Genomic DNA, 72,089 nt, shown 5'->3' with positions numbered 1-72,089 from the left:
CAGGGCACTGCTATACCCCATGCCTCCATCTTAGTGACGTTTTGCCCAGAGTCACATCACTAGCACCAAACTGCTCCTAGCAGCTGTCCTGCCTTGAAGATTCCCCCCACCAGTCTGTGCCATGTAGCTGCTGCCAGGTAGCACCTTCAGCAGGATAAGGGTGGTCGCATCCCTCAAGGGCCAAATTGCAGGCCTGCAGGAGGCCCTGTCTGCTAGTATGGGCAGGCACTGTCCTCCAAACCTCCAGCACTCTCTGAGGGTTTAAACTTTAGCCATACTCTAAAGATCTCAGATAATCATTAGCCAGAGAATCAATCAGGTTCATTGCTTAAGCACCAGGAGGTGATATCTCATCTCTGGGTTTTATTTGCTAGAGATAACAGTTCTAAGAGAAATACTCTGATGAAACATTTGAAACCCAGGTCAGAAACCAGCTTGTAGAAGCAGGAGAGATTATAAGATCCCCCTTGAGCACACTACAAAATAACTGTTTGTCTGGCTTTTGGGGGTTTTTTGTTTGTTTGTTTTTTTCTTTCCCCATTTTCCCCTCCAGAAAGCATTCACAGCACTTTCTGGACACATTCGCACCATTCAGCTGAAAGTAGTTTCTGTTATGTGTTCCGAGGCAATTTTAAAATAAGTGTATCACTCTACATGTATTTCAATAACTAAAAGAAAATCATGAAATAACTAGAGGGAACATCTGCGAAGTGCAAACCTCTCTCTCCATGGGTTTGCTCAGCTACTACAAGGTAGTAATGGAAGTTTGGCTCAGCATTTGACAAGTCAAAAAGTTTGCTTATTATTAAATAAAAATACAGTTTTCAACTGTGGCTCCTACTCTTATGGCTCTTTCCTTAGAAATAGCTTCTTGAATGGGGAGTTTTAAAATTGAGGATAACCTCCCCACATACCACTCCCATGCAATGCAGGAATAGATATCCAGCCCTGCTTTGCCTTGAAATTACATGTGCAGCTTTGCCTAATTTAGTGGTTTTTCCAGGTTGCAGAGGAGAGGGCACAATGCAGTGAGGAAGATGGCATGGGTTACTGGTACCAAAAGCTGGTGCAGTTTGTGTAATCTGAATACTCCTGGACTGCAGAACCCAAGGACCTCCAGCACTCGGCTACTTGCCAGGGAGTTGTACTTTTGGCTGGCAGTCAGCAGAGTGCGTTGGATGCTGCGATGCTCTGTGCTGCAGCACCTGAAGTTAAGTGCCTGTTTTGGGAGCAGCTTTCAGTATCTCTGTTTCTGCATGTACTGTAACCCCAGCTATCCCTCTCCCATGATATGGGGGTGCTGAATATGACTTTCAGTGGCCAGCTTGCTGAGCAATAGCATATGTCAGAGGTGAGAGAACTGTCTGAACAGCTCCTTAGCCAGCACGGGCACCAGTCTCAAAGGTGAGGCCACCTGCTGAAATTGGGAGTTTGCTTTTGAAACCACTGCCTGTTCCTGACTGCTTCAAACAGTGCAAGAGATGGTAGCAGCTACCACTAGTTGGTTATCAACAAGAATATCCAGCTGTTTGTTGGCAGAGGGACATTCCTGGGAGGGTTGGAGCACTGGGCATGTATTATTTGGCAGGTCCCTATCACTGTTTTTGTTGTTTGTTTGTTTTTCCTATTCAGTGTTTGCTCTCTTGGGGGAGGGGTGTGTGTGTGAGAGAGAGAGAGAGAGAGAGAGACTCCTAATTTCTTCTCATCCAGTAGCCTCCTTAACCAACTAGCCCAGTGATTTAGGTGACTGCTGTTTAGTTTCTCCTTGAGATTGAACCTTTACTGGGTCATGTTGTCCTTCCAGGCCAGTATCTCACCTTGAGCAGTCACCAGAAAGATGTTCTTCCCACATGGACTCTCTCAGTTATCAGCTGTATCTGGCAGAGGGATTTCCTGAGCTGGCAGTGGGTTCTGTATATTCATTAACCTTCAATAGCTTTCCTTTTCCATGCACTTGCCTAAACTGTTCCCTTGAAGCCAAGTAAATTTTGTTACAAGCCATGTGCCTCAGCTTTAGCTACAGGCGTGGATTTCCACAGAGTGAGGTTTTCATTTGGCGTATCCCATGCAGGGAGAGCAGTGGCTTCAAATCCCTCAAGGTAAGCTCCCCAAAATCCTGATTCCTCAGCTGTACTCTGAAACCCCTGCTATGATACAAAATACAGGCTTGCTCAGCACAGGCAGAGCAAGCCAAGGCTGGGAGAAGCACAATCTGCAAGCTGAGAGCCTTTGGATGCCTTGCAGCACAGCACCTATGCCAAACCCGAAACGGTCCTTGGTGGAATGGAAATATTTTGTTTATCATGTCAACAAAAGCCTTAGGTCCCTCCTTGAGCATGCCCCGTGGTGCTGAGCGCAGCAGTGACTCTGGCATGCCAGGCTGAGCACCTGCAGCAACACAGGTCTGGATCTAAGGCCTGACTTTCCCAGCTAGGTTTCTTCAAGACAGGCTCAGAAACTGTGCCCAAATGGCACTCTAAGCTCTTGAAGGCTCTGCTCAGGACAGGCTCTTATCTCTACACATAGAAGTCTGACATTGATTTTTTTCCCCACTGCTTTTTTACTGAAGGCATTTCATTTGGAGAGAGCAGCAGGCGTAAGATAAGTTTTATTGACAAGGAAGGAGGAAAAGTAGATTTTTGTGACTGCATTTTGAATGCACTGAAAGCACAGAGGCCACAGGAAGAAACATTCAGAGAGCAAACCACGCAGAACCTGTAGCTCATCCATCACAGTAAAAGCAGAGAGGGAGTGACAGATTTTTGGGATTCTTGGAGGCCATAAATATTTGCCTTCAGTGTCAGATTTCTGGGGAAGAGCAGCTGATTTCTTTTAACTCTTTCTGAATTGATTTATTGCTGATAAGGCCCAAAGTTTAGTCTGAGATGGGAAGGATGATTAAAAGCCCAGGAAAGAAGAGAGGCTGGAAGAAAATGTCACGTATTGATTAAGTCTAGCCTCACTCTGAGCACACCTTGAAGCACTACACAGAATTACTGCTTTCACAGGGTCTCCACTTGCCTCCCTAGGCACTCATGCTAAGGATGGCAACATCCTCACTGCACCATGTTGATTCATACTTGTGAAGTCTAACATCCTTAGAGAGAATGAGCAGGAGACATAAATTGCCAGCCACTTGGATATAGTCCCTGTCACTCTGGTATTTCAGCCCCAAGGTAACCATGTTATTTTTAGATAAGAAAGCTTTAGACCACAGTAATCCTAGGCACAGGGTTATCTATGGTTGGATGCTAACCATGTTTACACAACTGTAAGTGTTCATTTACAAAAAAAAAAAAAAAAAACAGATCTAGTGGAAGCCATGTATTAATCTGCAGGCTGTGCAACGTGCTGATACTATTTGAAACATTAGTACAAATGTGTTTTCTCCCCCTCAGATAGAGCAGAGAACTGATGCCGCCAATCTCTGCACTGATAGTAATGACAGAGAGATGCTTTGGATTTCATTGGTGAAGCAATTCAAGGTATGTGGATGAAATGGTGCATAGCAGTGGCGTTTTTTTGTTTGGTTGTTTGTTTTTTTTTAAAAAAATCCACTATTTGATATTCATTCATTAGAAATCACCAGTCTTGCTGTACTAGCAGTTCTGTGACGATTACTGACAAGTTCCAATAAAAGTTGTAAATACACAGACATGCAGAGTTCTGGCTTTTTCAGAACGTGTAAGCTAACAGGACACCAACAGGTATTACTCTGTCTTTATGATAGTCCTTTAAACTATTTGCAGTAGTTAGGCCAATAGAAGAGTCATTGTTTTCATTAGGGTAGCTGTTTTAAACTTAAGTAAGTAATGACAAAAATTGTTGTAGATTTTTTTAAAAATTTAAGATTACATAAGAATACAGAAATAATCAGTTAAAAAGTCTGAAATGCATTATAAGAACACTCCCTCTAACTGCAGGAAAAAAAAAAAAAAGCGTTCATCACTTAAAACTGCTTGATTCTTAGAAGTAAATACACATACTCTAAAACCAGAGTTTAAGAGATAAATAACCAACAGTACCAAACAAGTGAGCAGCTTGATTTACTTGGAAGTACTCTTTCACTTGAAGTAACAGCCCATGCTTACATACACCCTGCTGAACATAAACATAAGTAAGAACAATGGCTATGAATCAACTTTTACCTTCTTCTCCCTCAAATAAAATACACAGAAAGCATTTCTAGTCAAAGGCAAAACATATCAATGAGAGTATAACACTGCAGCTGCATGAAAAGTCCAACAGAAGTGAGACAGCCAGGAAGCCCTGCATGTGCATGGGCTTAGCATTACCATGACTAGCTTATGGACATTACAGGTATGAGGGGCAACATTTACAGTGCTAATATATAATCTAAAATACTTCTTTCTACTCTGGCAAACCATGAGGAATGGTTTATATTTTTCCTTTTTTTTTTTTTTTTTTAAACAAAAAAGCTCACCTTAAATGTTTCAAAATGTATACAAATAAGTATTTACATGTGCATATATACATAGTGCCAAATATTACAATACTCTTTTCCCCCTTTACCACATAAATTTCAAGAAAAAAAAATCTAAGTGTTACAGTAAGATTTCTGTTTTCTTGTCAGAGCTAACAGAGGCTACCATTACACAACATTACACAGGCCACAGAGCTTCTGATACTGGAGCCAGCAGAACTTCAAAAATACGTGTTAGGCTACACTGTCATTTCTGTGCTTGATAGTTCACAGATTCAATGAAAAAAAAAAATCACTTAACTGCACTTGTAAGTCAGACCCAACAGATGTCTAATGGCCATAAACTTAGCTAACAGAAGCCACTGAATCTCTAGCGCTAACGCTGTTTTGATTGTTTCTCATGCATTATTAAATGATTAATTAGAAGTCAGTGAAAATTTATGCTTATAGATTAGATATAGAAATGCTTATTTCTCCATGCATTGTCAGCTTAGACCTAGGCCAAGTAATGAAATTTTTATGTTGAGAGGTATTGAACAATTTTAGTTCTTTATATTTTTGCTACTTACTCTAACCCTTGTGCCAACATGCAATTAATGACTCTGAAGTCACAAATGCTGATAATCTGAACCTGTGACATCCCTCCAGAAGAAGAACATACTGCCACCCTGAGGACAGAAGGACTTCAGGGACTGGCCTTCTCAGGAAGGAAGGATTTAACTGTAAATTAGCTAAAGCCTGGCACTCTGGAGCTGCAGTTTAGGGGCAGCTGCCCTGGCTCACAAGGGAAAAAAAAAAAAAAATCACAAAAATGAGGAATTGATGCCTCTTTGGGGGAGATCTAATTAGACAGACTAAGTGACAGTTTAGAAACTTAACTTGTGCTTTGTAGCCTAACATCCACTGCAGGATTTCAGATTTTTTTTTCTGCTTTTCCATGATTATGTAGTTGTAGTTATGTGTTATTATACTAACTGAATAACAAAAACAATTAAAAACCTAGCAAAGAAGGAAAAAATACCCCCTGCACCTTTCCCCTTTGAAAGCACCATTGCAAGTGTTACACAACCACACCAGATCTCTTTTTTTAGCCTCTTGGTCATAACCCTTATTCATAGGAACTACCACAACACAGTCCATGCCATTCTTAAAGCTTCAGTAAAGTACAGAACTCAAGGAAGCGCCCAAAAGTAAATGTGTACTGAAATAAAGGAAGCCAAACGCAGTTGCCTGGGAGAGGCCCCGTTTATGAGCGAGTGTACTGTACAGTGCTGTATTTTGTGACTCGCGAAGACTTGCTCAGAGTGGACCCGGCAGGAGGAACCCCCCCAGCGGCCAGGCCAGGCTGGCTGAGCGGGGAGTCTGTGATTAATACGTTCTCTTGCCTTCCAAGTCCAGCATCTGCTGTCTGCTCGCTTCTGCTTTGCATCCCCGAGACCTGGGCTGGTGTGACTACTCGCTCCGTCACCACCACACTCTGCCCTTCGGATAAACCGGGGAAGCTCAGCGAGCCCTGGTCGGAGGCGGGCACAAGCACCCTCTCCCGCTCTCTCACGACAACATACTGCGAATCTGGGAGATCTTGAGCTGTCAAGACCCCTGGCCTAGTGCCCTCTGCTTTAATCATCCTTTCGGTAACCACTACATTACTTCCATTTGGCAAATCAGGAATTTCCACCATGTCCTGCAAGCTTGAAGCAGGTGCAAACACTCTCTCTGTCACCACTACATTCTCCTTAAACTGGGGATCTAGAAAAACAGTGGCAGGGGGGCCCGCAGAATAGGACGTTTCCGTCACAGTGACATTGCTCTCAGAGTACGGTTTGGAAACAGGCCTTGCCTCATGCTGTCCAGACCTCGATACAAAGGTTGTTTCCGTGACCACCTCCTGAGACACAGTGTCTGGTCCTACAGCATTATCCTTGTGTGCCGCCTGGGCTGGCTGCAAGCGGCTGCCCGAGGCAAAGGCTTGTTCGGAAAGGGAAGCACTTTGCTGACCTAAGAACTGTGGCTTTGAGTCATTAAGACCGAAACCTGATTCATTCCTAGAGCTACTATCTTTCATGTCTATATGCCTACCTATGCATATTTCTGCTAGAGTCTTAAATTTATCTCCTAAATCATCAAGAAAGCGGTCATCAAGATCACTCTCAATAAAGCTGCAGCAGCCGACGGATCCATGGGGAGAGCTTGACTCTCCCTGAGAATAAACCAGGAGACAATCCTTTGCAGCTTGGGCTTCATCTTCATCTGCAAAAGAGACAGCTTTCTAGAGAGAGAGAGGAGAGGAAAAAAAAAAAAGGAAGAAAAAAAAGCAAGCATAAGTTCATTAATGGCATTATCAACTTTGAAAATAAGGAATATTTTATCAAAACAGATTTAGCATAAGAATTTAATGGAACCCACAAAAACTGTCAGTCAATCAAGGGTAGTGTCTAGCACTGCTTTTCACCTAAAATTAATCTGAACTTGACATTACATAAAGGAGAAAGAGGATACTGCAATCTGCAATTAAACTACAAGCCTCAAGTACTATCATCATCTGCTGTTAAAACTCATTTGTGACACTACTGTATCTTCACAAACATACCAAGATTGTTTTTCTTTTGGTTCAGTGAATGAACTTCATATGTAATTAAGTGTCTGCGGCAGAGTGTCAAAACCATGCTTGACAGTATCCTAATACTTAAACATATGTTTGTTTAATGAGTATACGTTGACATGTTATCACCTGCCATGGCCCTTTTCACCAGGATTGCCTGCAGAATTTGGCAAAAAGAGTGAACAAACTGCTAAGTTAATATCTACAGAAATGTAAGTATTTAAGCAGTTTAAGCCCAACACGTAAGCTGGCATTACACAGACCATTTTGGAAGAAGCGGAGTTCATGGGTCATGAATACACTACTTCCACGGCCAGTTCGGCCTGAAAGCAGGACTTGCACACAATTAGCTTCTGGTACTACCTTGAATATCTTTGTATATGCTTGCACCAGCTTTAATTCCAGGAGCAAAGACAGACAAATAATCCTGGGCCTGCTGAACCAGCTTTACCTAGTATGTTTGCTGGTTTGTGTTCAGAGCCACTCTGCTGCCATATTCAAGGTTTTAGAGTGCATATTTATGCACCTGGACAATGTGGTATATACCTAGATCCAAATTGCTTCCATATGTTGATCTATGTTTGATCCTGAAAGTAGGTACATTTCCCAAGATGTTTTTACAAACAAAAAACTGCATGACATGACAGCATGCATCTGAAACAATGTGGATTGGTTATTTGTCTGTTTTTAGCCTCCCAAAAGTTGTAAAGCTGACTATCGTCACTTCACTTCTCTAAGACCTCCTGCAGGACTTGAGCAGATAGTTATGCTCAGATTATGTATAACGCTACAAAGTACGACATGTGGACGAAAAGCAAGCTGTTAGGCAAAAAGACAATGCTAGCACCACTTTATCAGCTGTTTTGAATAAACAGACCTCACCCTCTACCCTTTGCCATCTATAGCCTAACTTTCAAGTGCTTGCTCCATGATAAGGTTCTTAGCTGTGCTTCATGAAGAGTCACGGAAGTGACTCCCTAGAAATGAGTGTGAGGTGCTTAAGCCCCTGAGGTTTATATCATATCTTCCTCATGGCTTCTCCTTGTGAACCAGAGGCTCCTTGGTTGCTGCCAAATATCCTGGATTCCATTCCCCAATCTCTCTCAAGGCAGGTCTCATCTTCTATACAGAGTGCTATGAGACTGATCATTGTCATGCTTTAAGTCCAACATTTGAACTTGAACCCATAAACTGTCCCCACCACAGATACACACAGCGCAGAACATTATATTCAGGTCTGGATCTATGTTATGTAGTAACATAAGTGGCATTTGACAACTTACTTTCCAAGAATCACATACTAGTATCTCTAAGCGTCAATATCAAGATAGTTACTCAGGTCATATGCTTACATCACTGAAGTAGTCTCTTAAAAATTCTTCTTTCATGGCTCCTCCAGTTCCCGCCAGCACACCTTCTCTGGCCACCACTGTCTTGCCTTCTCCAGCTGTTACACCTTCAGCCCCTCCAGCTGCCATAGCTCCATAATCAGCTCCAGAAAAGAGATGCTTTTGCTCTTCCCATCTTTCAGTGCTCCTGGTCACAGTGTTGTAATGCTCTCTTACATTAGATGCAGAATTGCCACTTTCTGCCACAGCTTCCTCTGCGCTCATTCCTGCTGCTCCTCTGGCCGCTGCTGTCGACATCCCCACAGCACTGGGCGTGATGAGGTTTAGCACTGGCTACATAAAACAACACAAATTAAGATGTGACATGAAAGCTATGTTGTCAAGCACACAGAACTGACCAAACCAGCAGCAAGGCTGGGTGGGACCTGGGAGTCGTTTGACTTGTTTGAATTCGTACTTATAACATGTTGCTACAAAGAGTGAAGTGCCTCATGAAATAGGGTGTAGCTTCCAGGATTGTGTTCTCAGGAGGAGAGAAGATATAGATGCATTGTTTCTTAAAACTCAAAGCCTTGGGAATCAAAGAGCATTAAGAGGAAAAGAAAATATAAACAAAAACTTGAGAGTTTTAAACAAAAACTAGAGAGCTCAACTGCTCCAAGAAAGTTTCGGTAGTCTCCTCAACCACAGACATGTGATACTGCCCAGTTTTACCCAAACAAAAATGTGGAGAGCATATGCTGCCTGGACCTTTCTTCTTTCTTAGAAATTTGGCTTCCCCATTAAGTTTATTGTCTTTTGTCAAAAACTTGTGGGAGTATTGGCCCTAAAGAAAAGTCAAGGTTATCTTACTTCTGTTTCTTTGTTAGCACTCAAAAGTGTGCTAGTGTTATGCCCATTCATTGAAAACTGGGTTTTGTAAGATAACAAGAAAGGGCAACTCACTGCTGTTCTTTCTCTCTACCTATTTCTATATACATATACATACATACATATATATATATATATATATATATATATATATATTTTAAGAATTCCCTCTGTTTAAGAAGGGAGCACATGAGGAAGTCAATTAAAACGTAACCTGAAACTTTAAACTAGTGACGGGAAGCTAAGCTTTATAACTCATTCTTCTACTGCTTTAACATACTCCCAAATGGGCATAGAACACTCTAGACTTGCAAATGTAAATACTTCACAGCATCAGTGCTCCTCCCACACTCCTATCTTCCGTTCAGACACTATCAACACTTGCTTGATTACTTTCTCTCTTCTTTGGAATTTAAACAGCATAGTTGGTATTTCCAGAGCTGCTCATGGAATTCATCTTCCACGTATCTTCTGCTGAGCCCAGACTAATTTTCAGTTAATGTTCATATGTAGTTAAAATCTGCTTTACAGCTTTGAAACACCAACTCATAATGTGGAAGAGATGCCAAGTGCAAAACTGAAAGACTTGAATGAAGATCAAAACAAAATGTTATTAGGTAAACATGCCTTCTCTTCAGGAGCTGCTCCCTCACTGTTCCAGTTACGTAACATCTCCTCACTGTAATCCGGTATTGCAGCAAATCCCTTAGCTCCCGATCGACACGGACACAACAGCAATAATAGTGGAATAACTGCAAGGAAACAGTTTGCCATTAACTGCGATGATTAGCGCCAAAGCATGGTAACAGCAAATACCAAAGTCCTGGGCAGCTCCCATTCAGAAATGCATTTTTAATGAGTTAAAGATCAACATAAGGACTGATAAGGGCTGCAGATAAGTTTCTAAATATTCAAGATATTTTCTAGACACATATGCCAGGACGGTTTCCTAGAGAGTAAACTGCCACTAGGCTATGTCAAGACCTCAGTCCTACAAATGATCATGCATGTGTTCAGCTGTACATTATTAAAGATATCATCTTGCAAATGTGAGTCCTAAATAATCACTGTACAACCTTAAAATTTCTAAATTCTCCTCTTCTTTTACTACTAGACAAATAAACGACTTTATACAGATTACATCTCACTACTCCTATGATATGTTTACAGTGTTACCTGGGGAACTGAAAACAAATCTTGCTTCAGGAGCAGAGCATACATATGGAATGAACTCTGTTTTGCTACAGCTAGATTGATAACATAAGCAATAAATTTTTGCCAGTTTAAATACAGCATTGGTATACTTGGCCATATCCCAACTCAAAGTGCTGTTCTTGTTCTTCAGCAAGACAAAATAAGAGCTCAAAAGACAATGTCATGTGCTGCTCAGAATAAGTAACCATATCCAAGCTGTCAGTAAGGGAGAAGAGTTTGGGAGAGCAACCACAGCACTACGGCTTGAGGGGGAAGATTTAGGGTTCACATGGGGAAGTGTGGGAAACACTGAAAAGTGTTTTTTTTTTTTTTTTTTTTTTTTTTAAACTTCTTCTCCATGTGGTATTTGTGGCATAACAAACAAAAATACAAGTCTAATGTATTAATTTTGAAACGTACAGCTTGAAATCTTTTGAGGGTGAAATGCTGATGTTAGCAAAGTTAGTTGGAAATTTGCCAGGATGTCATAAAGACAAGGAATTTACTCACAAAGCGAAGAGAAATGATTAATCCTGAGAGCAGGCAGTGTTTCTTCTCAGGTGCCTTGCAGACCATACTCTTGATCCTGCAGACCATGCACTATGAGCACATACTCTTAGTGCTTCTGAGATAATATAAAACAATTACTTACGCAGCAAAAGTAAAAATGCCAAGATGATTAGTGCAACTGCTCCAGGTCCCAGGCCAGCTGCTGACTGCTTTTCAGCACATGTGGGTATAGAGCTGTCACGTGAACATGTACAGACAGTCAGCTGTAGAGACTGTTTCTGGGTACAGCTGAAACCTTGGTAATCTTGTACTAAGATTGGAACTTCAGTTTTGCCAGTTTTCAGGTTTTGTGGGATCAGCTGTATGCTAGTGTCTGAGGCAGAAGAGGGGGTTTAAAGAAAAAAGAAAATAATCAAGAAATGAGTAAAGAGAAAGGTAACTCCTGTAAACTAAGAGAATTAAAGTCTTCCCAACTTCCCATGTAGGTCTCAAGCTAAGTCACAATGTGGAATGGAATTAACTTGAATTAGCTGCTGCTACAGTTTATACACTGTTATTTTTAATCAGATCATTCATGCTAGTAACAAAACAGCTGCCCTCACTTGCAGTTTTAGATAATTGTGGAAGAGTCTCAAACTCTTCCACAAAGCAAAGACTATCACATAATATAGTCTGACTGGCTATCTAGCTCTAACCTTTATGTCATCTAAAAAACCAAAGGCTGAATTCGCAAAAATATTTTCAGCCGTAGGATAATCCATTTTAGGCCACAGGCAGAGACCAAGAGAGTCAAAATACCACCCATTTCTGTGACCATGTGATGTTGCAGACACAGTTAGGTGAGAGGTGCCCAGATGATCCCAGCTGGGGAATGCCACTCTACTCTGAAAAGCAATAATCCCTACAATTACTGCAAGTCTGACTACAAGTCGGGTGAGGGAAAAAAAAAGTAAGAATGCTTTTTGGGTCCTAAACCTGGTGATCAGGATTAATGATTTTTGGTTTTTAGTGTTATACTGTCATGTTATAGCTGACAGAATAAAGAGTTTGAGAGGAAAAGTATTTTCTGGTGCCTTCCATTCACCAGAAGCATTTCTTTTAAGTATTTTCTATCTGTGTATGAATGAGAAGGTAAGAAAAAAATGCATATCTCATTTCACAGTATTCATTACAGTACTCACAGTATACATTTAAGGAAGAGGGCTGCAGCTGCTATTGCTTCTTCCCCTGCTGTACAGGAGAGTCTTGGACAGGTTGCATAGCATTTCCCTTTGCAAGGCCCACACTGTGCAAGCTTTTATTATTATTATTATTAAGGGCTAAAGCAACTGCAGCCCAGTAACACAATTATCTCCAAACTTAGTTTTAATGAATTGCACCTTGCATCACTTCGCTCAATTTCTGTGAGAAGACGGGAGTGTGGTTTAATCCCAGTGTCATCCACCAGCTCCCAGATGCCATATATAACTCAAACTACACAAAGATGGTCCAACTGAGGGAAGGGAATAGGTCCCAGAATACATAATCATGCTTTTACATCCACTGGACAGAAGAGAGTAGGATGCAATTGGTGACTTCATGCATGACTCCACACCTGATGTGGATTTTTTTTTTTTGTCTGGGTCAGCCAAACTGTCAGTACGAACTGAATTAAAGTGAAACACCTCTGTAACGTTCCAAATAGCTGAAAGCAACTTAAAATATATTTTCTTACCATTTCTGGATCCAATTATCCAATTTTTTGTTTTCTCCTCGGGCTCAAGGAGAGTAAAGCTGAAGGGAGCACTGTTTGGGTAACTATCCAAATCAGTAGCTGTAACATCAATTAATTTTGTATCTGAACATACAGTCCGCACAGGGTACTCAATAACTGGACAGTTATCATTCACATCTTCAATTTGAATAATGACTGTGCCAGTGACTGTTTTCCTAGGAAAATCTAAGAATATAAAACAGGACAAATTATATTGATTTGATATGTACAAAAATCTTACCAAAAAATTTTAATACTCTTTCTAAAACAAAAACTATTAAAGTAAATTGAAAGAAAACACTGCTATCATTGAAGTTTATGGGAGAACTATTTCATCCCTATTATTTATAAACATATTGAGAAGGCTCTTCTGAAGAAAAGTTCTCTTTTACTATTTTAATTTTAAAGGGCATTTCCTGTGTACAGTTGCACAGTAACATGCAGACTAGGAAGTGATAATTCTAATGACATGCACCAGGAGTTTTGAGCCTCTCTTGCTTAGCATTCAAGAAAACTTAGGACTCTGAAATCTGCTTATTACTGAGAGATTGACACTATTTCTTTACAAGAGACATTCTTATCCAGTTTCACAAAACCCTTTGTAATTTAGTTTCAGTAGGCAATACTCCTGTAGCAAAATGGATTTAGGATACAGGAAGGATATAAACAGAATAAATTACATCTTATCACCAAGACATCTCAAGAAGAGTGTATCGTTTTTAACAGCTTCAGTGCCAAGACAATTACGGTTGACTTGAGATCCAGAGCAGTCCTCTCTCACCAAAAAAAGAGAAAGACATGCAGTATTTAGCAACCTTTATATACTTGTAGGTGCTGCTAAAAGTAGCATCAGAAAAACACTCAGATGTGTTTTCAGAATGCAGTAAGAGGTAGCTAAAGCCTAAGAAGTCTCTACAGAAAGTCTCTCTACTTCCAAAAATACAGGAGTTGGTCCTCAATTACCCTTTTAGATAAACCTTTGCATTGACTTTGTTGGCAGCTTTCACATGAGAAAGTGCTTGTCAGTAATGTCGCTTAGCATTGGCTATTTCTCTTAGGGTGCATTAACTTTAGCACTTGAACATTACACACATTTTAACCATGTGCTTAACCTATATCTGGTCAAAGAAAAAAGAAATGGGCATCTCAGGAACACATTCCAAGTTTCATTAGTATTCAAGGAGACACTCATTTCTCTCCTCTAAACAGAATCGAGGTGAAACTCGAGGTGAGACTGCACTGCACACCTAACTTTCAGGTGTTAAACACAGGAAGGTAACTGTAGCTGTGGAAGATAAACTAAACCCTAAACAAACAGGAAACTTGCAACAAAAGTCAGTCCGAGCAATGTGAAAACAAAACACTCTTGACTTACCTTTAGTTATGCCCAGCATGGTGATAGCGTAGGTACCGTTTACTACATGAACTGATTCATAATCAAGGTCTTGTGCAAGTATGATTTCACCTGTAACCGAGTCTATTGTGATCCAGTTTGCCAAATCTCTTCCTTTGATGTACCTGATTAAAAGTGCATACAAAAATGTACATATTTATAACAACCAAAAAATCAATGGAAAAGGCAGCTTACTCCCCATTTGAAGCTGAAACAAGATGCCTAGGTATGAGGTCCGACTCTCCTGCTGTTTTAACTGGTTTAAACTATAAATCTAAGATTATAATCACACCTTGAATGCTGAAACTTCCTTCTCCCTCTCTACAGTCACCAGGATTTGAGCGTAGAAGCGTTACAAGAAGGTAGACTGAGAGCAGGAAATCAGCAGGGCAGCGAGCTCCGCTGCTGGCTGTGGTGATCATCTTCCCCTCCCTCCCCCTTGCCCCAGAAACCTGAGCAGCAACAACTGTATTACAGGAGTGGAGGACAGGGCTCCACAGCCACGTGTGCATCTCTGCCGGCTGCAGCTGCGTCTGTGAATGCCATGGTGACGGTTCAATCAAATTTTGGCTGGAAAATGAGAACTCAAAAGTCTAAATGCAGCCACATATATGCATGTGCAAACTTATCTTACACCCTTTTAGTCTGATTTCTACACATTTCTGTATATTTCTTCCTCATATTTCTACAAAGTTAAATGTGTAGACTTACTCTGAAAAGTGTAAGGGCATGACAAATAGCAGGCAAGCACAGACAGTTTCCGCAGAAACACTCATGTCTTGCCATATACTTCAAATCAAGTAGGATTTTTAAGCCAGTAATTTTCAACATAACAGAATTTTGATGATTGTAACATTTTCCTTTAAGGTCTCAATTACACATAGAAGCAAACAGATTGCCTTTCAGTTCAATATATATGTCAAATTAAATTCTATTTTAAAATACATATTCAATATACAAAATACAATAGTTCTATAAAAAGAAGATTCTTACGTAATACGCTCTGCTGCTTTTCCAGTATCTTCATCATAGGCTTGGTATTGTCCAATAACCTGGTTTTTCCGCATGGTCTCCATTGCTTTAATAATTTTTGTGCCACCTGGGAATTTAGGACCTTCTCGAACATTAATCACATTAATTTTAATTGGAATTGCTTTAGCTTTATAGCTCTTTCTAATTGACTCGTGGAATTCTGCTTTATTTGTAACAACAACGCTCAAGTTTAGGCTTTTCATTTCTTCATAGTTTAGTTCCTAGAGCAAATCACAGAAAAAGATCACTCAGAATTTGATATCTACATAACAGTCTTACAGTTAGTATTTAAATGTCAGTGAAAGATACTATAGTGGGAAGAACTGTCAGTTAACATGTTACTCTATATATAATGCTTTAATTCTTTAAGAGTATATAACAGAGATTTCCTTCTTACTTTTCCAGTGAATGACATCATAAATATATATATTTTAATATTGCCAAATTTAAACTTATTTAAGGGTAGGTGAAATGAGTCTTACCCTTATAGTCCGTTTTTACTTTCAATGTATCAGTACTCTGTAATACTTGGCTCTTCAGTTATTTCTTACTGATTCCTTAGTGCTTACCAATTTTTATAATTATTTAAAGAAATGAAAACAAAAACAAAACAAACAAACAAAAAGAGTTCTTAAGGCACTATCCATCTTCAGTTCCTATGGATTAAAAGGGAATGGAAACTACATGGAAGTTTACAAAATAAATAGTCTGTAACCTATGGCTCACAGAGTAAGTGTTGCATGCAATGTTATCTTTGGCCATGGGAAACAGAAATTAAACCAAGACCAGCCAGGAGAGCAAAAATAAGGTAAAGGTTACAGTGTACATGTTCATGCTGTTGACAGTTAGAAAAGTTTAGAGACTTCTGCCCCTGCAGATACATTTGAGGTCACAGAGAATGCAAAAGGAAATGCTAGACAAAAATAAAATTTTGTATGAAATTTTTATACACTAAGGCACATGAAAAAGGAGGAGTGTTCAACACACAGGTTATTTACAGTTTACATATAGATTACTTATATTCAGTATACTAAAAAGAATAAATTATTCTGATAATTAAAGAAGATTTTGTAAATAATATGCTAACCTTCATAAGAGTCAAAATCCCTTCATTTGTTTGGGTATCTGTTTCTATATGAAAATAGCCACCTTCATTACCAGAAGCAAATGCAAATTTTGCCAGCCAGTTATCAGAAAACTCTTCATCTTTGTCAAATACTTTTATTCGCATAATTTCCACATTTGCTTTGTTTTCTTCAATGCTTCCTTCAAGCTGCAATCAAACAATACTCTTTAAATAAAAATGTGATGATTTACTCCATTTCATCAAGACAGGAAAACCTGCATAACAAGGTCTGCAAACAATGTGATACTAGCAGGTGTGAGAACAAAAATATTGTAACTGTACTTACCATACGACTTTCAACAACAGGAACGTTGTCATTGACATCTAAAATCTTGATTTCTAAAGAACATTGTGCACTTCTCCCACCTGATCCACCATTTCTGTCTTTTGCTTCCACCATCAAAGAATAGCTACTATGTGTCTGCCACAATATAAAAATTAAATGTTTAAAAGCAAAGAAAAGTTTCATAGTGTAGATTATCATCCTTACTATACTTTTGTTGCTCCCTCTCCTGGAAAGGCCAGTTAATACTAGTTAGAGAGAGAGGGTGTTATAAATCTCACACACAACTACCTTGACTGGTTCTGCAGGAGTCCTAGACCTAAAGGACTGGGAGTTTTACATTTCCCCATAAAGAGTTAGACTTCGTCGAAGCGGAGAATGGAAAAGGTCAGTGGACATAAGCAGCGAGAGCAGCGGACACCTGCGTGCTAGATGCATGATGAGAGCTAGATGCAGAGACGCTGCCCTTAGGTATAGCAAGCCAACCGCTATCACCATCTGCTGGCCAGCAAAAATACATGCAGGCAGAGGAAAGCTGCTGGTTTCAGCGCTGTTTCATAGCAGTAAGCGTTCTAAAGTCTTTGCACCCTGTCTGGCTTAGCAGGCCACAAAAATCTGTTCCTCCCTCTCCCCCACCTCAGCCCCTGAAAGACATGCAGCAACCAGACAAGGGATCATCCTTTAATCCTAGGAGGGGCAAAGGAAGAAGAGAAGACCAGCTCTCTCGTCAGCAGGCAGCACCAAAGCAAGAGGCATTAGAAGCATGCTGTTACAAGATACCAACGGGAGTTATTTTACCTCTCTGTCGAGGTTTATTGTTGCTACTTGAACCTCGCCAGTATCTTTATTAATACTGAATGCATTATTAGGATTTTGAGAAGTTATTCTGAAAGCAATTTTGGAATTCAGATTATTTGGTTCATCTGCATCTGTTGCATTTATCCTCATTACAATTGTACCTGAAAGAGCAAATAAAACTAGTATCAGTTTACACCACCATGCATGCACTGGCAAGTATTTTTTTCTGCAGTGTTCCAGATAAAGGAACGTTGTCAGACCTACTGCCCTCGAAATCCAAGTAATACTCATTAAAAGTACATCCTCTAGTAAACAAAGCATATTTTCAACACACATCTCTAATTTACAGAATTCAGTGTACTAGAATTATTCAACAGGTTGAGTAATATAAGAACTCTGATAAAACTTCTGATAGAAAAATTAGTACCGCTCCTTTCAGTGAAATGTGTGAGGGAAATACAGCTTGTGTCTGCAATAACTTTCTATCTTTCTTTTCTTTATATCTGCAGTTTTCTATCTGAATATTGCAGCATTATATGAATACAAAACAGAATACTATCTGAATAACAGAATATTATCCAAAATACAAAACAATTGTTCTTTGTTAATGTCCTCCAACACTTCACTCAAAAAGCATGGCAGACACAATGGTGCAATCCTCTTGTAAGTCATGGCACAGGATCCTCCCCTCTTGGAAAGGGCTTACTTTAGTTTGATACCCATATTGAGTTTAAACATTAGCTGGGATGCAGTCAGAGAGGTGACTACCATATGGCTCCTACTCTCAGAGAGAACAGAGGGAATTCAATACCTCACCGAACTGGACGTTTAACAATTTATTTCTTCAGATTACAGTGACATTGAAACAGACATCACAAAGGATTTATCAGCTTATTTCACCTAGGCTTTCCTTTTCTTATCTCCTGGGAAATAATGTGTTGCCCCGAAATCTGATCAAACGATCCCTGATGTGTTGCTCCTTGTTCACAGGAGAATTGCTGCAAACTTCTCTATTGGGGTTTGAGTCAGGGCCACCCGCTCTAACAGCAAAGTACTTCTCCAGCCCACAGATAAATCAGGACTCTTCACAGACATGGTAGAATGGGATCAACTCCAAAAAACACTGGGATTGCTAGCCCAGAAAGCAGACTGCATTTTTCATACAGTTCCTGCTTAAGGACTCTGGTCCCTGGATGTGTGGTAGCTTTGACACCAAACCAAATTACCACACCAGAAAACGTTGCTGTAGTCTGTTGAATCTATGTGGATGGATACTTTCTCTTCATTACATCACACAGCTTAGCCATGAATGGAAAACATGCACGCAAACACAAACAAAAAGCCTCCACACAGATAAGAAACCACATCCTTGTTACCGCAAATATGTTATAGCCAAAATTATGTTCATTTGTGTCCTTGCAAGGGTTGGGAAAAGATAAGTGAATAAAGAAAAAAAAATGAAGTATTGTTACCTGCTTCACTTAATTCTTCAATTGAACCAACAAAAAAGTCAAGTGAAAAAACTGGGTCGTTGTCATTTATATCTAAGATTTTAATTGGGAGGTCTATTGGCTCTTCCAGTTTTGCTCCAGTTTTATCCAGAGCATGACCTCTGACCTGAAGTAAAACAGAGAGAAAATAAATACAATGAATAACTTATAATATATTATGGTTATACCTTACTCTGCAGAAACAAAGGTAACTTAAGTCAATACATTTGAACAAAAAACAAAAAAACAAACAAACAAACAAAAAAAAAAAACCATAGCTGTTCAACTTACAAGCAGCATTGGTGTTTTTTCTCGGTCAACCTTTCCCGTTATGTTCAGGTCTCCAGTCTTTCCATTGATAACAAATAATCCATAAGGAGGCTCTGTTACTCCTTGACCAGATATAGTGTAAGTTACTACTATCCCTTTCTCTTCAAAATCAGAATGTATCTAGCAGGAATATAACATATTAAATTGCATTTAGTAAATAAAACCACATTAAGAATGCAGAGAAAAAAAAATATTTCTGCTATTTTTGTAATGAATAAACAAACAAACAAACAGTGTTTTCCTGTGCTTGTTTGGGTATGGGTATGTTGAAGAGATTAAGAAGTGTTACATGCTCATTTGAGGATGCAACGCAAGGAGGAAAGGAACATGATGGGACTGCGTAACAGTTGGGATGGGAACTCAGGCCTCAAAACCAGAATGGAGAGGTCTGTATGAGAAGGCAGTCGAGACCGCTTGGACAAAGAGTGCAATAGGATGGAAGTGCAAGCAAAGTTTAACTGGAAGGTTTGCAAAAGCACTGAAATAAGATGAAAAGTCGGAATGAGGGAAGAAGGCAACTGGCTGCTCAAATGGATAGGGACAGATAAAACAGGAAGAAAGGCCAAGGTAGGAGAGGGGAAAGGTCTGGAACAATGAACGGAGCAGAGGGGATTAAAACTACAAGGAAAACTTGGAAATAAGATGTAGCATCTTTTTAATGGACACTAGACATAAGCTAGCAAGGGAACGAAGTGCTAAAATGGAAGATGATGATCAGAACTGGGAGGAATAGATAGAAGAGGCTGCACAGGTTACAGATTACTCTCTGACAGATTCAATATAATCATTCTCTTCTGCTGTCAGAAATTATGTGAATTTCCCTGGGAAAGCATGTGTTCTACTCCACCAACATCACCATCAAAATGATGCTGATCAAGTCCAAGCAGGGTAGAACAGCCTAGTACTATCAACATTTACTTTATAAACCAAAGCAACAGATGTGGTGAGTTCAGGTTTCAGCAGTGGTGCTGAACCACATGCATATCAATTTTTCATGAAGGGGTAACACCTTGGTTATTTTCAGCTCAGTTTCCTAAATTAAAAAAAAAAAAAAAAAAAAAAAAAAAAAAAAAAAAAGCATACATAATCACGTCCCAGGTAGACCTGGCTGTCCAATTACTGTTAATAGTTTCTGTACACACTTGCAGAGTTCAACTACACCCGAATGGGGGCACAGAAGTGCAAAAACCTTTGAAGGTATTGCAGTCCCACAAGTTCTACAAAAACTGGTGCCTAAAAAAAGATGAGACACACAAATCGGGCTGCAAGAGAACTCGTGCTGAAGGAAGGAAATAGAAGGCAAGTGGGCCAATCTTTTATTGACATTAGATAGATCTTTAAAATTTGGGAAACACCAGTGCATGTGCTTTAGGCTGCCATTCTCTTATCTTACATTTTCATCTTTTGATTTTTATGTATATTCTATATTTCTCTCTTTCCTGGTCTTACTTTAGCAATTGGATTCCTGTAAGAGCTGTCTTCCTCCTCCCGTATGAAAGCAGGAGGGACTATCCATTCACGCTTCTGTCTGACAAGACTGTGGGGATGAGACAACACACCAGTCTTATCCTTTTGATTGTAAACCTGTGGAAAAACAAGTTTAAATCTCAATATTACATTTGGCCATTTAAGATGAATTTTTTCTTACTGCTATAGCTCAAATTTCTGAATATCCTCTGCTGTAACCTGGCTTTACAGCATGCTGCAAACTGCACGCTGATCTCACCATTCATTTTCTTCCAAGGAAAATACAGATTCTTTAGCAGCTAACGACTTAGAAACCATGAAGCAGCATTAGCCTTCTGATCCACAATCTGTGAGCCGTATGTTCCTCAAAAGTTGTTTGAAGAGGAAAACAACACTGATCTCTATCAGTACAGAAGTATGCAAGATAAGCTTTAAATACATAAATACATGAGGAAGTTGCTATGACCAGGGACTGGTGCAAGTCAACCAGAATATTGTATTTAAGTGATCATGATCAGACGTGAGAAGAAGCCTGTAATGTCAAACTGTTTTATAAACCCTCAGCTGAGGGGAGAATAAACAGGGTAACAAGACAGAATATTCCCTTATACTCAGCCTTCTCTCTAATGTAGAACCTGCCCATGAAACGAAAGGCCTCTCTCTAATCCAAGCACTGCCTCAGCTATCTCTGCTCAACTACATGACCCCCCTTTTCTTCCCCTCTGCCCAGCCTAGTTCCTACTATCACTCTAAGTTTCCAGATGCAGAATTACCATCTTCTAGAAAATTAGTCAACTTCATTTATGGAGAGGAATTCAAAGAAAATAGCAACAAATTTAATGTTTTGGGGAAGATTTTCCAAAGTTGAACATCACTCACTTTGATGGATATAGCACTGATCCCATTCACTTCTATGTTTGCTTACATTTCATCACCCATTACACAGCTCTCAAGTTTCAGAAAATGGTACAACTCAAGCTATTGATCAACTGAAGGAAAACATGTCTTTGCCACTTGCTCTTTGCTCAAAGAGACCTTCTTCAGGCACTGATAAAGAAAAGCAATTTTCTATCATTCCTACCTTAAAATGGAGCCCATTTCCATAATTCAAGTAGATCTGTAAAGTAAATTATATGATTATTACTTCTATGTCATTTAAGTAGTACTAAAACTAAACTTATATCGCTTCCCACATAAGTACTGCAAAAACATGCAGAAGGAATCTAACATATATAAATTAATATTAATTATTTACTACTAAATATTTACTGTTGAATAATTTACCTGAAACCACATTGAAAATATGCTATACCTGTAAAATTCAGCACAACTAAAGGTTTTACACTGCTTTTTCCTAGAAGAGCAGGAAGTAGACACGAAACAATTCATCTTTTCTTAAACGATGCTGACTTTACAGCCATTTTTAAATGTTCAGGTTTAGTATCAAATACGTTCCAGCATTCCAAAAGAGGCAAAATGGCCATTAATAGGAATGGGTGTCGATTGTCAGCAGCACCCTGGAGCAGCTCACTCCCTTCCATGCAAATCATGGATTATGCATGTTATGGTGGGTTACTGACCATATACGAGAACAAGAGACTTTAGTGTTCAAAAGCAAGTACACATCAAAAAAACTTCTGGTGATATATAAATGAAAGATGCAGGGGTTTACTTAGAATTTCTCTTGCTGACATTCTCTGTATTCTTAAGCAGATATACAGTTTTTCTGCACATGCATCTATGTTACAACGATCAAGAAACAAGATATGTCTGAGACACTTTCTTCTTTTTCAGCTATAAAACTGACTGTACAATCTCCCCAGAGCATGACTCCAGCACTGCTGTAATGCAGCTTCTATTCTTCTATTTGCCTAAGATCTCTACAAGTTCTGTAGAAAACATTAGAGCAGGATACCCATACCCACTTTTGCAACCACATTAAAACAGCTAGAACAGAGCTATGACTTTGAGGCAATCAGTAAGCTGAAGTGAGTAGTGCAAGAGGGAATAAAGCAGTTTGCTGAGGGAGAGTGAGAATAAGATTTTCTGATGGCCAGTGAGCAGAGGTTAGATCCTCACCATCCCTCTTGCATTGTTTCTTTTCACATACAAAAGCAGATCATTTTTCCAGTGATAACTTTCCTAATACATTGTAGTCTAGATTTGTCCCACTTATCTTTAAGCACCTAACTTAAGAGCATAAATGACACACATTCATCCTCACAGAAACAAGGCAGAGAGGAAACAAATCATCCTTGCTCTAATACATCAACCTTCAATACAGAAGTGCCTAACTTGTCATGCACTAAGAGCCTAGGATAATTATGTCCTTGCCTCAAAGGCTTTGGATAGGTGCCTTATGCTAGCTGGAATGAACTGGAGCCTCAGCAAATTATCAGATAACCTATGTTCACATCCACTTTCACTATAGGATTCTACAGGCAGCAAAAACAATTAAAAAAATCAGTGCAGAAATGTAGGCATTTGGAAACAAAAATGTAGATTGTTACAACATGTAAAAATTAACCGTAGCCGTATGGGCTACGCTAAGGGTTGGACTAGATGATCTCCAGAGGTCCCCTCCAACCTTACCATTTTATGATTCTATGATTTTCACCTGAAATAATTAGTCAATACTTCTTTATATTCTCTTTGGCTATTATCTAGGCTGTGGAGTGGGCTCTCCCTGTTCACACCTTCCTCTGACTCAGCCTTAATTACTCCATCTATGATAGACTTGACTTTTTTTTTCCCTTCCTTTTCAGAAGGCCTTATCTCTCCCAAACAATACAGTGGATAGTGTTGGGAAATGTAGCAGACTGTTTCAACTTGTACAACAAAACCCTGTTTTCCAAATGGCAATTTTCCCAATATATGAATCTTAGACTTAGGATCTTAGATTGCATATCAAGCTGTTTCCATAAAAAAAAAAATAATCTGATTATCTTGTTGTTACAATATAAATATTTATTAACATTATAAATCCATAAAACTAATACAAATAATGAGGAGCGCATGAGATAAGTGACAGTAGAATTACTTTACAGTGACAGTTTTTCAACAGCAATTGCAGCTCTTTTGGAAAGTGAATAGGTGCCAAGAGCTCATATTGACCATCCTTGTTTGTCTTTATTGGTAAACTGAGGGAAAAAGATTTCTGTTCTCAATCTTCAATGGAGATAAGAGGCATAAAGCAAGAAGTTTCCTGGGAACCACAGGATAAACAAAAATATCTGAAATCTACGAATGGGCAGATCTTCCACCGCGATGAACTTTAAAGAAGAGCATATCAAGAAAGTGAGAAGGATCCCATTGGTAATTATAAATAGAAAGTGAAATATGATGGTATTTTAAAATAACTGATTGAGAACAATTTGTCTGTCTAGTAAAAACTTCAATTTCCTGTTTTATTGCCGAGATGAAAAAGTACTATTGCTTCTGCAGTTTTCAATATATATATTCCATTGTTCACCAGGGATCTAAGAAGAGACTTCAGCAGATCTATAAAAAGTGCTTAATAACAGCAATTTGTATTTAAAGCATGCTTAAATCCATGTGGAAGAAATATATAAAGGGATTCTGCATTTTCATTGAAAATGTTTAAAAGATCCACAAGTTTAAAAATGTGAAAAAGCACTCTTTGATGAAATTTTTTTGAAGCAAAAGTGAAAAAAAAAAATCACATATCCATTTCTTCTGTTCAAATCTGAATTTCCATATATATATATATTATATAATATAGAGCTACTTTTTATTAAATAGTTCAGTAAAAGCCTATCATGTGGTGTATGTTACATTACAGCCTCGGTGTGCGCATGCACACACACACACAGAAAAAGTGGCACCTACTGATGAAACCTATTGATGACTCAAAGCCAGGAGGCATTGTCAGAAGACACCTGGATTGTTACAGAAAGAGCTGGAAAACTTGAGGCTTGAAGGAAATATTTCACGAAGACAGTCAGCATAGATGAGAGAGTAGGGGAAAAGGGAGGAGAAAAGGGAGGACATGTACAGGAATGACAGGCTATTCTAGCACAAATGAGAGTGATAATCGGGAAGCAACTACAAGGACCTTTGAACATAGAGTTGAATTTTATAATGGGAAGATGCAGGCTGAGGAAGCTGTGTGTTATATTTGCTTCACTATGAAGCAAGAAGCCCTAAAAATGTGGTCCTTTCATATGTGCTGTGTGTTAAGAGATTTAGATTTTGCACATCCTGCTGGCTAGTTTGAGGTTCAAGATGCCGGGTGGGTGGAGATCTTGCACACTTAGAAAATAAGGCTGAAAGGATTGGCAACGTTTATCTGGCAGTCCATCTCCACACCCTGAGGCAGCAGCTATACCGAAATGCTTCCTAACAACAGTTTGTTTAATCTGTTCATAAAAACTAGCGATGGAGATCTCACAACCTCACTAGCTAATCCATGGCAGTGCATAGTTACCCTTTCAGACTGAAAGCTTTGATCATCTTGCTGTTTGGATGAGATTCAGTTTCAGATTAAGACACCCAAGTTTCTAGTCTGCGTGAATGCTAGGTGTCTAATCTTCCACCATACTCAATAGAAAGACAGGCAACGAGAGAAGCAAGCAGTTCAAGGCACCCTAAATCCAGCTCACAGCTGCTGTTTCTATCTGGGTGCCACCAACTGTGGCTTTATCTACTTTGCAAGGTCCAGTGCAAGAGGATTTGTACAGCAAAATACTTGCTGCAGAGAACGAGCACTGTACTACACATCCTCTGTGTTTTTTACTTCAGTCTAGAATGAGTTTGATCCCATTGGCCAGTCACCCATGAGTGGATGGATGGGTGCATCTTCCAATTTAGTTTCACCAGAAGGAATCAGATTCAGGCACTGTAGAGGTTTGCTTCAAAAGTACAATTTGATCCAAATTAAAACACTAGCATAGGTGACCTCTGTATCAACTACATCTCCATCTACCATAACACAAGATCAAACACTTAAATTTAGGTGCCTTAAACAGAATTGGGCTCTTTATCATGCAAATATGCTCAGCAAACATTACAATCCCCTTTTCTTCACAACTACCTTTTATTTAATTGAAAATTGTTACTATGTGTCTTATCTTCTTTCTTTTCTCTAGACTAAAGAATCCCAGTTCTCTAGGTTCCTTCCAAGAACTACATAACACGATTCTTAAATTCATATTTAGGAAGCCTGATTCAGATTCAGGAAAGCATTTCTTTTGCTTTTAATATACTCGTTGAGTTCAGTAGGACGAATAAAATACTAGGTCTTTCATATTTCACATCTGCTTTAATAATCTCACTATAATGCTTTGAGTTTGTTTTTTTTTAAAAAAAAATTGGAATAATATTAAGTTGTTGAATCACTGCATAGATGTTTGTAAATTTTTACCATATTTCAGCATGCTACTGGGAATATAAACTGGGTGCTTACAATATCTTCACCTTTGCTCTTTCTAAAGCCAAGTGTTATGCTGGTTCCCACCCTACCCCTCCCCCCCAGTGCTTCCGTGCATTTTAAAGGGAAATTACTACTGGCTCTGAGATTACAGCAGTCATCTGATGTATTCTGGACTAAATTTCATCATACCCAGCCTCAACAGAGTTAGAGATCACCAGCATCAAGGTATTACAATCTGAGAAAATTTTGCTTCTCACGTAATAAAATCTATATGTCTCTCTCAGCTCTTCTTTGACCCAGCCACGGATAGCGTTTGCATGATCTCTTCTAAAGATACAACGTTCACCTGCCTAATAAATCATAAGAGAACTCCCAAGGTCCTTCTCCCAAGGTGCGTGTGCTGCAGGCTGGTGGCTCTGGGCGTGCACCCTGGACACCCAGGGCAGGTGCGGTCCTACCACACCTACGCGAACACGACAGCCAGGGTAGGACCGCACCTACACGAACACACTATCGCCCTGCAAGCACCGGTGTCTTTCAGGAAGAGCTGGAGGCAGGGACACAGGCACGAAGAGAGCTGCAGCGAGCTCCGAGGTGCCCAGGCCTGATCCTAAGGGGGCCCAGACAACAGACCACCATGCAAACGAGCACTAGATACTTTCAGAAGACAAGGAAGAGTTTGATGTTCTTGATGCTTCTATGCTAAAGGTCAAGCCTTCCCTCCTCCCGCATTTTTTGATGACTTTTGCTTTTTTAGTAGTTTTTCACTGGCTTTGTCCATATTAGCAGAAAAGAGCTAAAAATAGTGCCATTCTTTTTTAACACAAACCAGCCAAGGTACCTCCGTTTGCTAGAATATTTCATCTCAGGCATACTAAGGTATTAAGAAATCAAACTTTGTATAATTTTAGTATCTTACATCCTGTACAAGCTTTAACTGAAAGGACTAGCTAAATCATTTTCCTTTTCTTTCTAGACAAAGCCAATAGGATTCTGACCAAGTACAAGCCTACTAAATTCAGAAATTACAGAAAGAATTAATGGAAAAATTTTATACAAATAGCATGTTTCTTTTTGTGCTTTTGAGCAAAAAATAATAATACACCTTGCAACCAAAACACAACTCCCATCTTGATTCTAGGAATAGTTAACTGTTACTGGCTGACTCTAGCCAACTACATCTATGTTAAAGCTTTCAAACAAGTTTCCAGCTAAGAAAGCTGATTTTGCTGGATCTCAAGCTTGGGAAGCAAAGTCACTATACACAACTCCTGATCCTGGCTGCCCTGCAAGCTGTCCAAAAGCCTAATGTGGCCCAGCTCCTCGGCTCTCCAATGTTATCCACAGACTGGCTTCCCCACTCGGGGGCTTTGCCAGGTTACCTGCTGCCCAGCTTCCGCAGGCATTTTTGCCAGCCTGGAAAGGTGGACAGCCAAAGGACAAGGCATTAAATGAGAGGGAAAGCTTCCTGGGTAGCTAGAGAACATCAGTCCAAATTAAACAAATCATAAACTTTTTTTTTTTTTTTTTTTTTTTTTTTTTTGTCCCAGTTCTTTGTGAAATACTGCTGTAAGACTAAAAAGACTACTTCAGTGTATGGAAGATCTAAATACTGATAGCTAAATAAGAATGGAGGTGGAAAAGAAAAAAAAAGTATTCTGGATTTAAGCAGCCTGTCATACAAGGCAACAAAGTTTTCCACTAATAAAATTATTATCCATTGTCCCTCCTGATACCATTCCTCCAGAAAGATAGCTCATAGAAAACATTTCAGATAAGAAAATGACACCACTGTGAGTTCTTCCCTGCATTCCTGTTCCTACTGGAATCCAGGGGGGGAAACAAAGCCATTCGAGACGCAGCGCTCATTTTCCATCAACTTTTTCTACTGTTGCCTACTTTCACCTACACAGAGCAAACGGTGATTACTGCTACCTACTGCAAGAACAAGAGCAAAGGCTCGTTTCAAAGCAGCCGGGAGGAGAAGCGCTCTCCCCGCGCCCGGAGGCGGCGGCCGCGGAGGAGCCGCGGCGGCGGCGCACCCGCGGGCAGGGTGGTGCCGGCCGCCGCGCAGCTCCGCGCCGCTCCGCGAGGCGCGGCCCCGGCCTCCCCCTCACTGCCGCGCGGCGGAAAGCGGCGCGGCCGCCGCTCCCCTCCCTGGGGGCGCTTTTTTTTCCTTTCTTTCTTTTTTTCCCTCCCTCCAAACAGGGGAGAAAAAACAGACTTTTTTTTTTTTTTTTTTTTTTTTTTTTCCTCTCCCACTCTGTTACCAGAGGGATCCTCCCCGCCCCCGGCCCACGACTCACCAGCAGCACCAGGAGCTGCGCGGAGCTCCGCGCCATGGCCGCGGGAAGGGAAAGGAAGGGAAAAAAGGGGGCAGCTCCGCCGCTGCGCTGCCGCGGAGAGAGGCTGCGGCTGTGGCGGAGGGGCCGCACAAGTAGTGGGTGCGGGTGGGTGGAGTGTGCCGGCCGGCTGGGAGGCGCGCCGGGAGCGGGCAGGTGAGGCCTGCCCTCCCCCGAGCCCAGGGCCGCGGCCCGGCCCGGCCCGGCCCGGCCCAGGCCCGGCCGTGCGGGGCGGAGCGGCAAGGGAGGGAGGGTAGGACCGCGCCCTCGCACACGCCGAGCTCCGTGGGGTCGCGGCCGGGCGGCGCGCTGGGGGGCCCGCCGGGTTTGCGCCGCAGCCGCCACGCTTCCCGTGTGGCTTTCAAATCTGGGAGGGAGATTGAAAGCTTCCCTCCTCCCTTTTCACAAAAAAAGCGAGGCGGAGCACGTCGGAAGTGTGCAAAGTAACTGTAAGAACAAACGATAAATTAATGAGTAACTTACACGGAGAAAATACTGTATCGTGGGAAAATAATTTTAAGACCTGCTTTAGCATAGCTTTCCAGCCTTTCCCATAAGCTACTTTTTAGTATTCTTCAAGCCATACTTTGCTACTCTTTCCTCACAGAGATCTTTCCTGGATACACCTAATTGATTGTTGCTGACAAATGCAGAACACAATCTCCCCGGTGAAAAAGCATTAGAGGTACTTCCTGTACATCCTCTGTTCTCCTAAGCTCTTACCTGATTAATCTTCATAAGATCATGCTCAATTGTTGTAGTTTCTGAAGCAACCGGTTATGATACCATGTATGATTCTGTTCAGGCTCAACGAGAGAACCACCCTCATGGGAGTCTTTCCTACTACATGGCCTGACAGTGTACTATACATAATTTCACAGTCTTTGACTTCAGTTGCAATGATTGCAATTTATGTGGGGTTTACTGTAGGGACAGGGAAGCAGCGCCTGATTTCACAACTTATACTGAAGTAATGTATATGTATTTATAGTACTTAGAAAATCAGTTTATGGTGTTTGCTGATACCCTTGTGTTAATGTTGTTTGCTTCATTTAAAGAAAACAATAAGCAGAAACAAAGCAGTCGATATGCATATTATCTATAATATTAAGAGTTTCTAGATTCTTTCTTGGTTCTGTTACTGAGTCATGGCACTGGACTGATTGCTTTGTAACACTGCAGAAATGTATAAATTTGTACAAGATCCTCTGATCTTCTTTAAGATGTCAAGGGGAGGGCGTTTTTTTTTTTTTTTTTTTTTTTTTTAGTTTTGTACAGATCTAAAAGCAAATGTAGCTAGTGCAACTACTTTTAGTAAAAGTATTCTTCTTGCTTCAGATCTGTATTGGCTTTGAGTGACATTTATAGTGGGAATAATTTAAAAATTATCAAGATTTGCACCTATGGAAAAATACTATAGTTCATATTTTACAGAACTAATGTACCCACATTTATGAAATAAGTCTGTCAAACAGAGTCTGTCACAGTATCACTTTGTTTCTAATGCGGCTTCTAGCTGTGTCAGCATCCACTGAAGTCTAGTTTCTTTCTGCCTTTTTTCCATTTTAAACTAGCAGTTAGTAAACACTCCTCCTCGCATGACTGATGTGCAGTTCTGACCCTAAAATCAGTTTACACAGGAGCATGCAGGGAGTATTGTGTCTTTGTTTTCCCTCTGGAGATAGCAGCGGTTCAAAGTTCACTAACACCACAGAACAAAGAGGAAGTTCATCTTTGTTTTAAAAATATTAAAAGCAGTTGAGCCCTTCTTCAGTGCCTGGTGAGGAAAGAGGCTTTCGAAGGCATGCAGCGTATGTCAGAGTGCTATTTCTTCAAAGTACAAACATCTGTCTAAACTCCTGTGGCAAGCATCTAGCAGCAAGTAAATTAGCTTCTAGAACATCACAAATTTTTTCAGGGTGAAGAAAGTATTTATTCTATGGAGTTATGATGCCGCAGTGTGGCTTCCCGGTGAGGGGACGTTACTTGGCCCATGAGACCTGCTGCGAAACTCCCCAGCGGAGCCCACCACCCTTCCCAGCGCTGAGGCACGCTTGGCAGCGGCGCGAGGCCACGGCTGAGCGCTGCGACGCAGAGAGCAGGGCACGCTTTCAGGCCGGGTACCAGAGACCAGTCTGCTCCTTGCAAAAGCAAAGAGAACTTTACCAGAATTGTGTGTGCTTTTTTTGGTAGAAAAGTCCTGTTTCTTTAGTCAAGTGATTCAATCTGATGAGGCTAGTGCACTATTCAGCAAATAATATGAAGATGGAAAATCTAGTATATATTCTTTCTGATGAAACGTTGGAATGTCATCATGATTCATATTAGGCTGTAGTGCAAATATTTTTTTTTGTTTGTTTGTTTTTTGAAATGCATTAATCTCTTCCGCTTTGCTTCAAGATTCTTGCTGCACAGTAGCCCCAACTGTCATTCAGCTCTTTGGAAACAGCAGTTAGAGGGCCTTGCACAGATGCCAGAGATTTGCACAGGAATCTGCTCTCAACTTCCTCTGAATATATGATTCAAAGTACAGGAATGTTGTCTTTAAACATGTTATCCTACATGTATTACACAAGTAACAATATCAACCTCCATTTTACTCCAAAGGTAATGGTAGAAAGAAGGATATCCAGGCTATGCATAAATTAATTAGAATTGCATTTAGTTACTCAAAATATGTATCTCATAATGTAAATTCTGTGAAAAAAAATATATACATTACAGACCAGGTTCCAAAATCCATGGACGCTTCTTAGCAGATGAGTAATTCCATTAGTTACGGTTATCTGCTTTTAAGTGCTTGCAGGATCAGGGCCTCTGAGTAAGAAAGTACTGAGTGAGAAGGGAAATACATTTGTGGCAGGGCTTGCTGCATGTAGTGAAAGGTTCATATTCTTAGAATGTGAATTTTGCTTTTTTCTGTATGTATTAACTATTTTTTTCTCCATTATCTCTATTTTGATTCTCTATGCATTCTGTCAAGCACTTTAATCAAATTGCTGCTGTTTATACCCTTGTAACCACCAGGAATAATCCTGCTGTTGTGTTTTATCTCCCTTCTCTCACTCAGTTGCTTTTGTCTTTCTTCACTCTGTCTTTTCTGCGTCCCTGTTGCTTATTCTCTTTTGCAACAAAGCTCTTTAACTTTCTAGGTAGGAGTCCCAGCTGTAGCAACGTGTGAGCTTGTTGAACTGGGAGTTGTTTGATTAGTAGAGCTCGTAGGAGGCAGGTCAGATTCTTGCCTTTGACAGAGGATTTTTGTTACTGTCTGACAGCATGAAATACAAAATCTTTTACGTGTGCGAAACAAGGAGTGGCAGAACAATCCTGTTGTTGTTTTCAGAAGCATAGCAACAGCGGCTGTTCTGAAGTAGCCTGTAGACTGGTGTTTTCAGGAGAGCATAGCTATCTGTCCAGGCAAACTTAGGTAACACAGAGGGTTCAGCTAGGAAAAACCTCTTGCTCAAGGTCCTGCAATACAGCTGGTGGGGATATTAGCCTTTTTTTTTTCCCACCCCCTTTTTGGTTCATTAATTTCCTTTAATGCTGTATTAAGGAATTCAATAGGAAGATCATTTTTTAAAGTTGCAGCCTGGGCTGTGACAGCAGTCTCCACTGCTCTGACTGTACTTCACTAGGTCCAGTATGAGCTGCAACACTATGGTGCAGTGCAAGTTTTCAGGGGCCTTAAATATAGGAATGTGGCGTCCCCGTCTCAGAAAAAAAAAAGAGTATTATTCACTGAAATTTTTCTGTCATGACTTCGGTACATGGGCTTATATACTTAAAGCTACTGTGTATACCTTTACACTATATTAAGTCAGTAGGTAACCTCAGAAGCCAATAATTTAGCAAAAAATCATTTTTTTAAAAAAAAGACATATTTTTAAAGTCAAGGACAACAGAAGCATAAAACCAAATATAAATTTGTCTGAAAGTTTAGGCTGTAAATTAAAACAGAAAGTGCACAGTCGAAATAATAGAGCTTGGGTCACTTCCAGTTAGAGCTAGTCTGGAAAACAAGAACTCAGCTGATTTTTGGACAGAGTTATGCCAATTCAAAAAGGTGCTTCTGTTATGTGGTTGCTTGTTATCAGAGACTGGATGTGATAACAGAGGTAGTTCCTTTGAATTTTAGTTCTTAAAGACAAAGTTATGTTGTTGTGTAACAGCTAAATCAGAATGCTGACTAAAACTTCACCCATGGTTGTTCCATCACAGAGTACTTTGTACTTTTACTTTGTAAGAATACATTCTTTGCAAGTGTTTCTAGTTTTCTGGAGAATATATGACTGCCAAATCCGTAAGTGTAGGAACTGACTGATCTCTTAGGGTGTTTTCACTACACTGAACTTAGGTTCTTAGTTGAGAGTCACCATAGTATCCATCCATGTATGAAAACCTCTAATTAAATTATGTTAGTGACGATATAGTGGAGAGGATATCTTTGACCTCTAGCTATGCTTTTATTTGGCCTGGTAATTTATCTGCAGTGCATGGAGGTTACAGGCTACATTTTTCAGTACTGGTATTCTTCCAATCCCTACCCTGATTTGTGACATTAGTCCACAAATCACCACATAGTTCCCCAAGGTGGGGGGGGGGGGAAGAAAGGTCATTCAACAACTCAGCTTATGTCAGCAGCAAAGGGCTGTCTAAGATCACCTGAAAAGCTTTGGAGCAAAATAACTGCTGTCACCTTGCACATGGACATCTTCATATACTTCACATATATCCATGGTGGACATCACCAAAGTTAATTTGGTGGTATATTTACTGAAGTGTTTTCCAGTGGAGTTTTTCACTAGAGCCTATGCCAATGGACTAAAAGTATTTCATGATATGAAAGAATTGGGCTTAAGGTCACAGGTTGTGCCTTTCATTTTTATGTTCTTTTAAGACAATCCTTAAATAACATTGTCCTCTACTCTTTGGATGAATATGATTTGAAGAGATGAAAGGAAAATGGACCTGATCTTCTCTTCTCTTCTCTTCTCTTCTCTTCTCTTCTCTTCTCTTCTCTTCTCTAATATAGAAATAGCTGAAATGATAGAAATAAATTACAAAATTTTGTTCATGTCAAAATGTTAAGTATAAAATTATATCAGTAAAAATAATTACAAAATTATTTTGTGAATCACAGGTGGTGATAGAACTGGCTCTTGTGAGAGTTCCGTCTGTCATAGCTCCTCACGGATTTGTATTTGTGTGGAATGGTTGTAGGATGTGTATCCTATCAATTTGATACCACTAATATTCTGCTAGCTCAGAATACATTCTGATTTTGATGACAAAAAAGCAAGAGCCAAAAAAAAAAGAGGACCTTATTTATTTTTTCATAATGATTACCCTGTGAGTTTAAGAAAGTGTAACCTGTATAGGTTAACGTCAGTGTTACAACTGACAACTTTCCATTAAGAGATGCCCACTGCAGATACTTTGATGTATCATTTCTCAATAATAGGAACAAATCCCAGACAGCCTCCCAGTGCAGAGGCTATCCAACTTTTCAAACATAATAGAAAGCTATTTGTAATCACTAGCAGCGCTTCTATTGAATTTTGAATTAGACACTGCATGTAGGCATAATAAAATCTTTGGCACCCACTGTGTGGCAGAGGAGCATAACTGATCAGTTTACAAAAGAAATGAATATATTTCTTTGAATCACAGTTATTACTGTAAGATCATTGGAAACTCCCTACTGAGTTACCCAGGTGGTCCATTACCCCGTTATTCTGTCTCTGACAATGCTGGCAGGAGATGCTCTTTAGAAAGCGTATGCAAGCCCTGCATGGTTATTGCCCTTCACAGACAGACCCAGGGGGGAGAAAGGGTCCAGTATGTGCTTAAAAACTTTCTGCTGGGCTTGGAAAAGGGGCTGAGGAAAACAAACTGGCACTATTTGGATATTGCTTCCATTGAGCATTATAGCAAAGACTATGACAAAATTCCTGCTGATTTAGCTCAGGATACATTGCTTATAAATAATTCTATTAAATTGTGTGCATCCACCTGTTTCTCTGTGCTTAGATGTTTAGACTCAATTACTCTTAAATACTGCCTTTCTTGCTAAAAAAACATCTATCCATGGGTTCATCCACCCATTTATGTATTTTCTGTGCCCCAGTATTGGTCTAAACTTTGCAATTTGATGGTTCATTGAACAGAGCATACCAAGCTATCCCTGGTACTCACTCACCCTGGTCTTTTTAATTCACGTTTATAACCAATTGCCTGTGAATTCATCTAGTCTCCTTCTGAACCTGCTGATTTCTCATTCACAACTTTCTGTGATCATTTGATTAAGTGATATATTATCTAGGGAAATCAAAGTGATAAAAGCCAGACTTATATACTGAGAAAGGACATATGAAAAGCATTACTTATCTGCTATTATTAGCAAACTTTGAATGTCCAAAAGTTGTTATTTTGCTGTATACAAATAATTAACTGGAACGGATTTTGCAATCAAATAGCATTCATTTGAATAGCTACTCAGTGTCAGAGACTCCAGAAACATTCTTTGTAAGTGTGTTATAAACACATTGCCAGCAACTTATTTAAATATTTAATTGAACACCGTAACTCCTGGATATCTTGTAGACATTAATGAATTTGTCATAAGGGGAAGAGACTATGTTATCATTCCTCTTTTCAAAAAGTTTATTGATAATTCAGAAAAAAGATAAGTAAACAACTTACTAAGGCCCTGTAAGGAATTGTAGGCAGTTTTTAGTCTCTTGAATTTCAATATAGTGTCTCAAGGTGGTTTACCTCCCTAGCAACCTGAGCCTGCATAGAGTGGCGCACAGGCAGACCTTTGCCCAGATCTTTGGGACTGGATCATTGCAAGATCAAAGCCTGCAGTTATAAAATTACTGTTTATTTTATCTAGAAGTTTACTGGCTTAAATTGAATTGAAATTTAGTGAATGAGCTCAGAGGAAAAAAAAGAGAAAAAAAGGGACCCTGCTACTAATATGATATATATATATATATAATTACTTTATCAGAGATTACAAATCAGCTAACTAATTTTGAAAGTAAACCTAACAGTGTGTAATGAATATCAAAAGTCAGGATACATGATAGATATCAGCAAAACACCTTTTGTGCCCTAAATTAGCTTTTTGTGACTGTTCCATTTCATACCTTATTGTGCTGTATCCTGAATTACAAAGTGATATTTGACAGTTTATGTGAACAAGAAAATATGACACATTTAGAAAAGTTTATCCAAATCTGTCACAAATTGTACTTTTGTAATTGTTCTCTTTCTTGCAAGATTTCTGTGTCTTTGGAATATAGAATAACTTTATTGACCCATTTTGACTTGTAGGTGCAGCTCCTATAGATTTCAATAAATGTTGCTTGGGCATAACAGATGGTTTTATTTAGCAGTCTATTGCTTTAGTTCTGAACGTATCTTCACTGTAATGTAATGTATTGGCAATGTTACCAGATTGATTATGATATCATTGCTATACCTTGGAAGATGGACAATGATTTTTACTAACTGAATGTCCTGTCAAGATCTTTAGATCATTATTTGAGGTATTTGCAAATCCCTGAACTCATGCTGTATGAAGTATACATGGAAAGGTTGTCAAAATATTAAGGCCAAATAAAATTATAAAATAGAATATATATGTCTCTTAAACAAACAAACAAACAAACCAAAATTGTTAGCATGAATACGAGCCCTGGAGCTTAGAAAAAATTTGACCAAAGACTGTTACTCAAGTGTTTCTTTCTCTTCTCTGTGGCTTGTGCTTCTGGACTAAACTATAGCATCATGAAAAAGGCAGTGTAGTGATGGAGAACAATACAGAGAAGAAGGATAACTTGAGGAAATTGTACTATAACTCTCATGAAACCTAACACACATTGCTGCTGCATTTCGCTGCAGTAATGTAGCCTGAGTCATTCTGACACACAAAGTAATTTCAGCCTGGGATGCCCCAGCTTTTTAAATCAACATTTTTTTTTTTTCATTTTTATTTCTGAAATAAAAATAAAGCTGAAATTTTCCTTCACAGACTTGCAGTTTTAAGGAAACTACATTTCCACTGATAAATGAAAAAAAAAAAAAAAAAATGAGTCATTCTACTCAAAACATGATGTTCCAAATGATCATTTATTTTATTGTTTCAATACCATTCAGAAATTCTTACAAGCAAAACTCTAATATTTCTATTTAGGAAAACACAAGTAAAACTGTAATATTAATTATGTTTTAAATAGAATGAAAATGATGCATTTGGTTACTCAGTATTGAGGAGCATTTGAATTATGTAGCAATGTTAATTCAAACAAAACCATAGACTCTTTGGAATTTTTGCTTAAATTATGTGGTCTGCTCATATTGCAGATAGTAGATCCTGCTCACAACAGTTAAAATTTTATTTATTACATATTTTTAACCACAAAACACTAGGACTGAGTAAAAGGAATAAAAGCCTGCAATTCAAGATAATAATCTAATGAGATCCTTGGCTTGTGGCACTATTTACTTCAAAGGCAATACACTGTTTATGCTGGAAAGATCTGGATAAGCTTGTGTAAAACTGTAGGATCCTGCTCTACAAAACCCAAGTGAGAAAAGAAAGCCATAGACTTGATGTTGCAAGCTGTCCACACTTTAATACGAGTTTTTTGCTTGAATGGTTGTAGCAGAATTGATATCACAATTCAAAATAGTCTCTCTCCTCAAAATCATTCATGCTTCATTATTCAACAGCATAATTAAAGTTGGACAGCAAACAAGCTTCTAAATCACATACGAAGAAAAAGAAACTAGCATCTGATAGGATTAAACTATATACTACTTTTTAATAATAAAGCTAGAAAAAGAATTTGCACAGAATTTGTAATGAACTGGGTATATGTTCACATCTTCAGATATATTTTTGTTCTGAAACTTGTAGTAACCTAAAAAATGTGTCTATCTCACTAGCAAAACAATTTTAAGAAAGTTTGTATCGATTGTAAAATAATTTAAATTATTGTTCACATACACATTGGAAATGCACTGAGAGATAATATTGTGATTCCTGTTTGACAAGTGAGAAACCAATATTAAAAAATAAAACCCACACTAGAAATCTTTCAAGGCATTTCATTAAATAACAAGCTATTGTTCTTTAAAAAGAATTGGTAAAAGTCCTAACAAAGTAACAACCCCTACATAATGAAAGTAATTCTACTTTTGATTTTTTTTTATATTATTCATTCCCCTTTCTATTTCTAGACATGCAAGAAAACAGAGTTAGTTCAAACGCTCATACATCACACAACATTCTTGTTCAAGAGAGTAAGAGAGAATTCAGCAAGTACTCCTGAAGTCTGCTTTTATAACCTAGGAGCACAACAAGGATAAATATTCCTGATTTGCATACGATGATTATGAAAATATTTACAGAAAATTTTTTTTTTTTTTTTTTTTTTTACATTAAAAAGTCTCTAATGGGCTTTGGATATATTGTGGAGGCTTTCTAAATGTACAGTGAGCCATAAATATTTCAAATAATTGCTTTTTTTATGTAGATAGGTGGTTAGTAAAATGAAAAGAAGTTTGTCAGTGTTTTACCAAATTTCAGCCTGTATTACCCAGACATAAAAGAATTCACCTTCGTATACCAGTACCTATTTTCCTTCCTTAAAGAAAGATTCTAGAAACCATACTTATAGTTGTATAGAACATATAGAAGAGAATAATTCCATGGAAATAAACAAATTAAGATAATCAAGGCCGCAGGGTGAAGTAAAAAGTAGCAATGCTTCAGTGTTACGGGAAGAGCATCTGGCACTCTTTAGCTGTTTCATAAAAGCCATGAAGGGACCCTTTCTTGAGGTAGCCTTGGGGTAGGTAGTAACTTCTGGGGAGCGCTAGTGCCAATGGCTGTAACACTGACTCAAAGGGCGCCACGGACTGTCTCTGCCGCTGGATCTAGTGACATTTCTGAGAGCCTCTTTTAAAAAGGAAGAGTCTTTTCCTGACTGATATCAGACTTCGAAACTTGTCCAAAATGAGTTAATCTGAATATAGAGCTAGAAGTTTCTTCTCCATTTTATCGAGTGGGAAGTCCACAAACAACTCTTAATGTGAGGAGAAAGAAGTACTCATTTGGTGATGCAGGGAAAAAAAAAAAAAAAAAAAAAAAAAAAAAAAAAAAGCCAATCCCTCCTTATAACCCTATTGTATTTACACTGCAGCGGTGTTTGTGTATTATACATACAGTACAGAAATAAAAGGAGATGAATTCTATATTTCAGTATTTTGTTCCTTCAGGTCATGTTCTAAAGCATGTTAAGGTATTACAAGAATAACAGAGTCCAGCAGAGCTGCTTTTGTGGGAAAATAAATGCTGGATTTAATTAAGATTATGGAATCATAACTACTCTTTTCAATTAGCACATTAAAATAAAACTTCAAAATATCAATGCAAAATACATTGACATATGAAATAACAATTCTCTACATTATGTATTAGCAAATTTATATTGTTCCCAAGTATTTTTTTTTCTTTTCATGAAGGAGTTCAGCTACCGATATCACTATTATTTTTGCTGTTGCCTCCCCACAGCATAAAGCTTCTAAGGCGTTTTCTTGCCACTATTGGCAAATAAAACTTATGTGTATATTATAGTCCTTATAATATACCCAGACATTGGAAACTTGAATGACAGTCATAGTATGGCAAAAAAAAAAATCTAGTTTCACTGCAGACCTCTTAGATTTAGCTATGGTAGTAACAGTAACGGAGAAAAGATGAGGCAAAAACAGCTTCGCAGGTAACAGGTTCAATTCTACAGCACCAGCGGCAGTGAATTACTAGTCAAAGTTCACCGTGGTGGTAACAACATGACAGTTTTGAGGAAGTACTTGTTTTACTGAGAACTTTTTACTGAGAAAACTATGAAAACGTATTGTATTTGTATGATTATTATTTATAATGATTGCTGGTGGTAGCAGACGTTATTTGAAGTACTATTTTGCAAAGCACATTTAATGGCATGTGAAGTAAAATGACGTTCTTGAAAGTGCTTACTAATGATGTGCTGACTAATTATTAATTGTGCCCTTTTCCTGTCTTGTCAGTAAGGAGCCATTAACCCGTTAACCCCGAACTTTCCCCTCCCTGACCAAGCTCTGCGTTTGACTTTGAAACTGGGTACCCTCACGAGAATCCTCCTCGGGTGCGAATCCCTGCAATTTTGCTGTCGGTGGCTAGGTGCGAGTGATAGCAATACCGTGGGTCGGCGGCGGGTGACAAGCGCCAGGGCGAGCCGCGGTTCAGGCCGGCGGGAGGGCCCGCGGGGGGCTGGCTCACTGGCTGGAGTACTGCACGGTGCTGTACTTGGTCACCCTCTGCCGCGAGGTGCCGGGGGAGGCCGTGCCCATGGGCTGGCTGAGGTGGCAGTCGGCGTTCAACATCGGGGCCGCGCCACTCATCCCGCCCATGCTGGCCCCGCCCATGCTGGCCCCGCCCACGATGGCTCCGCCCATGCCGGCGCCGCCCACACCGCTCATTGCAGCCCCGGACACTACTCTCTCTGTGACCACCACGTTGTGGGCGCTGGACAGCTCGGCGGGGATGTTGATCAAGCTGCCGCGCATCCCAGTGGCCGGTCTGATCACCCTTTCCGTCACCACCACGTTCGACCCATCTACGAGGTCGGGAATGCTCAAGGAGGTCGGGAGCCGCGAGTTGGGCGCGATCACTCTTTCCGTGACGATGACGTTGGACCCCTCCGTGAGATCGGGGATATCTAGCATGCCACGCAAATCGGAGGCGGACGCCGGCCCGACAACCCTTTCGGTTACGACGACGTTCGATGCGCGCAGAGGGTCAACGCTAAGGGAGGGTGGGCTGGATGTGTAGGTCTCAGTCACCATCACATTGCCATGGAGCAAAGGATCAGACATTGGCCTTGGGGGCTGCAAGGTAGACCCGGACGTATAGGTGTTTTCCGTAACAATTGTTGTAGTACCAGCTGGGGGAGGCATTGGTGCACCTCCATTGACGATGATGGTGGTTCCAGGTGGTGGCAAATTTATATCGCTTTCAGGGTTAGGAAAGGTAGCACTACCAGATGGCCATGGCAGGTTAACTTCAGAAAAAGTTTCAATTTCTTTGCCCAGACAGATTTCTGCCAAGGTCTTAAATTTTGGTCCTAATGTATCCAAATACGTTTCATCTGTATCTTCTCCGATAAAACTGCAGCAACCCACAGAGCCAACAGGAGTACCTACTCCTTCATGATCGTATATTAAGAGACAGTCATTTGCTGGACGACCTTCATCTTCATCTGCATACACAAATGCTTTCTGTAGTTTGGAAAAACAGGAAAAAAAAATAGAAGAGAATTACTTTTCTTCAGGTTTTTAATTCTATCCCTAGTGAGATTTCTCTAATCACAACTGAGCCTAGCAGACTTGAAAAATAACATCACCTAGTACGATTAAAAGAAATCAGCAACATCTTTGTGATCTTGAAGTAAGTCCTATTCAAATGTTATTGACCTTTTATTCTTACTTTTGCAAAGAGCTAGCAAATCAAATTTCATTTAAAATGAACTTTACAAAGACTTGAGTTTTTGTTTAACATTTAGGCAATAACTTTCCTAGAAATTTCCTACTTTTCTGCCTTCGGGATCTCCAAACAGAAATTTTGATAAAATTAAACCTTTTCTCAAATCCAGAAATTGCCATCAGAGCAGGCCCTAAAGGGAGAGTCTGAGGGCAGCATGAACATAGCTGGCCAAGACAGCCAAGGAATAATGCGGTACCTGGCTGTCGATAGCAGGCATAACTGTGGGGTAGAGTGGAAGGGAATGGGGGTATGCAAGCTTTGGGAAGCAATATCTGGACATAGTGGTAGGAAGAGGAGTGAAGCTGGGAAGTGAGGGAAACAGCTGAGGGCCCAGGATGGAAAGGATGGGTCTGAGGGTTGGGCGCAGTGGGGAAGTTAGATGAGCCCAAGAGGCTCAGAGGGGAATCAGTTCTGAGCAGGATGGAGATCACTGATTTATGATAGGAGGATCTGGGGCAGGTGATTAATATATAGTGCTCCCAGGGAGATCCAAGTCTGGAAGAAATCTGTGTTCAGGACTGCTCTGTCCCCTCCACCACTGCATCTTTTTCAGACCTTGAAATACAGTAGTCCTTAAATATTAATTGATATTTTGATGATGTATGCAATTATAGTATTTATACCTTATGGTTCTTGCTAATCGTGAAAATTTACCCCATTAATCCATTAATCATGCACATGCCACAGCATTCTTTTATCTTAGATGTAAAGGCTAGTTAATATTTTGACAGTTACAAAACCAAATATTTGTATCATTTGCAGTTTTCTTTTTTTTTTCTGGACAGACAGAGCAATGAGAAAACAGAAGAAAGGGAACGTGTATTAACAATTCCTTGAAAGTTAAAGTTCCTTCATTAAGCAATCTCTAGACTGCTATTCTATTCAATTTGTGAATAATTTCAAGTAAGGAATATTCTCAATGTTATAATATATCTATACACTAAAAAAAGTTGGCAAATATAATTTTGATGGTCACTTATTAAGCTGAAATAATTTAATAACTTGCTACCAATTTTGCTTATCAAATGTATTATGTCAACAGCTGAAAAGCAGTATTATTAATATCCTTTTTTTTCCTATTAGTACAGTCTGATTTTCTCTCAGACCAATTCTATGTCATTCATTTTTAATTTCATTTTCAATTTCAGTGTCGTTATTTTGAATTTCTGCCATGTAACCTGGAAAGGAGGATTTATTAGATGGCTCACAAATATAATACAAAAATGGGCTAGCTACCTCAGAGAAGTAGTTGTCTAGGAAGGCCATATTCACCCCTCCTTCTCGATACTCTTTTATCGTTCCTCCACATGATCCCTTTGCTTCTCCTGTTCCAGAGATTCCTCCAGCTGTTCCATAACCGGTACCAGTACCATAGCCAACTGCTGTAGTGTCTTCAACACCAGAAGTTACTACTCCTCCTCCTCCATATGTGTTTGTATATATTTCTGAAAATGGAGGGAAAAAATAAGTTATCCTTCCTATATTCTGTGATATTTATAAAGAGTATACTATGTTTTTTTACAATTATTATGATGGTCCTGTTACAGAATCATAAAATCACAGAATCAGTAAGGTTGGAAGGGACCTCTGGAGATCATGTAGTCCAACTTCCCTGCTCAAGCAGGGTCACCTACAGCATGTTAGACAGGATTACATCCAGGAGGGCTTTGAAGATCTCCAGAGAAGGAGACTCCACCACCTCTCTGGGCAACGTGTTCCAGTGCTCACACACTCTCACAGTGAAGAAATTCCCCCTCACGGTCAGGCGGAACTTCCTGTGCTTCAATTTCTGCCCTTTGCCTCTTGTCCTGTCACACGGGACAACTGAAAAGAGTTTGTCCCCATCCCCTTGACACCCTCCCTTCAGGTACTTGTACACATTGATAAGATCCCCCCTCAGGCTTCTCTTCCCCAGGCTGAAGAGGCCCAGCTCTCGCAGCCGTTCCTCACAGGGCAGGTGCTCCAGCCCTCTGATCATCTTTGTAGCCCTACGCTAGACTCTCTCCAGTAGCTCCATGTCTCTCTTGTAGTGGGGAGCCCAGAACCAGACACAGTCCTCGAGATGAGGCCTCCCCAGGGCTGAGGAGAGGGGCAGGATCACTTCCCTCGACCTGCTGGCAACAGTCTTCCTAATGCACCCCAGGAGACCATTGGCCTTCTTGGCCACAAGGACACATTGCTGGCTCGTGGTCAATTTGTCATCCACCAGCACTCCCAGGTCCTTCTCTGCAGAGCTGCTTTGCAGCAGGTCAGCCCCATTAAGCTTCTGAAGATATTTTAAACCAATTTTTATCACAGATTCACATATGTGCTGAACATTGAAATTGCAATAAAAATTGAGTGAGTATTCCTACAAATTTAAGACTTTGATTTTATGCATGAGGCTAGGCATGCATTTGCATATATGCTTTAGAAAATCAACAATTCACTTGTGTAATTGGCTGGAGAGTTTTCTCTCTCTGGTTATATGCTGTCATGGGATTTACATTAGAACATCAGATAATGCTTATGGATATTTGAGCAAATACAGAAATGTATATTTATGATCACATTGGGGTTAAGAATGTTGCTTTAAACTCTCCAGGAAAAGAAAGAGCCTTGTAATCCTTTTCATATTTCCCAGCTGTTAAGAAGCCAGGGAACTTGGGGAACAGAGCTGATCATAAGAACCACCAGTGTCTATAATATAGAATGAAAATATCCTTTACAATAAACCATGAAATTATACTCACAGGATTTTATCTTCTCCAGATTTTTTCATATGTGATAATAATGAATGAGTGCTCTTAAATATCAACATGTAATGCAATAAACTAATTGCATACATTAGTCTTGAATATGATTGTATTAAGAACTGTAGGCCAGATTCTATCACTTTTTTTCTCATTTAACCTTGTTAGTCTCCGCTAATAGAATTTGAATCAGAGGCTCTTGCTTTAGCAGTAGAGATAAAAGTAGAAAAAAATTAAATCACAGATATCAGTCTTAAACTTTTCAGTTTGTCATGCCAGCATAACTTCCCTGACAACAAAGACTCTTAATTCAAATTTATACCCCAAATATTTTGTTAGCTTTTGGTTTTATCTTAAGGATAGGAACATTTATGTCTATTCAAAAATCATCAGAGAATTTGTCTTGCAGTATGACATTTCTTCCTATCATAAGCTTAATGAAAGTGGATTCTGAGTCAACATCCTTACTTCCTGTTGTGGTGTAAAGAATGGGGAAAATAGAAACTGGCATTGTGGACATTTTTATGGCCATTGAATTCCTGGGAGGACCTTATATTAGGAGCATAAATATATTATGGTGTGTGCCAGCTCTCTGTCTAGGATGGTGCAGAACTGGGGAGAAATTACCTGGCTCCTTGCTCTCACTTGTACTAAGCAGAGCTTGGAAACTGGAATGAACTAAACCCTTCATCACTGAGTTATGAAAGAAAAGTTGTGTTATTCTGGTGTTGAGATTGATTTCTGCTTGAACTGGTGTCTTGAAAAGAACCTTAATTTGCTAGGAGGAACAATGAAATAAAATTGCCTGAGATTAGAAAGTCTTGTTAAATATTTCAAAATAAATGCAGTTTGCAGAGATGAATCTATCCATATTCAAGTTCAAACTTCAGAGGCTTTACTCATCCCAGGAAGTCCAACTGACCTCAGTTTGTCTATCCACACAGGTGAGATCAGAAGGACTGGGTTCTAGCTTAGAAACTGAAGTACTTCATAAACCAGAAGACATAAAGTGCTGAAAGTTTTATTATAGTGAACAAAGAAAATCTTAGGATCTACTTACCAGAGGGTTCACCAAATTCACCTCCAGCAGCTGTTGTTGGGGCAAGAATGTGTGAGACATCCTGGAAAACAATATTTTGACTCCTTGAACATTGAACTTTGAAATTCCCGTATGAAGACCAAAACTGTTCAGGAATTACCACTAAACTGTTAACTATTGCTCTGGTCAGCTCTTGATGACCATCCCTGTAAGAAGACTCCACCCAAGTGTGTTTCACTGTCAAGGTAAAAGTGATCAGTGAAGATGGTTTGTGTTATCTTGTCCTATCTTACATTCAGAAAGCTTGCTAGTTACTGTGTCTCAGCTCAGGGAGCAGTAACAACAAACTGTTGGGCCAAACTGAGCACAGTAATGTAAGACACAAACTCCGTCTCCAAATATTAATTAAGAATCACCTTTCATACCTGTTTGACAAAGTTAGACAATCTCAGGATTATTTTAGAAATGGCACAGTGCTACAATTGTGTTGCTTCTAGACAGGATGCAGGATGTATGAAAATGTAAATGAATGTGGGTTTTAGAAACATGGGATATACTGACCCTGTCTTCAGGTTGTGCACCTTCTATTCCCCATGGATGAATTGCCCCTTCTGTGCATTCAGGTACAGGTTCAAATCCAGTCCCAACTCCACCTGCAGCTCCCGGTCCACAGCCACAACAGTCGCTCATTGACATCAAAATTGGAATCACTTAAAGGAAAGAAACATGAAACAGGGATTTAGGCCATCTCTTCTTCACAAGAATAGCTATTTTTCCCAGAGAGTAGGTACTCAAGAACTTTCAAAAATATGACTTGAAATGTTTCAAACCAAGCAGCCTACAAGTCTGGCTCTAAGAATCATTAGCTGCTTTTGAAAACGTATGTATATGGATAATTGGAATAATTTCTGCTTTTAGTTACAGCAAAGCAAAAGTGGGGTGAAGTAGGGCTGTTATTCCAAATTTATGCACGCACAGCTGGGAATAGACTTTGATCTATCTCTGCTGGATTAATTTAAGATGCAGATATATGAAAATATAACAAACAGAGTTATTCTTGCTATATACAGCATTCAGTGATAATTGTCCTTGATACATAAGCATACATTTTTTCTTTACTTACTGTAAAATGAAAAGAAATGCATGTTAATGATGGTAAACTTACAAGAATCAATGGAAAGATTTCCATCTGGCTACAATGATTGTTGGCTTTTTTACGTCATATATAGTTGACAAAAAAACAATAGCATCAAACCCCCAACAAACCCCTAAAATCCAAAGTTTTAACAAATGATTAAATAAAGTGAGTCAGGTTTCTCAGTGTGCTGTATTATGTTTAGTTCTTTCAAGAATTTTGTACTTGGATTTGCTGAATGCTTTAAGTGCTGCCATCAAAATCATTACTCACTTTAGGAATGAGCTGAGATGCTCATTCTGTCAGGCTTTATACCCTTAGCCTAGATGGCTAATTTAGTAACCTGGTATCACTACAGAGTGAGTATAGACAGACAACTGACCACAAGAGAGTATAAGTGCCAGAGTATCTGAAACTCATAGTGACCCAAAGAGAAAAGAGACTATAAAGTGTACAAAGTGTTTCCTCACTACAAAACTAAAAACATATTTACTCTAGAAGCTACTAATTGGGAGAAAAGATTTCCAAAGACCAAAAGGTGATCTGTCCTGTGACATTCACCAAAATGAGAAGAAGAAACAAAATAGCTTGAAAATTTATAGCTTCAAAAAAAAAACCTAACCCAGACCTAACCCAACCAAGCCAAACCTCTGCATTGAGCAGATCTTGGTGGTTGGCTGGTTGCTCTTGTCATGAAAAACAACTGTGTCTGATTATGCTGGAAGTTTATATGCTGCTTACACCAGTGCTCAGCATAAAGTCTGATTTGACTCATTATTCTCCCTGAAACTCGCGTTTCTTGAGAAATAATAGGATATGAGAATGATCTGTTCTGATCCTGTCATCACAAGCCCTGCTTATTTTTAGTTGACAGAAGCTGCTGAAATATTTAAAATTTAAAAAGTTTTGTTTTTTAACCATTGAAATTTGTCTTTGACTTCAAAGTAATCTTTCTTTTTTATTTATTTCTTTTTGTACCCAACTTGGAGCTGATAATTGGCCTTTTCTTTTAAGTAATGTAACTGAAGTACAGCACATTGCTATAAGCAGATTGTAAAGTCAATAGTGCCAACTCTTGCTCAGAATCTTCCAAGTCTTCTATTAAACTTTTGATCAAATCTGAATTATCACTAATTCTTATGAGAACTAGATAGCACTTTAGGAAAAAAAAAAACCCTCTTAGGAAGGAAATAATTGTTTCTGAAAGAAGAGTATGTAATATTATATATGCATATATATAAGTAAATACATATGTGTATGTGTGTGTGTGTGTGTGTGTGTGTGTGTATGTATAAACTATATACTGTATAGATATGTACATATTTTCTTTTAATTTAACAAGCATTTCTTACTTTGTGAAGTGCCCATGCGAATCCCAATTTAACCAATAAGTCTACTTATTTTAAAAGAGCAAAAATATATATGCATTAGAAATTTAATAAAATAATTTTCCTAATTTTATACTTACGAACAAATATTAATCCTCCAAGAAACATCAGGCCAATGGCAGCACCGCTAAGCGTGGTAGAAGATTGAAAGTCTCTGCCATAACCTCCTTGTCCTTCATAACCTTCACCACCGGCCCCAGTAACTTCATCATAACCTTCACTGTATCCACCATTGTAATTGTCCCCAGTTTCACTTCCATCACCCGTAACACCGTCACCTCCTTCATCTCCACTCTCACCGGTGGTGCCCTGTTGGTCTGTTCCTCCCCCTGTTTCACCTCCCTGGCTTCCTCCACCACCAGCAGCACCACCGCCACCAGCACCGCCACCAGCACCGCCACCAGCACCGCCACCAGCACCACCGCCACCGGCACTGCCACCACCACCAGCACCGCCGCCAGCACCACCGCCAGCACTGCCACCACCAGCACCACCACCAATGACAATTATTTTTGTGGCTCCACTGGTGCAGTAATTGCGACTATCACACCGACAAACTTGCAGAGGAATTATATGTGGTCGTGGGCAACCTCGGCCTTGGTTATCTTTAATGTTGACATAGATCTCATACAAGACAAAGTCAATGTTCTGACCCACTAGTTCTGCAGATGAAGCTTTGGGAGAAAACAAGAAAGGATTATTTAGACTGAGGTGTTGACTTTAACACGGTACAAGTTTATAATTTTTGTGAATAATGTTCATAGTGTAGAATGAAGAGTAAATCTCAGTTACTAGAAGTAATTATAATCTTAGTCTATGCTACTTTTTTTGTTGTTTTTTTTTTTTTTTTGTTTTGCAAAACCTGAGCCAAATCAGTTTAATCATCAGTTTTTAAACTGAGAAATATAAAGGGGCAAATGCATTTTTTTTATACCTATGGCAACATCTCCAGATTTTTATTCCCACAATGCGGAAGATTAAAATTGCAAATAACACACATTTCCCTTTCTCTTACAGGGAGGTTACATGACAGCTATGTTAGATACGTTACATGACTGCACGTTTATGTTTTTCTTAAAAGGTTTTTCCATAGTTTTGAAATATTTAAAGTTACATATTTTCACCTGCTTAGGTCAAGTGTAACATGCAAGACAAATAATAATTTGAGAGTTCACATGCTTAGAATTTTTTAGATATTATAAAAATAGATAATATAAAAAAAGATAATATATAAAGAAAAAAAATCATATTGTTCCTTTTGAATTACCCCATTAGCTTTAGAACAAGGTTTATTACAGTTATACTCTACTAAAATAAAGTTTTGCTGCTCTATTTTTATCAGCATACAATTTAGTTCCTTTTAAAAGATGAGAGTTAGACAAAATACATCTAATGATGCTAATATGATTAATGTATAAGTACAAATCCAAAACAGTTCCATTTTATTCCTTGGATTCATATGAGTGTAATAACATGTTTAAGTGAGGTCAGTATAGATCCTAGTAACTATTTTTGTTGTTGTTGTTATTAGAAAGTTGTCCTAATTGATTATTTTGGATAAGAGTATATTGCCATGATTTACTCTGTTATAAAACATAGTTTAATTTACCATTTATTGATCTGATAATCCATGTAGTTTGAGGTTCACCATGTATGCTGAATGTAAAGGGAGGGCCATACTGATCACTATCCATGTCCTTTGCTGTGATAACCACTGATGGAGAATGCATGCATACTTTCCTTGTTTCTGTATTAACAGTTGGACAATTATCATTGACGTCTTGTATCAAAAGAACAACGGTACCAGTAGCAGTATGTCGAGGAAACCCTGTAAAAAGAAGGTACTTGTAATCAGGAAGGAGTATAGGTATTATAAACAATGCAGTTCAGGTGGGAAAATTAGAAAAGGGGGAAGAAATAGAGAAATCTGAACTAAGACAGTTCTGTTTCAGAAAAAGTTAATCTATTTTCTTACCTCTGGTAACAGCCCAGACCTCTGCTCTGTATTCCCCATTGACTACGTAGGATGATTCCCGATCAATAACTTTGTTCAGTGTGATTTCACCAGTATTTGGATTGATTTTGAACCAGGCAGCTGGATCACGTCCTATACTATATCTGTATTTAGTGAATTACAAATATTCAGAATTATTAATATGAAACAACTCAATCACTCAGTTATTTGCTTGGAATGAATTAGTCCAGTTAGCACTGACTTCATATGCTATAGCATTCTACTACATACTTATTTTGTAAATATTAATTGTCACTTTGAAACTTTTCTTACTCTGCACTAAATCCTATTGCATTGTCCTTGTTCAAGCAAAATTCCATCAGACTGCAGAAGATGAACAGCAGAATGATAATTATGCACACCAGTATAATAATAAAGAATAAAGCAACTGTATAGAATTATACTTTGAAATATATCGTATTTCAATATGATATCATAGCCTAAAAGTAAAATATCACCTTACTCTTTAAATACTTACTAGAACCTTTGCTAATGTCAGTAGCTAAATCCACAGCTCCTCCTATAATATTCTAAAGTTGTAACAAAACCTTTCAAAATTTATGAAAAAGGTTAGAAATATTGTTCTGATTTACTTAAGCCTGTTATAAAAATGTCATTCCCTTTCTCAAGTGCATAAGCCTAAGAAAAATATGGTCAGCCAGCTAAAATAATCATAGCATAAAAATGCACATAAGAGTATATTTTTCTATTGCTATTGTACTGGCAATTGTTCTGTAGCTTTTAAGGTGTCCTTCATAGCCTCGTTTTCTACTTCCTTGGCTGGAACAGAGAACTTCTTTTTCTCATCTGAATGAAATCTTATTTAAAAGAATTATTAAATCTGGGGAGTTAAGCAGAGAAAATACGGCCTTACATGACATTAGATGCCATAGTCCCAGTTTCCTCATCAATGGCTGTGTATGTTCCAACCACATGACTCTGTCTTGTACTTTCTGATATAGAAAAACTGATCGGAGATTGAGGAAATCTTGGTGGTTCAATTACATTTTTTACTTCTACTATGAGAGGTGTTCCAATAACTTGATACTGAGGTGCAACAGAGTGGTGGAAGGCAGCTCGGTTTCTGACACCAATACTCAATGTGTGGCTTTGGATGTGTTCGTAATTCAGTTCCTAAAAGATTAAACACAGAAAAAATAGAAAATAAATACAATTTCCTGGACTTCAATTTTATTAAATATACTATTTTAAATGGTTGAGTCACAGTACTTTTGTTGATAGTTTCAAAATTATTTTTTTAATGATTTACATTATTTTAAGATGAGTATTTAAACAGTTAAATCACAATATTTATCCATACCTTAATTACTCTAAGGATTCCTTGATTTGTAGCTGGATCTGTAACAATTTCAAAGCAGTTATCTTCATTACCAGATATAAAGAAAAACTCTGCTAACCAGTTATCTGTAAACTCTTCGTCAGCATCCAGAGCTTGTATTCGTAGCAATTCTGAGCTAAGTGCATTTTCTGAAATACTTGCTGAAAACTGGAATGACAGAAAAATATCTATTAACAAACACTAAAATATGCAATGTCAGGAAAACACAGCTAACTGTAGGGACTCTCTTGAATGACATTCTGTCCACAGTCAATACAAATTTAAGAATAATTGTACATTCTGTGTAAACTGTGATTCTGGTTGCAGATGTGAAGAGCTGGGTTGCCTCATGTGTTTGTAGACACAGTTTAAGGGATTTGTATTTGTGCTTTTTGTAAGAAAAAAATGAATAAAGGTGGGTTAATCTTCAACGGGGAACATTACACAGGTCTGGACACGTAAGGGACAGGATGAGTATCTGAATACAAAAATAATCTAAGTGTTTGTTATGGGAATTGGTGTGCAAACTATAGAAAGGATTTGGGCACACTTCAAGGAAACTATCCCTTTAATTCAGCAGAGCATTCAAATGAGAAAATACTCAATGGGTTGGTTAGGGCTTTGTTATCTATTGGATTTTTGAATAGGGTTTTAAAACAGTGTTGTTGATTTTGATATTAAAAACTTACAGAGCTTTGAGCAAGTGTTGGGAAGTTGTCATTGACATCAATAACTTTAACATTACAGCTACAAATAGATGAAATTCCATCTGCTGCTCCATCCCGGTCTGATGCCTTCACAACAAGAGTGTAGCTACTATGTTGCTAACACAGAAAGAAAAATCAGGGTGTTACAATGATCTCTACATTTTAGACATTGTAAATAGTTGCATCTTGCTATTATTTCCCAGTTCATTCACTTCCCTGAGACATTTTATTGTAACAAAGCCACTTCCTTAAAATTAAATAAATAAATAAATAAATAAATAATACTCTGTTCTTTCTATTTCATTTTTGACATTCTCAAAACACACCTGCCATCAAAACATCATGTTATTTAATTTTGGAAAAGGAAATTTTACCTCTCTGTCAAGATAATTTGCTAGATGAAGTTCTCCAGTATATTTATTCATAATGAACATTGGTGGACCTGAAGGTTCCTGACTCTCTATCTTGAAGGCAATTTTAGAATTCAAGTGATTAGGTTCATCTGCATCTGTTGCAATTATTTTCATCACCAGTGTGTCTAAAAATAATAATAATGAAAAAAAAATCAGAAAGTATGTTTTGTTCCTGTAAAAGACTCTTCAAGACAATGATAAGCTCCTGATGAATCAAAATGACATCCACAAAGAAAAAGAGTTTTTTATTTGTAATGCTGGTTATGACTGAATTTTAATGACTTTAAAATGCACTGCAAGTTAAGGTCAGGTGTAGTAATGCAGGTTTTTACTGAACCTCTAAGTCACAATAGAGGCTGTGTGAATACATTAAGTTCTGAGCTTGTAGATACTCAGATGGAAAACCTCTGCAATATTAGATGGGGATTTCTAGAAAGTAGGGCTGTAAGGGGACCACCTGATTTCGTGTGTGTGCATGGCAGGATGAGTTTGTAGCGGTATGTTAGTGTGGTTCTTTGCCTTTCTATTCAGGACATGAACTCTCCTCTACCATTCCCTTACTGACCTCAGTGCTACTTACATGCCTCATGCTGATCGCAGTGCTTTTGGTGGTAAGAACCATTTTAGTGGTTTAAATAAGGATTTATTTAGTAATGTTCTACTGTAATCACAGTATTCAGGCTACAAATACAAATATTTGAATCAGGAAAAATGGGAAAAATCATATTTTATATATCATCACAGGAGATAAGCTTTTTTTTTTTTTTTTCTTTTTAATGAGAAGACAAGAACCAATTTATTTTAAGTTTTCACATCTAAAATAATATGAATGATGATGAGGTTAGGAACCGGAGTATTAAGTGTTCATGTGTGGGAGAAATGAGGAAAGAATGCATCACTGCCTAATTTTAGGCAACAAGCTTGGATCTATGCTCCAGTGGTGTTCTGAGAAACATCTCTCCCCTCCTTCTGCAGTAGTTCTGGGAAACATATATTATTGCCTAAGAGAAAGTAGAATGAACATCCCAGCTTTATATTAACTCTATTCTAGCAGCCCCCTGACTATACTATTCTGTAATAGGCAGAACATAGTTACTTACTGTCCATACTGCATTCTTCAATAGATCCTGTAAATACAGATTGTGCAAATACAGGAGGATTATCATTTATATCCAGAACTCTGACTCGAAGTTCAAGAGGTGGTTCCAAATCTACACCCGTCACCGAGTGCTTGGCAAAGCAACGTATCTAGATAAAAAGATTTACTCATTTTAAAAACAAAAAAAAAAAAAAAAAAAAAAAAAAAGAAGGAGAGGAAGCAACAATTTGAAACAAAAGAATTAGAGCACTTGTCTAACTCTGTTCCCCCGCCCTGCTCTGCCTCTTGAAGCCACCAAAGGGGGGGGGGGGGGAACAATAATACTTACAACAAATACTGGGGTTATTTCCCTATCCACTATCGATGTTATATTAATTTCTCCTGTTCTTGGGTTAACAACAAATATTCCATAGGGGGCACGATCAATTCCAACTCCAGAGATGCTGTATGTGATTGGATTGTTTTCTTCACAATCTGATCGTATCTAAAATAATAGACAATAATAGTTTATGTCAGCTCACTTAAAACATCTACAAGATTTTTTTTCCTTTTTCCCCCCAGTGTTATTGCCCTCAAAGAATTCTATATCATTTTCTGTTTCTCTCCCAAACACATATCACAAGGTTGGCAGAACCAATTGAAGGCTGCATCACAAACCAATCTACTGCTACATCTCCTCTGAATATTTCTTTTAAGTCTTCCAGCAGTGACATGGGGATGTTATGGGAGAGAAACTTCCAAGAATCTTACACTGTGACTGGACCTCCAAAGGGATACAGCTGTGGGGAAAGGATAGGAGGATATGCTATGTACTCCATCGTCTCACAGGAGTCGAGCACCACCATGGAGCTTGTGCTCAGGGGTTTCTCAGAGTGAAAGAGAATACTGAAATGCAAAGAAGTGATATGCACATAAACAGAATATGTGTTGGAGCTTTCCAGAAGGTGGACATAGCTGAAAAATCTAGGAAGCATTTGGTCATTCCTCAGCAGCCACTGAGGACCCTGTTTTGACTACTCTAAGAAAATACACTCTCAAATCTCTCTGATTTTATCAGCCTGTCTTTACAAAATGCTTCCTTATCAGTGAATAACACTTCTACTTTGCATTCTACCTACTTTGGCAATTGGATTCCTCTTAGAATTATCTTCTCCTTCTCTACAAGCTGCAGCAAATTTGATCCATTCACGTTTTTGTCTCTTGAAGGTTTTCCATCTTGCTGCTCCATTTTCATCCCATTCTTTTACCTTTGACATAGAGTTCTAGCGTCAATATGATCAGCAACTTAAATACATTTTAAATTTATGCCAACATTTAGATTTTCCAACATTAAGAAGTAGAAAACAGATTTTTATAGGCTAGATTTTTTACATGAGTTTCAATCTCAAGCCTGAGACTGTACATATACTCTTTTATATTACTCCTGAGTATCAGATATTTGTTGAGTTTCTGGAGAACTTCTCTTGAGAGAATGAGTAGTTTATTACCCGCAAATGTTTAATATTTAAATATATTTTCAATCATCAAGTTAAAAAATGTCTTAGTTTAGTATTTTCCATTTCATTTTTATATGGTTACATTTCATTTTATCAGAAAATCAGTTTCTAAGGAATTTTCTATTACCTCCACATGAAATCCTGTGCTGAAATCCAAGAGTACCTGCAAGAACAATAAAAGATTGACATATAAAAATGCAAGGCAAAATGCAGTAAGCAAAATCGAGATCCTGTACATTGCTATATTGCAGGACTGGAGCAGTATTTTTTCTCAAGTTCATTGCAACAACCTAACTAGACTGTAGTTGCAGGATTTCCATTATTAAATGTTGTGCCATCTTTTTCCCTATGTTCACCACTGTTTAATTCCTTGAAAGTTAATTCCTTTGAAAATTAATTCTGCCTGTCAAGGCACCTTGAGTTTGAGCGAACGTGCAAATTTCATACTGTATATCTACACAAAAGCTACCTTTCACACAGATTTGTAGGTTGCAGTGTCTTAGTTGATTCAACTGAAGAGAGAAGTGATTGCAAGTTTTGTTAAAAAAAAAAGTATGTCTAGGAAATTAAACAAGAAATATTGTCTTATTTTCTGAAGGGCTATTTAGAAAGTAGACCGGGAGTATTTCAAAACACTTCAATATATGATCTAAGCAAGCAAAATAGAAACATTCTCCTGTAACTTCTCACGGAGGTTAGAGAGATTAAATGTGGGATGGAAAGCCAATTGCAGTCACTAGACATATTTTCTTGGAATTCAGTGGGCTCTGTTTCAAAGTCTAGCTGTGCAAGCAAAGACTTAAGTAAATAGATGTTGCAGGATCAGATGCAATGTGTAATTACTTTAAGATTAAAATCATAAAGTTTCTTTGTTTTTTTCTAAATCATATGTGAAAATGAAGTCACTTGGTGAATAACTTTATAGCATCACTTTTGGGTTTATGACCTACCTTTACCCACTTCATACAATAAAGGTTGACAAGTGTGAGATTTACAGGACTTAATGTTTGCTTCACTGATCACTGAAAGGAACAAAATATCTAGGCGACCCAGAAAGCATTGCAGAAGTTCTCCTTTCTCACCAATGGTGGCTAACAGCTGTAGTTATAAGTTTTCCATAACCCTATCATTTCCTAGTGCTCTTTAGTGACTCACTTTTTTGTCTGACAAGTTTTCTATGATGAATTTTATGTCAGATGTTACATGGATAAATTCTTTGACAATATTTTTTTCTGTGATAAATTTTCTCAGGGGACTTTCCCCACTTCATATTTGTTACATAGTTGTTATATCAAGGCTGGAAGATGAACATAGATCTTCTTCCACTTCAAGTTAAAACAATCTCTTTCCATATAATGGATCAATGAGCAGCTCATTCTCTCTTCCCACCTCTCCTCCATTTACTTACGTGTCGTAAGATGTCCACTGTCTGACATTTAAAAAAACATTTCTCTGATGATCTGTTCTTCCCAACAAAATCATTGTGATCTCAGTTAGTAAAGGCTGCTTTAATTAACTAATGAATGAGGGAGTTTAGACTATGAATGTAGTATCTTGAGTGTATGTAATATCTTAAAAGGTATGGGACTATTCATATAATAACTTTTTCCCTGTTTCTTTGAGTACATTGTCGACATAAATCATTTAGAAAAGTATTCCTCAGGTAAATCATTACAAATTCACATCAGGTTTTGGACAGAAAACAGATGTGTTCAGATTAGGCTAAGAACATCTTTATAGCTTTTAATCCAAGTGCATTTGTTGGTGACTATGTAAATCTTCAGCTGCAGAATGGGGTTGCAGCTCATGTGTGGTTGTGACTCATCTCTACAATATCAGACTCCATTTCAACTGGGGAATTGTTTCACCTCAGTCAGACCTCAAGTCTCTCCTTTTATGATCCATCTTGGAGACTGGGGAAACATAGGAGAGTAGAATGCATAGATTACTCTCCTGCAAGGGAGGCTGAGTGATGAAGCTGACCAGATATTGCATTGATTCAGCATCTCTTATCAGCTGTTCCCACAAGCAGAGCAGAGCCTCCTTGGGCAAGTACAGTGAAATTCTCTCCACCCTTAGCCTTATGTCCTTTCTGGCATGCAAGCAATTGTGTTGGCCCAGAAAAGTATGGTATACGCCCCTCCATGCAATGTTAGTGATGCTTACCTACTATCTGCATCTTATGGCCTATTCTAATATTTAACAGTGAAACTAATAGCTCTCTTCCAGCCATGCCACTCTCACAGTTAACATGAATAACTGAAATACTGTGTGGAGGAAATAGTAGTATTCCTGTGAAATAAGAATTATACCTGTAAAGAATTTTTGAATTCTGTTCTTTAAGACAGGAATATTCATAAAAAAAATGATTTCAATATTTACTGATGACCAGTGGGGAACTCTGCTTTCAAATAATGAAGGATATTCATATTACATTGACATCACTAATGGGAATGTTAGGAATCTGTTTATCAGTATTACTGAGAATCCTAAATTAAGGCCTAGTATTTCCACACTTGTCCCCTACTAGCTAATGAAAAATGCTACTACTACATGTTGTTGATGGAAGATCGTTAAGGAAATTTTGATGGTTTTGAAATCTGTGAGCTCAGTACTATTTTTCATATACTCAAGAGTGTTGACCTGATGAATCTGACAATTGCACTCAGTAGGGCTATCTCAGTTACTGCTATATTACAGAAAATAGGGCAGACAAACGCCAGAAGAAGCCATCTAGTTCACCAGCTAAACCCAAACAATTACGGAGAGACATCTGTCTAACATGGCCAGGAACAGGGTTTCCTCTACTATCCCAACTAATGTTTTCCAGCTCTCCTCAGGTATCAGAAGATAAAAACAAAAAGTCCTCCCCTCTCCTTCCAGCTGTCAATTACAAAAATCTCACTAGTTTGTAAACCTTGTGTTTCTAGTGCTATTTCCAGTGGAGAAGAACATTTTACCATCTATCTCCTAGCAGCTAATTCTGGTACATTTGAAGATATTGTATAAATTTCCCTTCTAAACTAGTGTCTGACCATTTACATGTAGTATTCTCTGTAAAGTCAGCGATTAAACATAATTAAAACAATAGGAACTGGAAGTGTTGGCTGAGTCCTGGGGTAGGCAGGCTGATTAGAATGACATTAAGATTTGCTGTCCTGCTAGTCTCTAAGAGACCCTAAAAAAAATGAAAACTCTGCAGAGAAGCTAGAATCTAGTTGCACATGCTCTTTCTGGTGGGGATTGGGAGAAGTGCAGACAGAAAATGTTTGTTATGACCATCATTCTTACGGTAGTCTGTCTGAAAATTTACCTTTTGTTGTAATGATACAGAGTCTGAACCCTTTGCCTTACATGAGCTCTTGACGTCACACTGGAGTTACTCTGGATTTGTTCTGATGTAACTGGGAACAGAATTAGGCCCATAGGACGTGCATAGTTCTTTGCATCTTCAAAGTAATTTGCAAACAAGAATTAACTAATCATTAATTGACTGCCAAGCAACATTATATGCAATTATGGAATCCTCCCTCCTACACCTACTCATATCTAAATGACTGAACACACCTTTAACATCTTCCCAGCATTATTCATATTGCATCTGATTCTTTCTCTTTGAAGTCAACAGCAGTATTGTTGTTGACCTGGATGGGAGGAAGACTGAGAACTCTCATATATTATATTAGTCATCATGGTAGCTCTGGTTGTGTCAGCATTTTGGGACCTTTAGGTCTTACTCAGCCAAAACGCTGACTAGTAAAGGGTTGAAATAATGTACCCTCCTTTATGCATTCTACCTCATCAAAAATATGATAAAATAAGTATTTGTGAAATAAGGAGAGGCAGAGCTGAAACATAAGACACAACTTCATATTTTAAAAAGGAGCTATTTGGTAACCTTTAAATTGAAACAGGAATACATTTTTACTTGTGCTTTCCATTTTTTGCATTCCATTAATGAATGTGTTTCTTCTAGTTTTAAGAGAAAGTTATGCAGGAAAATTTTTCTGGCTTTATTTGCGAACTCTGTAATAGTCAGGAATTTCTGACCTCTTATATTAGCAACAGGAGTCAATATTTTGTATTATATCCGGGATGAAGAACCTACTGCTATTTCCACAGAAGTGAATGAAAGATATGATGCTCATGTTAGTCAGAAGAATAAATTCCAAAGCTTTATTTTAAAATATGTTTATTGAAAGAGCTAACCATTTTGGGAAAAGCTTTCACTAAGATTGTTTCTGCTTGCAGAGCTAAATAACATAGGACATGTCATATGGGAATAATGAATTTCAATACACGAACAAAGTTTAACTATTTGAAAAATGATCAGAGAAATAATTTCAATAGAGAGTAAATCATTGTTGTCGAAATTGGAATTTTTCAAGTTAGTCACGCTAAAGTCTCCTAAATAAATCTCCTACATAATAATTAAAAAATCTAATAGGGCTAAAATGCTCTAGCTGCAAATATACATTTTCTTAGACCATTTTTTTTATTTAGGAATATAACTACAGACTTAAGTACTTAATTTTGAGTGATAATTCTTGGATGATGAATTACTTTGGTTTCTGTTCCTACAATTAAACTCTTCCTTTGCAGAAGAGCCTGAAGTTTCCTGGCTACATTCTGGCAGATATTTCATAGGCATACACAAGGAGAGGATTTGGATTCTTAATATTTTTATGTTTGACCAAATTATGAGTAGGAGGTGTAACCATAACCTAGCAACCGGAAGAAAAAAGAAGTGTAGATAACACCTGGGAAAAAAGTAACCAGACAAAAGCATATAAGAGATGTGGTGAATTTAAAATTATTAACTGTCAAATGATAGCTGGCAGGAGAAGAGTCATACCTGATCAAACAGGTTATTTCTATAAAATGTGTCTGTGCAAGTACCACAAACAGAACTCTCTTACTCATGAGATTAACACCTTTGAAGTCATGTGAGTGAGGATTGCAGAATCAGTCCCACCAATGGTGAAATACGTATAGAAAATTAATAGTTTCAGAGTACAATCTCTGGTAGGTTAAGACTTCATTTTTGGAAAGTGCACTAAAATATCTATAATTCCATGGCAATTTTATTTCTTACAGCTCATTAGCAATATACTAGCCAGATGCACCAGGCAGATGATTTTCATGCAGGAATAATTAAGTCCAAAATCAAGAATATTCCTTAGATTACAATAAAATTGTATTCATGATTCATAATGTATTTAATCCTGTGTTTTGTTCATCACATTTTTATAAAGCACTAAAAGATGCTGTGGGACTGTACAAACCATCATGAACACTGTTATGTAGAAAAACACGTTAGAAGAACAACACTCGATTCCTCTAGCTAGTAAAAGTTTTTAAAAAGATGATACTCATCAAAATATAATTGAAGTTTTCAATCTCTCTCTTTTTCCTGACCAAACATGCATTCTGAATCAAATTGTAACAATAATAAACTGAAAGAACGAGAATTGTTCCAGTGTTGACACTAGAAGATTAAGCAGTAAAATTTCTCCTGAGTGAACAGATTTTAAATACAATACAATCAGCTTTGTTCTGACTTTCAAAAGACCAGGAGTATGCATCACTGGGTAACTAAATAAAACTAGTAGTCACTAATGTTATATAAAAATCCAGAACTGTTAGGGTGACGCACAACATGCCAATCTCAGCAGAGACCAGTGCGCTGCATTAAACAAGCAGAGACTCATCTGAACTATACCTTACTTTGGCCAAGTTCTACCATTATTTGTCTGGCAGCTGCCCTATGTTGATTAGTTCTACTTTACTGACTGCAAAATTGTGACCTAAATTCATACATTATCATTTCAAAATAAATCTCAGCATTTTATAATCTCTAACAAGAAACCCTCTTTCCTTGACTACAAACATTGCTAGCGATGTCTGCAACATGAAGTTAACAAACACTGACACTTACTAATATGCTGTGTAAACCAAAAGCCATTAAAGAAATAACTATAATATAAATTCTATTCTTTCCAATCTTCACGGCCTTAAACCTCTACATAATTTAAGAGGAGCAGCACAGATGAGTAAAAATCCACACATGAAACAGAATGCAGTAGTAAAAGGGCCTCCCTAGTTCTTTTAAGTCTTTTCTGGTAATTTCCCAGCCTCGATGAACACATTGCATAACTATTCTGTTTGACCATAGGCAACTTCCCTTTCAGAGTAAACAAACTCAAAGAACAACACTTTCATTTCAACATTTGAAGTATTTACTTCCTTAATACATGGCAGCTCAGACACTAATACACAACGAGATAAGAATTCTTTATAATGGGAAGTAATAGGCCAAGTCCTGATTTTTACTCAGCTAAAATCTTCACTAAATTTCAGGTTTTACTCTTGCATAAAGTCTGGTCAAAAAGACTTGGTCAACCCTGAGGCACTCTTACTAAATGCATTTTAGAAAAAGATATTTCCTCTTCATCTTCCTTATATTGAGTAAAAGAATAAAAACATAGTACCAAGTTATATGCAGTCAAGTTATTAGGAGTTTTATAAATGTTAGCACTATTATTAACAAAATAGCTCTTTATGTAATATATATAGACAAGATTTGCCTTAAAATTCATGCATTAAACATAGAAAGCCATATATTGAACATCAAATGATTTCAGAATATGACAATTGAAAGAAACAATTTTCAGCATTCAATTCGAAACTAAATTCTTTGTGTAGAATCTTTAGAAACACAGTTTAAAATAAACACAGCTTTATTTCTTATGCATATTTTCATGGGATCTTTTTCGGGAGGGTGGATTGCACTGTGAAATATAGTGGTCTGCTGAGAAGGGTTCAGCGGACATAAGCTCAGAGTTTACAAATATCGCATTAAAATTGGACTTACCAATAAAAGGAACAGAAAAGCAGTTGTTCGGTGAGGGAGCCAGTCCATTGCATCTGATTTCTTAGATACAAGTCCAAGTGAGTTACGGTTACAAGTCTGTTCCGTTTCCCTCCCCCCCCCCCACCTCTGGTTCCTCTTTAAAAAGACACTCGGTAGATGTCCTTGTACTCAGCTTTTCGAGGTGGCTCTGTCTCCCTCTGCGAGAAGCACTGAAGATGCTGTATAACAGAGTGTCTTTCCCCACCCAAAAAACCTGGGCTGGTCTCACCCCAAGCGCTTGACAACATCAATATTGCTTGCAGGGAAAAGCTGAGACACACCTTAATTCTTATTGCACTGAAACCCTTGGCTGGGTACGACGGAGCACATTTCCAAAACAGAAGGCAAGCTCTGCTGAGAAGATACCGAGCGAATTATAAATTACTCACGACATGAGGAATCATTACGATGGTAACTTATCACTGCTTTGAGTTCAGCTACCAGTTTTCTCCTCACACCGAGTATAATAGAAGAGCTTAATGAATACTATTGCAAAGAATACGGGCTTTGAGAAACTATTGGTTTGAATGAACATGTATGTCTATTTGTTTACTTTCAGGCTAGAAGTCAGGTCTATGTACAGTGTTCACAGAAGTATCGTACCCAGAGCAGAATATGTTGTCATTGAAAGCTAACATATTAACTCAGGAGAAAAGGAGTATTTTATGCACTAGGCCGCAAGAATATCAGAAGCAGAGGAAGGAGACTTTTTACTTTCATCAGACACGAAGCCTGCTGGTGCCATACCTTTTCCTTCCTACGCGCTGTGCTCTCGCCGACCCGGCGGAGGGGGAGCTGCGTGCAGCACACCCTGTGCCGCAGAAACCCTGCCGAGCCGCTCAAAACCACAAGCAGCGGCGCGAAGGGAGGGAGCGCCGCACGGCTCCCTTCTGGCCTAATTTTGGACGGCATGACCACAAACACGGGAGGGACAGAGGAGTCAAAGCGTGTTGGCCGCTGTGCTCAGCAGTGGCCCCTCGGTCCTGCAGCAGAGCCCTTACACCCTCCTGGCATCCTTGGGATGTGTGAGAGACCCCACATCGGGTGAGGAGAGGACAGAGAAGGTGCCTGCTGTGGATTTCTATTTCATTTTGCATTTTTTTTTTGTATTTTTTAAAAATATTTCATAACATGCTGATATTATCATTATTGCAGTAAAACTTAAAATAATCCATATTGCTAATGCAATAGTCAGAGGTTGAAGTGCACCAATATTCTGGTATTTCAGAGTTAGATCTGTACTTTCTGTGCAGGGGAAATACACATAATGGCAAATAAGTCTCCAAAAATCAGTAATTTTCGGACTCTTTTCTACTGACCTTTGGAAGGGTCAGTAGGCAATTTTTGGAGTATCCTTGAAAGAAGACTGATAAGAATGATTTTATTTATATTATCCAGAAATTATTGTATGTGAAAGCTGTATATGTATGTATTCTTTTGCAGACCAAAGTATTTTATTTGTATCAGTTATTTTTATTACAGCAGAATAGAGATTAATTTGATCTGCAAAAGATGAAAAAAAATTTCAAACAATAATGATAGTCCAAGGAAAAATGTAAACAAAAATCCCAGACTTTGTACTATGTCTGTGATATATGGCATTATGAAGAAGGACGAAGAGGAATGATATTCGACATGAAAACTTATCATATGCAATTTGAAATGGGATTTCAAAACAAAATTTCAGACTTTCCAAAATATAATTTGCACATCAATATTTTAAAAGGTTTTTTTAGTCTAAGCAAAAATAACCAAAAAGATTGCAGTAGTTTGATCTAGTTTGAAGAACAAATTTTAAAACATTGACCTTTGGGGACACGATGGTTAATTTGGCAGAATTAGTAGCATCCACTTAGCTATCATTTTGTGCTCTTGGAATTTTTCATTTCTTTCCATCTTACATGAAGATTTTTATTTTTTTTAATTGTAATCCTTTTAGTATTTTACAGGATGGCAGAGGAAAGAGCTTTGGATAATTGTGTAACCTGAGCTGTGTAATTTGAAATGTAATTGATATTTGATGCAGTAAACTAAAAATTCACTTTTTCTTTTATGGAAATATTTTCAAACCTATTTCAATGTCTAAAAATACATTCAGTCACTTACTGATATTGCAAAGCCAATTAAAAGTCCAGTCCCTATTCATTCATTTGAGGGAGGTAATTAGTCTGTCCAAATGAAAATCCCCAATAAAAGGATCCTTTGGCCATTTTATTGGTCTCAGTACTTTTAAAAAACTGTTCCTGAGGCAGTTTTGAAAATCATCCTTAAGCTCCTTAAATTGCTAAGATTGCATCATTAGCACCAAGCCTGCAACAGAATTCAAACCTGCTTCACCCGTATTTCGTAAGGATATGATTTGATGTTGCCTACTCTTACGTATGTGCACCTGTAGCAGGAAGAGGTTTGGTCCTGTCCCCCTCTCTTGGCACAGTCCCCGTTGCACCTGGCTTGAAGCCACCTGCCTCGGCTATGGGGCCACTTCGAGAGGGCACCTGCCCCACGCCAGCGCCAACTCATGGTCCCCGGGTAGTCAGCTGCTGTCCGCACGTGTTTAGCACATCTCCTTTGCCTTTCTGAATTTGAAAATAAACAAATCTGTGCTCAGAATGGCTGCTCTACCTCCTGTCCATAAAAATAATGTCCAGACTCAGATATTTTATTACTTAAAGATATCGGGGAGGCATTGTTTTTTAACATTTTCCATAATGAACAATATGCAAGAGCAAAACAGAGCTTCACAAGACCTAGTAAAAAAACCCAAGAAATAATATCTAATGACATAATTAAATAATAACAAATATATTTAACATAGCAGAGAGTATTTTTTTTTTTATTCTGAGAAAATTTCAGTATTCTGAAACTTTTTTGACCTTCTGAGAAACAAATAATAATGTACTGGGGCTACCCTACTCTGTGAACTGGCCAGGTCTCACTAACACAAAAGCTGAATTTTTCTCAAAATCTGAGTTCAAAGAGAGGGAGATACTCAAAAAAAAAAAAAAGTGATATAAGATATATACAATTGCAGTAATATTAGTAATAATAAGGTAATAACAAGATACTACTCTTAGTCTATGCTTTCATTTTCAGCAACAATTTTCTTAGTTTTTAGGTGGCTAAGTACAACTGTTTGTGTCTTATATGGATGGCAAAATGTGATAAAAAATTTCTCTTGATAAAAATTCTGGCACCACTATGTGATGCTCAATTGCATCTCTAAAATAATGCTCTTCATTGAACAAAACCAATCAAATAAAGCTGTCATTTGTAAAATGCCTGAAGGTGAAATCAATATCTGAGTTATCCATAAGCCTGTTCTCCCTACAGAAGGGCTGAAGAATCAATATTCTCCTACAGTGAGACATGACTATAAAAGAAAAGACTATATGATGGGCTTTTTTGCTTGTTTGCGTTGCAGGATTCAGATGAAGCAGGAAATAATCGCTGATGATGAAGAGAGAACTGAACTGCACATGAGCAGTTGCTGCTGGCATGACACTAGTGCCATAATCTACCCCGATTTGGGTGCTGGTGAGCACAGAGAAGCCTCGCTCACAGAGAGGTTATTACCAAGTCCAGGGGCTCCTTCCCTTCGGGCAGACTCTTGAGGTTACCAAGTGGCTAATGCTCTCAGAGAAACGGGGGTTTGGACTGAATATAGTAACCTAGCTAGTGAATTTCCAATGTTTTCTTTTTATAGAACATTTAATTAAGACGAATATTTTTGCAAAAATCACAAAATGTTTATTTCTTACCTCGTTTATCACCAGATATGGTCAGACACTTATGAGTCTCACTCGGATACATGTTGTAGGTGTTTTCACACATGGCTAACACTAGTGTTTCTAGTGTTTGGTAGTGTTCTACCTTTGGTCCAAAAGCTTACAACCTTAACTCAAGAGTTCTATTATAAGGAGAAAACCTATGAAAGTAGCTAAATGATTCTTTAAAAGGAAGTGTGGCTAAGTCTGGGATGACAAACCCTGAACAGGCTTAGTCATAAATCCAAGATGATGACATTGGACTGTTACAGAGCAGACTGATGTAGGTGCCTTAGCTGAATTTTTAATGTAAAAGGTTTGGGTTTCTTTAAGTGCAACTGTCACTTGTAATTTATCCCATTTAATTCCTCAGTTTCATAATATTGATCACATCTTGTAAAAATTTTTCTTTTTTATTACTATTTTTAAATCTAACTCTTGAATTTGGGGGGTGTTTCACTTTTATAAATTTTGCTTTGTTTCAGTACAGTTTCTTTGGAGAGTTTCATTCTGTGGTTTTGAGGTATCTTTTTTGATTTAGAAGTTTACATTAAATATTTTCACAATTTTTCTTTCTGAACTCAGTATAATTATTTATACAGTTTTGTATTATCCCATGACTATATGAAGCATGCGATACTTAATTGTGTGATAGCCTGCATATAGTTTTCAGATTTCCTGAATGATTTAAGAATCTGTGTTTTTTTGAAGATACTGAGAGTCCAGAATAGACGATCGTAGGAAGAAAGAATTGAAAGTGCTAAACCAGACACAGAGATGTGTAGGACAGATCCTTTGGCCTGTAGCATGTACTTGGAACTGCATGAGATAGCCATGAAAACATATCCTAATATTGCAGTTTGAAGTAGTTTCTCAGACAGCCTTGTGTGAAAGTCTCCTGTGTGGGAAGTAAAACCATTTAAATAATTAAACTTTTTTTTTTACTGTAGCCTTACCTTTTGATTAAAGGAAACATGTTTCTCCAGTAGTTCCCAGTCAATCTGTCTTTCCAAAATCAATATATTTTGAAAGAGAAAGCCAGCCACAGACTTTCCTAAACAGTTTTCTGGGAGGCATCCAGGAACATAGATTTAAATTATTTTATCACTGCTGTATTCGGAGTTCCATGGAAAGTCAAGTTTTTCTAATAGCATAGGTATACTCAGTATGAAGCAAATGAGAAATATCATCAGCTCTATCAAAGCAGTGTACAAGGAAGTCAGCACCATTATCCCTGTTTTAACGTGAGGAATCTGAGGCACAGGAAGATGAAGCAACTTGGTGAGGCCTCATCTCAAGTACTGCATCCAGTTCTAGGCTCCCCAGGACAAGAGAGACATGGAGCTATTGGAGAGAGTCCAGCGTAGGGCTACAAGGATGATCAGAGGGCTGGAGCATCTGCCCTATGAGGAACGGCTGCGAGAGCTGGGCCTCTTCAGCCTGGGGAAGAGAAGACTGAGGGGGGATCTTATCAATGTGTACAAGTACCTGAAGGGAGGGTGTCAAGGGGATGGGGACAAACTCTTTTCAGTTGTCCCGTGTGACAGGACAAGAGGCAAAGGGCAGAAATTGAAGCACAGGAAGTTCCGTCTGACCATGAGGGGGAATTTCTTCCCTGTGAGAGTGATGGAGCACTGGATCATTTTGCCCAGGGAGGTTGTGGAGTCTCCTTCTCTGGAGATCTTCAAGGCCTGCCTGGATGCAACCCTGTCTAACATGCTCTAGGTGACCCTGCTGAGCAGGGAGGTTGGACTAGATGATCTCCAGAGGTCCCTTCCAACCTTACTGATTCTATGATTTTATGATTTCTGAGTTTCTGAAGATGTACTGAGCAAACCTAAGAAGATAATAAAACAGACAACCTTTCACCAAAAATAGAAAAAATAAATATGACATAAGGAGTAAAAGGTGAGGAAGAATAACGAGGTATGCAGAAATGAGAATCATTAGAGAGGTATAGTCCCAGGATTACTCACTCTGAGATGATCCTTGCCCTCTCTGTCAAACCTTTGAAGTGAATAACCATGGAAAAGTGTTCAGATTCACAGATGTCCTGGTAAATAGTAACTTGATACTTTTGCAGCTGGTTAGCATCTCCTGAGTGCCTTCTTATTTTCCCTATCTGGGTACAGTTTTCCTTTTATCTTTAGTATACAACTACCAAATTTTATCTTTTTTTGAAGCCAAACTCACTGACCTCAGTGTGATCAGTGGGTCTAGGCTTAGAGGCAAGTTGTATAGCCAGCATGAGTTCCCCCATGACTCCAAATGATGAGTCTACTACTAAAGTTGGTGGTAACATTTGCTGTCTGTCTACTGTAACAAGCATAGGAGCCCATACAGCTCCTGGGGCTGGCTGCACACCTTAGACACACTCAGAGATCCACTGGCAGCCCTGACACTCCCTTCCATTTCCTGTATCAGGCAGTCGGTCCTCTGGGTTTGAAGCCACAGAGCACGTATTTCTGGTATAAGATTTCTATCTTATCTATTCACTGGAAAATCCCTATGGTAGGAGCAGATGGGAAGTGATACCAGAAAGTATACCAGGTTCTGGCCAATACAGTTCTTTGGATTTATTCAAGTAACATGGTGGATGGTCAAGAAAGTCTTAGATGCAAATAGCCTCTATTCCCATCTCAAATTCAGAAGTTATCTCCTATTATCTCCTGAGGAAGCTTTAATTCAAGATGCAGAATTAATCCAGCCTTCAGAGCCCCAAGAAAAAGTGGTTAGTCAATATAGGTATTCTCGGAAGACTTACGAAGAGCTTAGATGTCATACTGACTGAGGATATGCATTTAGACTCACTTACTATTGAACCATCACAAGCTTCCTCACTTTCTGCCGTTACACTTTTTGGAGAAGAAGAGGAGAAATGGACTATTTTCTCTGATTGAGTTTACTTAGATTGTCTTTGATGTCTAAAACGCAGGAACCAAAAATGGACTACTAAATACCAAATGTGCTATAGAAAGCTAACAGCAGCAAAGCAGGAGCAGGAAAGATCAGAGATCTTTGCTGGAGTGGCAAAGTTAATATGCAGTGGCCAATCTCACAGGTCATCCCTTTAAAGCTGGGGGTAACAGCTGCCCTCATTTAATTTTCCAGGTTTTGCTGCCAGTTGATGCTTTTCCTGACAGGTATTCAGAAAATCTCCAGTGCAGCAGCATTTAGCCTTGGGTTTGTGGGAACCTCAGTTTCCATGGCAGCAGCTGCAACTGCATAGAAGTTTCTGGGACTGTCCATGCTAGATTTTGCTTTTGTTTCTGGTTTTCAGGTGTATTTATTTGTAGGGAATGGACTGCACCTTACTCCTATCTTGCTTCCACCAGAGAGAGTGACCAAGAGACCTGATATCATACTTCTGACCTGGCCTCAGGAGTGTTGGAAACCGTAATTGGACCAGTAATGGCCTCCTGGCATGGGAAATATTTCTAACACATCAATCCTGAACCAAAGCTTCGCCTAACTTTTGCCTTAGAATTAAACAAAAGCAGAAGATGCTTAGCAACTTCAACACAGGTTTTATTTAAGTAGATCAGAAAATATATAAGGTGACTTATGTTTCAAATTAATGAAAGTTGGCTTATGTTTCAAATTAATGAAAGAAGGATATCTTGTATTTCTAGTGATATTCAGCAAAATCCTGTGAATCTTTACCAGCTTCACAGTGTGACACTGGTTTTGGAGATGCTGTTTAGGAGATGTTTAGGTATGAGAATAAGCAGCCTGGGTACGGGAGAACTGAACATGGAAGAGAGAAGAGAGCACAGCATTATCAGCTGGTGAGTGGAGCTAAGGTAAGAAAAAGTTAGACTGGTCTGTGGGACAACCTGTGTACTTCTTCACCACGTATTGTTACTATTGAAGCTACTTCATGGGAAGAACAAGCTGCTTGTACAGTGCCTTTTTTTTTCCCTAAGTAAATGAAAGAAACTAATAAAAAGTTCTGATGAAAAATGAGATAGAAAACCTACTCAGTTCAGACAGTAAGCAAATTTATGTGAGTGCAACATACATAAGTGGATGCGTTCCTGAATTTTAATATTCATGATAGTTATAAACATAATTTGCATTGTATAATTAATTCATTTCTTTTTAATCTAATATATTCATTTAACTATTTTATCTGAAGACTGGTCAATTTTTAACTCTATCTCAACTGATAGCTAATCTGACTTATTTTGGGCATGAGTGAAATTGATGTACTTCCCTGTCCCATGTCAATGATTTGTCAGCAATTCAAAATTTATATACATAATCCAGCCCATGTTTCTACCTTCATATAGAAGTGGAGGCAAGAAAACAAACTCACAATACAGATGTATGGATTGAGGAGTAAAGGGAACACTCATATGTTTGACCTCTGAAGTCAAAGAAGTTTGACTTCTGAAGGTGAGAGCAATTAGTCTCTCACCTTAAAATAACTGAAAAAGTAAAAAAGAGATTCTTTTTGAAATATATGAAGTAAAATAGGAAAAATAGATGCTTCTGAGATTATCTTAGAAAACATTTCTTTATCAAAGGTTATCAGGAAGTCTTTGAAGTACCTGTGACATAAATTTAGGCAGCTAGATAAGCTAGATAATTAAGTTTTTTTCAGAATTAAAGGAATTGTAATGTTAGTAGATATAACCATAAGAAGTCATGGAATGTGCCTTTTATTAAATGTCAATGCTACATATGATATTACACTGAGTATCAAAACCATACTGAAGTCATATAGTTCATACGATTGAACCTGTACATTGCAATACCACACACAGTCTACTGCACTCAACGTCAGCGCCCCGTTGTGTTGATTTCTAAAAAACTCACACTAACAAAGTCTCCATTCTGAGGATCTTACACTACATAAAATGAAATTACAGTTTTAAAAAGACATTTTCAATCTAAAGTCAGTATTTTAAACCAATTGGACCTCCACAAAAGATCATCATTTCTAATTCTGCTTTCTATGTTCTCTAAATTGTGAATGCATTTAAAATAATTTATATCGGTCAATATAATACTGTAGTTTCTGAATACATTAATTTCTCAGCTATATGGGTACTATAAACCATATCTAATTATTTAGGTGTTATTTTGTCCCATGGAGATAGTAGGTACATAAGAAGTAAGTAAGAAGCAGTGCAAGAAGGGATAATGTCTCAGGAATATTGTCCCTTCATTTCCTCCTCAGGTCTCAGAAGCCTGAGTAGTGTTCTCCAATGGTTTAAAAAGGCATTGGTCTTATCTCTAAAAAGAAGTTTCTATGCACATTTGATGCCAGATTTCTTACAGCCATTACAGTTTATTAGACCAAAAAAAAAAAAAAAAAAAAAAAAAAAAAAGAAAGAAAAATCTACTATTTATGTCAAACAGAAAATGTTTTTACATTATTATAGCTCTCCAGTTATTTATTTCAGTTTCTTGAATCATCAATGTTATGTGAAAGATAGTTAGTAATAATTAGAGCCATTACCGGAATTTAAATAATGCCAAAGGCTTATATTATATCCACGGTTTTGTGGACATAACCCAAAAAATGAGGAATATGTGTGTGAGGGAAGCTAAAACCAGATTTGGGGAACAGTAGGGCTGGGTAAACCAGTATGGATAAACAAAAGTCAGTCTTAATTTTTGAAATATGCCCTATATTTTACAATTTAGATTAGAATCATAGAATCATAGAATCAGTAAGGTTGGAAGGGACCTCTGGAGATCATCTAGTCTAACCTCCCTGCTCAGCAGGGTCTCCTAGAGCATGTTAGACAGGGTTGCATCCAGGCAGGCCTTGAAGATCTCCAGAGAAGGAGACTCCACAACCTCCCTGGGCAACCTGGTCCAGGGCTCTGTCACTCTCACAGGGAAGAAATTCCCCCTCACGGTCAGGCAGAACTTCCTGTGCTTCAATTTCTGCCCATTGCCTCTTGTCCTGTCACACGGGACAACTGAAAAGAGTTTGTCCCCGTCCCCTTGACACCCTCCCTTCAGGTACTTGTACACATTGATAAGATCCCCCCTCAGTCTTCTCTTCCCCAGGCTGAAGAGGCCCAGCTCTCGCAGCCGTTCCTCACAGGGCAGGTGCTCCAGCCCTACAACAAACAAACATCCCTCTCAACAAGGGCAAGGGCAGAGTCCTGCACCTAGGGAAAAATAACTCCATGCACCAGTACAGGCTGGGGGCTGACCTGTTGGAGAGCAACTCTGCAGAGAAAGACCTGGGAGTGCTGGCCTGGTTGACCATGAGCCAGCAATGTGCCCTTGTGGCCAAGAAGGTCAATGGTATCCTGGGGTGCATTAGGAAGAGTGTTGCCAGCAGGTCAAGGGAGGTGATCCTCCCTCTACTCAGTCCTGGGGAGGCCTCATCTTGAGGACTGTGTCCAGCTCTGGGCTGCCCAGTACGAGGGAGATATGGAGCTACTGCAGAGAGTCCAGTGTAGGGCTATAAAGATGATCAGAGGGCTGGAGCAGCTGCCCTGTGAGGATTAGGCTTTTCACTGCCTAAGAGTGAAACATCAACACACATTTAGAAAAACTGTTCTTACTGTATGTTTTGATCAATGTGTCTCAGGAGTATTCCAGCTTACAGATAAAGAAGAGAACCTCCATGCTGGGGCAAGGAACAACTATAATCTTACACTTGAGCAGAAAAAAACCAAAACTCTTTAGAAGCTCCAGCAGCAATCTGGAGCTACCAAGCCTGATTCTGTGTCAATTTTGAGCAATATTTCTAAGATCCTTTGCAAATGCTTGGCCTGTAAAATCACATCTACACATCTAGGTAAAGGGTATGACTTTCAAGCATGTCAAGCATGACCAGACCAGTACTGTTAAAAATAAGACCTGCTAACTAGAAAATTTAGTTGTTTAAGAGCATCATTTCAAACGATAAAGATGATCTTAAGAGTCTAACTTCAGCAGTCACTTAAAAAAAAATCTAAAGCATGAACCTCTACATTTACATAACTTGTATACTACAAAGTCATTTTCAATGAGTTTGACTTCAGGTAAGCCAGTATAAAGTTTATGTGAGAGTAGAAGCAAACCTTAGCAAAAAGAACAAAGTTATACAGTAACTATTTCTGGAGC

At 38.5% G+C, this 72,089-nt stretch overlaps 2 protein-coding genes across 2 annotated transcripts; both read right to left on the bottom strand.

The window, feature by feature from the left end:
• Positions 1-5,690: 5,690 nt before the first annotated feature.
• LOC134136348 (desmoglein-2-like) lies at positions 5,691-28,407 on the bottom strand. Its single transcript, XM_062568154.1, has 15 exons — positions 28,340-28,407; positions 21,723-21,758; positions 20,624-20,758; positions 19,136-19,294; positions 18,827-18,971; positions 17,355-17,515; positions 16,560-16,694; positions 16,235-16,420; positions 15,109-15,368; positions 14,098-14,240; positions 12,684-12,908; positions 11,112-11,342; positions 9,893-10,017; positions 8,399-8,728; positions 5,691-6,713 (listed from the first exon to the last, which is right to left on the bottom strand). The coding sequence occupies exons 1-15, from the start codon at positions 28,373-28,375 to the stop codon at positions 5,691-5,693; spliced, it is 3,330 nt and encodes a 1,109-aa protein (XP_062424138.1). The 5' UTR covers positions 28,376-28,407.
• Positions 28,408-39,706: 11,299 nt separating this feature from the next.
• Positions 39,707-61,257, bottom strand: LOC134136347 (desmoglein-1-beta-like). The gene is made up of 16 exons (XM_062568153.1): positions 61,210-61,257; positions 54,463-54,498; positions 53,958-54,086; positions 53,168-53,323; positions 52,841-52,988; positions 51,702-51,865; positions 51,310-51,444; positions 50,603-50,788; positions 50,156-50,415; positions 49,243-49,385; positions 48,877-49,095; positions 47,348-47,941; positions 45,306-45,454; positions 44,766-44,826; positions 42,210-42,418; positions 39,707-40,708 (listed from the first exon to the last, which is right to left on the bottom strand). The coding sequence occupies exons 1-16, from the start codon at positions 61,255-61,257 to the stop codon at positions 39,707-39,709; spliced, it is 3,639 nt and encodes a 1,212-aa protein (XP_062424137.1).
• Between the last annotated feature and the right edge of the window lie 10,832 nt (positions 61,258-72,089).

Source organism: Rhea pennata, chromosome 2, assembly GCF_028389875.1.
Source record: "Rhea pennata isolate bPtePen1 chromosome 2, bPtePen1.pri, whole genome shotgun sequence".
NCBI classification, from domain to species: domain Eukaryota; kingdom Metazoa; phylum Chordata; class Aves; order Rheiformes; family Rheidae; genus Rhea; species Rhea pennata.
The sequence above is the reverse complement of the archived record's forward strand: the minus strand, read 5'-3'. Positions and strand labels throughout refer to the sequence as shown.

Bases quoted from the DNA above. Each gene is read 5' to 3' on its own strand.
- LOC134136348 (XM_062568154.1), bottom strand. From the start codon at position 28,375: ATGGCGCGGAGCTCCGCGCAGCTCCTGGTGCTGCTG. The intron at 10,018-11,111 runs GTAAGTAATTGT...GTTTCCTTGCAG, and splicing joins GGCATTTTTACTTTTGCTGC to TTATTCCACTATTATTGCTG. The intron at 6,714-8,398 runs GTAAGCATATGA...CTCTCTCTCTAG, and splicing joins TAAGAGACTACTTCAGTGAT to AAAGCTGTCTCTTTTGCAGA.
- LOC134136347 (XM_062568153.1), bottom strand. From the start codon at position 61,257: ATGGACTGGCTCCCTCACCGAACAACTGCTTTTCTGTTCCTTTTATTG. The intron at 53,324-53,957 runs GTAGGTAGAATG...CTATTATTTTAG, and splicing joins AGAGGAATCCAATTGCCAAA to ATACGATCAGATTGTGAAGA. The intron at 45,455-47,347 runs GTAAGTATAAAA...CTTTCCTTTAAG, and splicing joins TGGAGGATTAATATTTGTTC to TGATTCCAATTTTGATGTCA.